Source organism: Diabrotica undecimpunctata, chromosome 3, assembly GCF_040954645.1.
Source record: "Diabrotica undecimpunctata isolate CICGRU chromosome 3, icDiaUnde3, whole genome shotgun sequence".
NCBI lineage: Eukaryota > Metazoa > Arthropoda > Insecta > Coleoptera > Chrysomelidae > Diabrotica > Diabrotica undecimpunctata.
Window position 1 is genome coordinate 102,009,472 of NC_092805.1, and position 72,089 is coordinate 102,081,560.

The window sequence follows — 72,089 nt, forward strand, 5'->3', positions numbered from 1 at the left end:
CAATATTTCCAACTTCTTATGGGACAAATACAAACAAATTAGAAATGTTTAGAAAGGTTTTTAAAATCCCCGCTCATGTGACGTCAGAGCTTAGATTGTCCATACAGTTGCGTTCCCTGCATCGACTACATGACCTAAATGACCAATGAAAAGGTTATGTGGTCGACAAACCCGTCCCATTAGAAAGAGATGAGCCCCGCAGAGCAGGGGCTGCTTTGCGTCAGTCTTTGTGGGAACGCGACTGTATTTCAGCAGTCTATTTGTATTATATGTCTATTGTATTAAAAAGAGTGTCATTATTATGAACAGGCTTTAAATAAAATCAAAATAATTATAACAAAATAAAAAATTCTGATTCCACTAGAACATAAAATAGTTACTTGTATGTTATTAAATAAGAAAAATAAAATTTTTGTCTCGAAATCGATACAGATTACTAAAACTATTATTCCAAATTCTTATTATCATAACTATCATAACTAGACTTCGGCAAATATGCAAATAAAAATGTAGAAAATATGCGCATAAATATGCACGTGTTTACCCGAAAATATGCAAATATTTTACAAAATATGCATACAAATAAATAAAAAAATCGTAAAATAGTAACAATTTTATTTAAAAAAAAAAGTGTACATAACTAAATATTTCCTACTATTCATTAAGATTTACATTTATTTTAAGTAACTACATCATTTTTAAGTATGAATAAACTTATTTAGAATTATGGTAACAATAAATGACCAAGTCGTGTTCAAAATTTTCTAACAAAAACTTGTGTCTTCTGTCTGAGTACATATATTTATATATGGAAAAACTTCGTTCAACATCAACTGATGTAACGGGAGCATTTTTCAAACTAACCAAAACATTTGGTTCTAAATTAATTGTTTCCGAAATATTTCCAGCTAGAACACTGACTACTTCAGAAAGAATATGGTAACCTTTATTTTTTTCCATAGTAGCTTCAAATTTTTTTAAAGTATCTTTTCCAATATTACCTCTAACGTTCCGACAACATGACGCAAATTCTTTTATTAATGCTGTACTTTCGAACAATGACAGTTTTGGTGATTCTAACTGAGTAATTGTTTTTTGAACAAAACTAAAATTTGATTTTATAAATGAAAGTTCTTGTTGAAGCAAGTTACTCTGAAAAGTTTGTTTAGAATCCAAAAGAGATTGGGAACTTTCATCTGTTAACGTATCAATTATGTTCTTTATTTTAACAAAATGATCTGCATAAAAATTAGCTGCTTCTAACCATGTTCCCAATCGCGTTAAAATAGGTTGTGGTGGAAGAGGAATGTTAGGTAGCATTTCTTTATAAAGTTGAATTCTTATAGGAGATTTAAGAAATACTTTTTTGACACTGGATATCATGGTATTTACAAGAGGAAACTTTTTTCGTATTTCCTCTGCAACTCTGTTTAATCCATGCGCTACACAAGTAACATGTATTAAATCTGGGAAAAATATTTTTAAATTTTGTCCTGCTTTCACCATATAAGGAGCAGCATCCGATAAAATAAGCAGTAATTTATTAGAAGGAATAGTTGTCGGAAGAAAAAAAGTTGCTAATGTTTCTTGTATAAAACGCGAAATTGTTAAAGCATTTCATTTCTCAAGTTGCTGGCATGAAATAAGGTGAGATTTTGGTAAGGTATCTTCTTTAAGAACACCAATCAATAAATGAGCAATATACTTTCCTGAGGAATCAGTGGTTTCGTCTACAGATATGTAAAAATAATTATCTGCAATTTCTTCCTTAATATTAATTAACACCGACGAGTATAGCCCGTTCACATTATTTCTTCTTAGAGACCGATCACTTGGAACATTAAGTTTGCAATATTTTTTTAGAAACGAACTAAAATTTACATTTGCTAATTTTGAAAGCGGTATGTTTGCAGACACTAATGCGCGACACAAGTCTTCATTAAAAGTTTCTTGCTCATCTAATTTTTTTGAAGTAGATTGGAAACATTTAGCCATTGAAGTTTGATGTTTTCCTCATATTTTTCCTTTTTTTGCAATGTGTGAAGCAGTTCTCACATGTTGGTCTATCTGAAATTTCTTCTCACATGCTATCTATAAATAAAAATAAAAACCTTTATTTTAACCCAACCTTTAAAATATAAAAATATACAAGGTGTTTTTGGTTAATCAAATAACTGGTTTGGAAAAAAAAAACACTCGCTAAGTGTTTTAAATGCAGTATTAATCCACAAATTAGTTTTTGTTACTAACCATTAGTACGTCATATAACTTATTTTAAAATTCAACAAAAGTTTTTTTTTGTTAATTCAATTACAATAAAAATAATTGTGTTTTAGAATAGCTGACTTCATAAAAAAAAGTAAAGGTGAAAAATTTTTCTAAATACACACCATTGTAGTGTACCATGGACAATTTTTTCTCACTAAAGGAAGCTATTTTTCATTTAAAAACAACCTACGAGTACTAAATTTCAAGTAAATACGTTTATTGGTTTTAAAGTTATTGTTGTTATTAACTAAAAGAATTTAATTTTTTTAATTTTAACACCCTGTATCTCGAAAAGTAAATAAGTTTGACCCCTCATTAACTATATCGTTTTGTTCAATTTTTCGAGAAGTATCTACAGTCAAACGTTGTAAGTGTCATTTGGAAACACCCTGTATGTATGAAATATTAGATATTTAATAGAAAATATTAGATACTTACAATTTTGCCACAGACTGAACAGTAGATTTTTCCCATATCCATAGACAGCTCTTTATAAGGTTTAATCCAAGTTGAAGCACTGGTTGTTTTAGGCATTATAAAATCACAATCTTCCTTTTTGTTACGCACAACGAGTGTTTACGCTTTGAATGTCAAAACAAAAAAGATTTACAAATCTGAGCATCAAATTAGAAATGTTTAGGTACCTAATTCAATAAACTGGGAGATTTTGGAAAATCCCTAAATTAGGAACAAAACTATTAGCCGTTTACCTGCTGTTAAGATACAATAAATTGTAGATAGATTTGGGGATTAGATCATAAAATGCAAATGAGCGAACCCTTAGCGATTATCCAATAACTGAATGCCTCAGTGACCGAGACTTTCTAAGAATGTTGAGGGCTACTTAAATTGATCTTCTTTGAAATTGTAAATGTTTTGTACCTGTAGAGATTACGTACTTAGATCATTTCTTGATTAAAATGACTACAAAATTTTATACAAGAATTGAAATAAATTAGTCCCAGTAAAGACTGGGATTAAATTCTCTGGTAATATAAAAAATTTGCATCCTAGAGTATACATAAATAGTTTAAAACATAAATTAAGATTGGTGAATAATATTAATGATATTAAAGATTATATTAGAATGACATTAAATGACAATGCAGCAACTTGGTTTGCTAGTATTGGGAATGATTTAGATAATTTTCAAACATTTGAAAATAAATTTTTAAATTATTATTGGGGTGAATTAGAGCAAGCCAAGTTTAGAGAAATTCTATATTTTGGAAAGTATAATCACAATTTAAAATCAAATATGGTAGATTATGCATTAAAACTGATAACAGTTGCAAAATATTTAGAACCACCACTTAGAGAGGATGAAACAGTCTTAAATGTATCTAGACATTTTGATGTTGATGTTGTGCAAACAGTAACTGTACAAAATATTCAAACAATAGATAGTTTTATTAATTTTATTCAAAGAATACAAAGAGGCAATATGACAAGTAATAATAACAACAGAAAAAACAATAATAACTTTCAATATAATAAAAATGATAATCAACAATATAGACAATCATATAACAATAATACTAGGTATGGTGATAGTTTACAAAATTTTAATAATACTAACAGTAATCCAAATAGACAGAACTTTAATAATAATACTAGTTATAATAGACAAAATTTTAATAATAATACTAATTATAATAGACAACATTTTAATAACAGTACTAATAATAATAGACAAGATTTTAACAATAGAAGAAATACAGAACGACCTAATTATAACAGACAGATAAATTGTGTTCGAAGGAATAGGAGCTGCGAAGACAGGGAACGAAATCGTACAAGGCAAGAAAATGTGAGTAGAAGTCATAGTAGGGAAAGACATAGTACATCAGATCCAAGTGGTCAGATACAATCTGACAATTCTAATAATCAAAATTTTGTGCAGTAAACGTTCTGAATTACAAGTTAGGCCATTGCTATTATGAAAAACCTTCTGAATTTATTTCTTTAGATGAAGAGAAAATTATTGAATCTATTAATTTAATTTATATAAATGCTTTGGCCAAAAATAAAATGATTAAAATTATGATAGATACTGGTTCAGAAAGTACATTAGTCTCGGAGAATTTTATTTTTAATACATTAAAATTATCAGATATAATAAAGATTCCAAAAATTAAAATTGTTGGTGCAAATAATAAGAAGTTGGGTGAAATTGATAAACTAGCCAATTTTAAAATTAATATTCTTAATAAAGAAATTAATATGCAAGGATTTATTGTCAAGGATTTATGTGTTGATATATTAATGGGAAATGATGAATTGGAAAAGAAGAAAGTAAAGATAGATTTTGAAGAAAAAATGGTAACTTTGGAAGGGCAAATAATTAAATTTATGCAGAAAGATGAGGTGGAAGAAGGAATAAGAGTTGATAGGATATTATTAAAAGAAAATAATGATGTTTATGAAGAAGAAATGTATTTTGATGATAGGGAAATGTCCCAAAAGAATGTAAAGAATAATGGTAGTGAATATTTAAGGAATGGACATTTTAAGCAGATGGATGCCTACGAGGCGGAGTGCGTAAAATTGGAAGCAAGGAATAATGAGTACATAATGAAGAATAATTTTATTTGTAAAGAAGAAGATATAATGAAAGTTTTAAATTGCCCTGAAGAATATAATTCAATAGTCATTTCCATATTGCAGCAACACAAGGGACTTGTCAATAAAGAAAATAGAATTGCACAAAATTATATCCATAGTATAAAAGTTAAAGAAGAAAAAGATTTTAAAACAAAATCATACCCAATACCATATAAATACAGAGAAGAAGTAAACAAAACAATTAATAATATGTTAGAAGATGGGATCATTGAGAAGGCAGACACACGTTTTATTAACCCCATAGTAGTAGTACGAAAAAGATCAGGTGAAATCAGGTTATGTTTGGATGCAAGGAATATTAACAAGATTACTGAAAAGCAATTTGAAGCACCAATGAGTATAGATGGAATATTAGGAAGAATTACAGGAATGTCATTTTTCACTAAAATCGATTTACAGCATAGTTTCTGGTTAATACCTCTAGAAAGAAAAAGTAGACAGTATACAGGATTTCAGATAGATGGAGTAGTATATCAATTCAAAGTAGTACCATTTGGACTTCAATCATTTTGCAGTGCTCTATGTAGATGTCTTCATGATATTTTGGATCAATATGAACATTTTGTAATTCACTACATTGATGATATATTAATTTTTTCTAAAACTGCTGAAGATCATGAGAAACACCTAAAAATTATAATAAATAGATTAGACAAAGTTGGACTAAAAATAAATCAAGAAAAATGTACAATTTTTCAAAAAAGTAATGATATATCTAGGTTATAAACTTAACACTAACATCTTACTGATATATCCATTTTATTCAATAGACTTGATTTGTTAAATAGATGGTAGATTTCATTATTTTGAATCAATTTGACATCATACTTGTTGAATTTTGTATATATGGAAATTAATTTGTACCCTAAAAATCATAATTTGGGGTTAGACACAAAATTGATACTATAATTGCTATAAAAATGTCTTTCTAATATAATAAAGTGGAAAAACTTACCAATTTATATTGATGAAAGTTATTTTGAATGGAAATAATTCCTAGATTTTGTCTATAAATAAACAGAACACAATATCCATTATATTTTTAATTAAGGTTATATTTTATTCTCTCCATTTGACATGACAGTTTGACCATAGAATAGCCGAACTGTGATCCGTTGTTCTCTGCTTTGATATAGTCAGCGAACAGGGATGTATTTAACACATTTTAAATAAAAAAAAAATTTGATTTATTAAATTTAATAAGGTATGAGAAAATTAATATTTAAAAAAATAATAAGTAAATTATTTATTTTAAATATTATTTTTGGGGTATTGTGACAATTAGGGTTTATAGAAAATAATTTATAAGTTATATACTACATAATATTAGATATTTGGTTGTTTTAAATAAGTTATATACTAGAGAATTTAATAAAAATATATTTATGTGAGGGCATTTTTAATAAATTAGCATATAATAAGTGTAAAAAGTTGTATTTTAATGTTGTAAATAGATTTAAGTGAGCCATGTGACTAGGCAACCAATTATACAAACTCTGTCTCCAAGTGACATTTTAGGAAATTTTTAGGAATATAAAGTGGGGTTATAATAATATATTGTTGAAATGTGTATTTTATTAAATTAGAGTGTTAGTTACTAATTTGAATGTTTATTCTGATCTGAAAAGCCTAAATGTCAACAAAATTATCAATGGAACATTAACGAATTCTCCAGAGTGCAGAGTGTGACCATTGTTTACGGTCGAACATTCTCGAAATAATGATTATGGCGGTGGATCGAACAGATATTTTTTTCGAGAACATCTATATGGAAGTAATGGAACAAATTGGAACATGATCTCTTACCAGATGGTTCTAGAATATCCAAAAAGATATAAATACCCGTGATTTGGATTCAAGAGGCAGTTTTTAGTCCGAAGTCAGGCCAGTTCATTATGAAAGTTAATAGACACATTTAGTTAGTGAATAGTGAAGTAAATTGTTCAGAATTTTCAAGAAGTCAGTCAGAAAAGTTTAGTAAGAAATATTAAAGTTAGTTGGAGTCAGTGAATCAGGTACAAATAGTCAAATTGTTTAATATAGTGAGTTAAATGAAGATTAAAAATTATGCATATATTTAATGCACATTTATAATTATACACAAATAATTATTGAAGATTATAAAAGTATATTAGAAGAATATTGGATGGACATTGGAAGGAATTAAAATTATATTATGATTGGAGATTAGTATAAATCAACTTATAATAATTGGATATTGGTATATTGAAAAGAAGAATAAATATAAATGGTGTTTGCTGGTGGTGTATAAATGCTGGTGAAGAAAACTATATCTTAAATTGGTAGAAGCTGATAATTGGAAAAAGTAATTTCACAAAAACAAGGATAACCGAAGTACGAAGACATTCAGTGGTGATTAGAATCTATATAGTGGAAAACAGTTCATTTAGGCATTCAGTGAAAGAAAGGTACAAAATTTTGTTAATATAATTTAGTTAATGTCATAACAATTTCAATTTTGAAGATAGTTTGTTTAAATTTTACATTGTCTATAGAATTTAATTAGTTTTATAAGAGTATCAATTTAAAGATAGTTTATTTTAAATTTACATTGGCTAGGTTAGATATATATGTGTGTTCCATAATAGTTATAATAAAGATAATTTAAAAAAGTACTTACAAACTAATTCTTTGAGAACCGCGATAAAAACCCTATATTATTAAAAATACTCATTGCTCATCATTCAAACAAAAAACACATCATAACATATATATATAAATATATATATATTTATATATATATATATATATATATATATATACATATATATATATACATATATATATATATATATATATATATATATATATATATATTATATATATATATATATATATATATATATATATATATATATATATATATATATATATATATATATATATATATATATATAATATATATTATATACACGATATTGAAGGAGGTTCCAACATAGACAATCAACAAAATCTACATCGTCAACTACACAGTGAAAACCCAACAATAATAGAAGTGTCAAATGCCGTCTTAAAACTCAACGACAATAGAGCCCCAGGAATCGATTAAATCTGTTGGGAAATGTATAAAAAAGGTGGTGATCAACTTTTTGCAGTAGTCCATAAACTAATAGTACTTATATGGCAGAATTAATTGGTACCAGAAGAGTGGCTAAAAGAAATAATATGCGTTGCATAAAAAGGGCGATCAACTGGATTGTAAGAACTATAGAGACATTACTCTGTTAGCATCTGCGTATAAAATCTCCGGCAATGTATTGTTTAAAAGACTTTTACAAAGAATAGTGTTGGTCAATATCAATGCGGATTTACTGCTGCAAAATCAACTATACATCAAATTCAAGCACATGGGCAGATTCTAGAAAAGTCACTAGAATATAACATAAATACACATAGTCTTCGTCGACTTCAAAGGAGCCTATAACAGTGTTAAAAGAACTGCATTATATAATGCAATGATAGACTTTGTTTGGGATCACACCGAAGTTGGTTAAGTTGACCCAACTAACAATGCAAAATGTAAGCTCGTGCGTTAGAATTGAAGGAGAAAACTCTACATGCTTTGATGTTAATGATGGTCAAATAAAGGGGAGGCTCTGGCGTGTCTCCTCTTTAATGTTGCCTTTTAAAAAGCAACCAGAAAATTAAATATTAGAATGAATCTTACTATTTTTAATAGAACCATGAGAAACATGGTGTAGTGTTTTACAAGGCTTGCGGAGCAATATCTTATGAGTCTACATCATGTCTTATGAGATTTATGAGGAGCATTTATGAAACTTGGATGTATACTGAGTAATTATTTCAAAAATTTACAACTAAGGATTTAATTTGTTACATGTAAATATACTGTATTACTATATGGATTTGAAACATGGATCATGAAGGATAATATGATGTACAATTTAGGATGTGACTCAGGTATATGATAAAGTATGGCAAAGACGCCATAACTATAAACTAAGACTATATTTACCAAAACGATACTCTCAAATACTTGGAAAGATATTTCAGAATTAAACAGGAATATACATACACGGAACTGAAAGAAATTACAGCAGGGCTGCCACAAAGAAGTGTCTTTACCTTTTGTATACGTGTTATATTATTGTTCTAGAAAATAATACAATTGCAACATTTACCGATGCTACTGCTATCATAGCAATATGCAAAACCAGCGAGGAAGCGACAGAAAAATTACACAGATGTTAATCAAATATATACTCCAGGGAAATAAGCAAAAAATAGACCATGTTCGTGACACTCAATAATCCAGATCGCTGACAACTTTTTTAGTTATTGTAGACCTTATAGGAAGAAAACCTACTTGTTTCCTGCCTTGAATTTGGAGCCGTTTTTTAATTATTAACAATTTAATACAAAAAACGCGATTTTTTCTATGAATATTAATGATACTAGGTATTAAAAAAATAGATTTTTGGAAGAAAATTATTTTTTCACGAATTGTTTAAACAAACTAGACCATTTATTAATTAATTAAAATATAAACAAATTACATATTTCTAATGTACGTAGAAATTACATACAAATTAAAAAAAGAGTGATCAAAATTCATTGAGTAGATCCGGAGATATAGAAAATTTTATTAGTTTAAAATTGTTTGTTCGGTATTTAAACGCCATGGATTTGTGGGTTCTTCCTAGTCACTATTTGAACTACATTTTTGAAAATTCGTAGACGGTCCTGTAAAGGTACAATGTTTGTGCAAATTTTTTAACAAAAAATGCAAATCCCATTCTTTAACATGGCGTCAATAAGGTTCCTTAATTATTATAATCAAATTAGCTGTGAATTAACAAAAAAACATGGCTAACTTTGGCCCAAATTAACCTAGGCCAAATTTTTTTATTTGAAAATTCGGGTGATAATACTAGCTTTTCGAATGTAAAAAAAGATTTTTTCTAGGGACAATGTTTTTAAAGTTATTCTAAATATTTATAAACTACATAATTTCAAAAATTTGACATCAGGATTTTTGACTATAATAAATTATTCTTTTATTTTTTTTAATGCATATTGATAGTATAAGTCTTTTGCTTGCATTTGTCACCCACAGAATTACCCTATCTTTATTATTTTTTATCTCTGTTGTTAATGTAAAAAAAAGTCTCTGAGATAAACAAATACAATAACTTTTAAACTAATTAATATATCGGTCCCAAATTTTAAGGGGTTTGTTAAGTACCCCAATACCCAACTTTAGCAGCAGCCATTCTTGTTCCCTCTCGTAATTCACTATAAACGTATGCCCTAAAATATAATATAAATCAGTACTGCAAACAAAAAATCAAACAAATTAATCTCACCTTAAAATGTAACAGCAACTATAACGTCGATTTGTGGGACCGAATCGTATATAATATTCAAAATTCCTATTAAATTATACACACTGTCTACTTGCTAAACTACGACTTAATAGACATAGACACGTTCAAAAGGTACCATGAAGAGCAAATTGAAATAAAAACTAGTGAGACTTAAGCCGCAAAAATTTGAATTAGTCGGTGTTAGAGACATAACGTTATCAGCCGAAGGTTAAGAAAAGAGACATCGATAGGAGAATAACAGTTTGGGTTTATGCCACGAAGAAAGACAACGGCTGCCTTGGTTGTTTTGTCATGTCAGACGTAGAAATGAAAACTATGTGGACGAAGAATAGAGCTGTAGAAGTTGATTGAAGGAGATGTAGAGGAACACTGAGGAGAAGATGGAAAGATTCTGAGGTAAAAGACTTGAGAGAGACAGAAATGAGTAGCGATGAAGAGTAAGGAACAGCGACCTCTGAATAGAAAAAAAACTGAGGAAGAAGAAGAAGAAGAAGAGGAAGTGCTTTAAGTGACGCTACTTTTGTGATTTTTATAAACAACGAATTCAAACCAATTTTTGTGTGTTGATTTATCACTGTTATTTGATAGGAAAAATATAGTTTAAAGTGAGCAATGACTCAAAAGGTATTATCGGGACTCTGCTCCATCCATTACAACCATTGTTAATGGTAAAGTAATGTTACAAAAGATAGCTGACACTCTAAAGTTATTAAAGGATAGCTTAATAACATTTTTACTATTATACATGAAAATTTGGCTATGAAAAAGCTGTTTTCAAATGGATGCCAAACAACGAATTGACTTTGGACGAATTGAATTGAATTTGGACATTTTTAATCAGAATAAGTTACCTTACTTTGGAATCAAATCAGAAATCATCTGAGTGGAAAGCACCCGGAGAAAGCCGTCCAAAGCGACCAAATATGCAACAAATTACAGGAAAGGTTAAGCCCTCTGTATTTTGGGATTTGCAAGGAATTATTTTCGTTGTCTATTTTAAACATGGAGAAAAAATCAACAGCGATTACCTCATTGGTTTCTGCATTTTGGGATCCGCAAGAAATTTTTTTCATTAACTATTTGAAACGTGGAGAAACAGTCAACAGCGACCATCACATTGGTTTATTGGAGCGTTAAAAGACCTAAATCGCAAAGAAAACGCCTTATTTGTTGCACGAATTGGACTTCGCACCAATGATGATATAGTCCAGATCTGACCGGTAACGACTTTCAGCTCTTTTTGAACTAAAAAAACTCCATAGCAAGAGATCTCGCTCCAATAAGGAAGTAATCGCCGACACTGAAGCCTATTTTGAAGGCAAGTATAATTCGTTTTACAAGGGCGGCATCGAAAAATTAGAAAAGCGTGGGAATGATTGTATCGCCGCTAAAGGAGATTATTTTGATGAAAAAGAATAATTTTTGCAAACAAATGTTGTTTTACTAGTTAGGCCTGGGATTTATTGACCGACGGGATTTATATGGGACTTATTTACACCTTCAATAAATACTTCTGCTAGGGATATCAACACAACACGTATTCAGACATATTTTTTGTTAATAAATGGTGGTGCTTGGTATTTAATTATAGCAGCATATCTACTGCCTCCAAGATCCAATACTAACCATTCGGGTTAATATATACCTTAGAATTTTTATTTTATAATTTCATAATTAAGCAGATACACCTTTAGATTTGGTTATGTATTTTCCTATTTTAGATATTGCTTTTGGTTCTAACATTCTTTTTAGGAAATGTTTGGTCTAAGATTTATTTTCTTCCCAAATATTTGCTAATAATTATTATTATTATAAAAAGGACTTATTATTTACCTATGAACTTAAAACCGGAATTATTGTGAAGGTTAAAGCGTATATCAAATCCACATGAAATACATTCTCGTCAAAAGCTATAAATTATTTTTGCAGTAAAAGTTATTTACCGATTAATTATACATTGTTATTCGTTACAATAATCTGCGCAAATTGATTATTACATATAAAGAGCTTATATAGTATAATCTATATTTGTATTTTATATTGAATCTAGTTAAAGAAAATGAGAATATCTATATAAAGCGCTTTAGTACAAAATAACAGTTGGGCAAAAATAAAGTTGATGGACTTAAAAAAAAATTAGAAAGATGTTTTTTTATTATCACTAGACTTAGGCAAATATGCAAATAAAAAAGTATGCAATATGCCCATAAATATGCAGTATTTTATGCAAAAGTATGCAGTATTTTATGCAAAATATGCATATTTATCTAGAAAATATGCATGCAATAAAAAATATTTACAATATTTTTTATATTCAAAAATACTTACAATATTATAAATACATAACATATACAATTATTTTAACATTTAATTATTATTTTGAATTGTGGTAACAATAGATTATATCAAATGATTTTCTAATAAAAACTTATGGCTTATATCTGAATATATATATTTGTAAATAGAAAAACTTCTTTAACCACTATTTTTTTCCATGGTTACTTTAAATTTTTGAAAAATTTGCTTTCCAATAGTACCTTTAACGTTTTGACACAATGACTCAAATTCTTTTATTAAAACTGTACTCTCTAACAATGATAATTTGGAGGATTCTAATTGAGTTATAGTTTTCTGGACAAAACTATAATTTGATTTTATGAATGACAGTAGCTATTGGGAGATGTTATTTTGGAAGGCTTGCTTAGCTTCCAATAAAGATTGGCAACTATCATCCGTTAAAAGGTTAATTTTTTTTTTAATCAACAAAATGATCAGCATAGAAATTAGCTGCTTCCAACCATGTTTCCCAACGTGTTACGCATATTTCTGTAACATTGTATTCTTACAGGGGATTTAAGGAATACCTTTTTGATGCTCGCTATTAAACTGTTAACTAGTGGAAATTTTTTTCTCATTTTCTCCGCAACTCTGTTTATTCCATGCGATAAACAAGTGATATGTATTAAGTTTGGATAAAATATTTTTAAATTTTGTCCTGATTTCACCATATATGGTGTGGCATCAGATAAAATAAGCAATAATTTATCATTGGGCACAGCAGCAGAAAGAAAAAAGTTTGCTAATGCTTCTTGTAGAAACCGTGATATTGTTAGAGCGTTGGTTTTTTCCACTTGCTTACAGGAAATTAAATACGATTTTTGAAAGGTTTCATCGCTAAGTACACCAATCAATAATTGCACAATGTATCTTCCTGACGAGTCAGTGGCCTCGTCCACACATATGTAAAAGCAATTATTACCTATTTCGGCTTTTATGTTGTGGATAACTGAGGAGTATAACAAATTGAGATTATTTTTCTTTAGAGTGCGTTCACTAGGAATGTTTTGCTTGCAATATTTTTTTAAAAAAGAACTAAAGTTTTCACTAGATAATTTTGAAAGCGGTATATTAGAAGATACTAAGGCACGACACAAGTCTTCGTTAAAAATTTCTTGTTCGGTTTGTTTTTTGGAACTTGACTGAAAGCACTTGGACACTGAAGGTTGATATTTTTCACCGGATGTAGTTTTTACTTTTTTAGCTAAATGTTTCGCGGCTCTGACATGCTGATCTATTTGAAATTTTTTTTCAGATGAAATCTAAAAAAGAATATAAATATTCCATAGTTGTACCCATTTTTAAAATCTAAGATTGTAGAAATAAACTAAAAATGAACCGTTTTTGCATAACAATTAAAATAGTTAAATAAAATCAAATAAAAAGCGATGTAGTAATCTTGAAAATGTCAAGAAATGACTGTGCAAAAAGAAAGAACCCCCAAATATTTACAAGATGCTCTTGGTATTTTCTGTTTACATTTAAAGAAAAAATACTATGAGCATAAATTAAAAGCACTTAAAAGCAAAAAGACAGTTAAGATTTGAATTTGGTTTCGAAAATTAGTTTACGGATTTTAAAAGCACTTAATTAATTAAGTCCAATATATGATATGTTTTTGTTTTTAGCAAAATTAAAGCAAACTATGCTATTGTTAGAAAAAAAAAATGTTAGCGACCTTTCAGTAGACCATTGAATGATTTGAATTTTAAATAAGTATCCTATTTTTTATCGCAAAGAGTTTAAAAAATGCTTGAAAAAAGAAAAAATACGTCGATTTATTGCAAACTAGCCTTGTGTCGGTACTTTTCTTAAACATGTTCTCTAAGTTTAAAATCTTTGTTTGTACCAACGTGTAAATGTTTAAAATAAAATAAAAAATAATACGTATGTACTTACGGTTTTGCCACAACATAAGCAATAAACTTTATCCATATCCATAGATAGCTCTTTGTAAGGTTTTATCCAAGTTGAAACATTGCTTATTTTCGGCATTTTCAAAGCACAATAATTATTCACAATTAGAAATATACGTTATTTAAAAAGTGAAACCAAGTGAAACTGACCGTCAAAATAAAAATTTTTACCTAGAGACATAAACTGGCAAACACAAACCCTTAATTCCAGGACAAAACGTGACAAAACTATAAGCCGCTGTCTTTTATTAGTTACTATACCAAAAATTTGAATACCAAGTGATTATAAAACAAAATTCAATATTGGCATTTTCATGCTATCTGTAAGTTTGAATATAAAAATATATAGTTAACACCAAATTTTCAAATTGTATGCACTTTATGCTCACTTTTATAAAAATATGCAAAATTTGACATTTTTGCATTTTTTATGCATTATATGCAAACTATGCAATTTGCATATTTGCCTAAGCCTGATTATCACCTAGGGTATATTTATACTACTGAACTCTGGTCACAGTTAACCAATTATTACTTCTTCTTTGACTTAAATTACTAAATGAAATTTAAATTCTAAAAGCGCAATCCTATGGTGTCCTTGTATTTTATCTAACAGCTATGCACTATAGCTAATACATAACTCTGCTTTTACATTAGTTAACACTTTACACCAACTCAAATATTTTTCTTCGTTTTGGTCTTCTTTCTAATCCACTATTATCGAGAAGCTGGATGGCCTCGAAGTTTACATAACTATGGAGCCGTTGTTTGTGACTACATGCTATCATCTTGATAACTTTATCTATCTTCCATCTTCCATCTTAATTTTCTTCCATCTCAAGGTCTTTCATCTTCAAAATCTTCCATCAAGATTCTTCAAGATTTTCTTTCTCAAGGTTCATGTGGGGGTCGATATTTCTGATATACCTTCTTCTTCTTCTTTAAGTGCCGTCTCCCGATCGGAGGTTGGATATCATCATCACTATCTTTACTCTATCTACTGCTGCTTTAAAAAGTTCTATAGAACTACATTTAAACCAGTCCCTTAAATTCTTCAACCATGACACTTTCCTTCTTCCTATACTCCTTCCTTCTCTTATCTTTCCCTGTATTATCAGCCTTAGCAGTTCATATCGCTGCCCCCTCATTACATGTCCCAGATATTGTAACCTTCTTATTTTTATTGTGTTTATTATTTCGCATTCTTTGCCCATTTCTCGCAATACTTCCGTGTTAGTTTTCTTCTGTGTCCATGCTATTCTATCATCCTCCTGTAACACCACATTTCAAAGGACTGTAACTTATTTATGTGTTCTTGCTTTAATGTCCAGCTTTCAAGTCCATATTGCAGTAACGAAAACACGTAGCATCTCAGTACTCTTACTCTCAGTTCTAATCTAAGGTCTTTGTTGCAGAGAATTGTTTTCATTTTTACAAACACATTTCTTGCTATTTCTATCCTTGCTCTTATTTCGGTTGTTTGATCAATATTGTCTGAAATCCAGGTTCCTAGGTATTTGTATTTATCAATCATTTCTATCAGTACATTTCCCAAATGTATGTTTGTTGGTATATCTGTTTTCTTTGTTATTATCATGTATTTGGTCTTTTTTATATTCATTTTTAGTCCATATTTTCTACAGAAATTGTTTGTTTTGTTTAGCAGTAATTGGAGTTGTTCAGCAAAGCTTGCCATAATCACGGTGTCATCTGCATATCTTATGTTGTTAATAGATCTTCCGTTAATTATTATTCCTTCACTTTGAGATAGTAATGCCTCTTCAAAAATGGCTTCACTATATATATATATATATATATATATATATATATATATATATATATATATATTAAATAGTAATGGGGACATAATACATCCCTGCCCAACTCATCTCCTGATTTCAATTTCTGGACTGGGTTCGGTATCATATATAACTGATATACCAAATAGCATCAAAGATGTGCCGTAATACTTTGTTCTGAAATCTCTGGATATTAATTGAATTGGCTGTTACTCTGGATATTACTTTAATTAGCACATCCTCAGTGTTGGCAACCATACTTAAATTACTGGTCTCAGTATTTGTTTGTATTTCAGTTATTTGTTATGTATGGCCTACGCTGAATTTCTTCCCATCAGCCAATACAGTTTATTATAACGGATACCTAGTTCTTACTTTTTCTTTTTAAAATGGACTTGCCAGCGAAGTCTTGCATCAAATGTGATGCCTAAGTATTTTGCGGAAGATGCATATGGTATTTGGGCATTTGAGGAGACTCGAAGCATTTGAGATGTGATTTGAGATGTGGTGCTATAGACGCATGTTAAGGATTTCCTGGATAGACAGAGTTACCAACGAAGAAGTACTACATATAACGGGTAAAGAGCGCGAACTAGTCATAACCATAAAACGTCGCAAACTAGAATACCTGGGCCATATAATGCACAATGAACAACGATACAACCTACTTTGGACCATACTTCAAGGTAAAGTGCATGAGAAAAGAGGTCCAGGATGAAGAAGAATATCCTGGCTGCATATCCTGCGAAAATGGTTTAACTTAACCACTACCGGACTTTTCAGAGCAACGGTCAACACAGTCAGAATAGCCATGTTAGTGTCCAACATCCGTAACGGGCACCATAAGAAGAAGGAAGGAAATATACGAATGTTTAAAGAAAAACTGAAGTTTATGTACCCATAATGATTATGTATTAGACATTATTTTCAAATATACTTAGCCATAAACCACAAAATACGGAATATAAAGGTGCAACAAAGGTTACAGTTTCTAATAAATCAGGGAGTTTTATTTTTGAAAACAATAATTTGCTTCGACCTGAAGTAGAAAAGTCAAATAAATATCGCCAAATAAAAAATTTGAGCCTTCTTTAAAAGAATATTAAAAAACTGACATGACACAAAAACAGTTTCGAACAATATCTTTTACATTCCTAAGCGTAAGAAAAATTACTGCCAGATTTGTTTTCATATTTGGCATCATAATTTATCCATATGAGTGCAAAGATACGTAAACTGGTAACATCTTAAGACATCTAATTGCGCGTTAAAACATTCATTTCATATTTCAAAATAGGTACATATGTCTTCAGCTTCAAGAAATGTTTTATCTGAAGAAACGCGCTAATTACTGTAGTATTCAATGTCGAGTGAGGAAACTTAAAATGTACATTAATTAAATAATGAACTGGTTCTTCTTAAGCCACGCTTAAGTTAAAAGAGAACGTTAATAATTCAACACATAGACATATATATATATATATATATATATATATATATATATATATATATATATATATATATATATATATATATATATATATATATATATGTATATATTGCTCTTTGCAATTTGCAAGAATTAAACCATAATTAAAAATCTGATATCTAGTTTTACATATGATCTTTTGATTTTATATGTTTTTATCCTAGTATTATTTCATGTAACAAATCAGATTCCTTAATGTGCCTCATTATTATTAATATTCCATCATTAAAAGTTGGCGATCAATTTAGAAAAGAGTCATGTTTCTACTCCGAATAACGATAATACACGAATACACTTTACATTTTCACAAATTTGTATCGAGTATCCACTGATCAAGGGGAGTTTGTAAACGTTTCTTCATTCTGTGATAAAAGAAATTGGCATATTTTATACGATCAAGTTCGTCTGTTATCTAGAAACCCAAATATTGAAATATGTGTACAGATTTAAGCTGCCTGTTGTTTAAACGACTATTCTTGTATGAATTTGGTATACGTGTGATGACCATTACTTTTGTTTTACAGTAAAACTTCTGTTAACGGACACCTCTTCACAACGGAAACTTCTACTAAACTAATGGTTGTTAGGTCACCAAAAATTTTATGTGTGGGTAAATAGGAAGACACCTTCGAATAACGGACCCTCTTCACAAGGATTCCGGAAAAAAATTTGCCTTCAGTTTTTCTAGGAAATTACCTGACAAGTTAGTCACATTTTAAAGAAAAAGTGGTATAGTGAAAGTGGAAATGTTCAACAAAATAAGAAGATTAAAACTGAGGGTGTTGCCATCGATACTGTAGTGTACGATTGGTTTTGTAAAGTAAGAAGTAAGAGCATTCCATTATCTAGACCGATAATAAAAGAACGAGCTTTAGAGGCGGCGAAAGAACTCAATTTAAATTTTAAAGCTTGCAATGGTTGGCTTGAGAAGTTTTGCTTAAGACATAACATTAAACTTAGAGCAATTTCTGGAGAAGCTGCAAATGTTAACCTTGACGACGTTTTAGAGTGGCAAATAAATCTGCCAAATTTATTAAGTGGCTATTTACCTGAAGATATTTATAACGATGATGAGACTGGTCTGTATGAATGAGCCATACCAAGTTAAACTTTTACATTTCGTAATGAAAAGTGTACTGGGGTTAAATCTGCTAAGGAAAGGCTGACCGTATTATTGTGTGCAAATTTAAATGGGGAAAAAGAACAACCTTTTGTGATTGGTAAAAGTAAAAATCCTCGGCGCTTTAAAAATTTTCATGTTGATAAACGTCAAAACGGAAAATGCAACATCAAAAAAGAAAAATTCTCTTATTCCTAGACAAAGCAACATCCTATCCGGATATTCAGTTATGTAACACATCGATAATATTTTTGCCACCTAAAACTACAGCATATTGTCAACCGTTAGACCAAGGAATAATATATATATATATATATATATATATACATATTTATATATATATATATATATATATATATATATATATAAATAATATATATATAAATAATATATATATAGTCGATCGGATAGGCCCGGTCACCCGGATTCACCCGGCCCGGTGAATAGAAAACAAAAAGGCTAACGCAGTAGTTTAAAATTCTAAAATGGATCTGCGGCTTAGTCTAGAATATGCTGGTATCTGATCGGCCTATGGTGGAGCAGTACGGCAAGAGATAAGGGCTTGCGGCTAGGTGATACTCCTCCATAGATCCCTACCGGAAGGGCGTGGAACGCCTAAATACCGGGTATATATATATATATATATATATATATATATATATATATATATATATATATATATATATAAATTATATATATATATAAATTATATATATATATATAAATTATATATATATATATATATATATATATATATATATATATATATATATAAATATATATATATGTAGAAAGTAAACGTTAAATATTTTTTATTATTTAACGGTTACTTCCTTACATTGTCAGTAAATACTTCTGGTTCATTATATATATATATATATATATATATATATATATATATATATATATATATATATATACTTTTGTGCTCGGTGATACGTTGTTTTACACATTGGCTCGACTGTCGATTTTTTAGTACTGAAGGCACTATAAAACGGCTATCCTGATGAGTAGTTCTTCTCTAGAGACCTATTCCAGTCAGCTACGTCAACTTGACTTTTTCCGTCCTGAATAAGAGCAACAATAGATGCAACAATTTCTGAACTCAAAGACATCTTGCAGTTGCCAATAGTTGACATAATTACGATAATACGATACACTTTTGATATTGATAAACAGAAATGACATAGTAAGAACAATTGAAAATTGAACAGCCTCCTTGTAACACCGAAGTGAGTGAAAACTTCAACATTGGTAACATTTTCTAACACTATCTGCAAAATAAAAGCTACCTGTAGGGATTTCTGTTAAGTTAACATGCTTCTTTTCTAACTTGACTGCACCGTACTGAAGACAACCAATAGTCAGAAATACGTATATACGGTTGCCTCCCACCGATATACTTTTTTTTGTTTTTTGTTTTGCGAGACATGCCATTACATTTTACTTTTATTATCACTTGCATTATCCTTTTCCATTTGTTTTAAACGTTTTAACGTTTGGCATTCCTTTTCTCAGATAGCTGTAGCTTCCTCCGTGGTTATTGCTAGTTGTTGCTCTGGAAACCAGGGTCTTCTAACTCTAATACCACAAATTGGTCGCATTGCTCCTGTAGTGATCCTTTCCCAAGTTAACATGCTCCTTTTCTTAATTGGCTGCACCGTACTGAAGACGACCAATAGTCAGAAATACGTATATACGGTTGCCTTCCATCGATATACCTTTTTTGGTTTACGATTTACATGCCATTACGTTTTACTTATAATTATATATATATATATATATATATATATATATATATATATATATATATGTATATATATATATATATATATATATATATATATATACTTATTGATTTGTACCAAATAAGATACTGTTTAATTTTTTAAGGTCTGAAGTAAAACTATGATGTAAATACCATTTTACATCATACTTTCGCCAAAAAATTGTATCAGTTCCTTCGCCCAGTTTAAAACACATGTGTTAAAATAAATTTTTGGAGTTCATTTTTCAATGCCCATTTAATTAAAGTAACTTAGTAAATTATTTAATTAAAAGAAAATAAACAGCAAATTCACCGGGTCTGTAATAATAAATTAACTGCTAGTAATAAAGCTCTATAAGAAATTAATATTACTCAGCAGCTTTTTTTTTGGATATTTCGCAAGTTTCAATAGTGTCTGGCACACTGAATTGCTGTAAAAAATTAGTAAAAAAAGTTTTTCTCCTAAACTATTTTCCTATTCTTAAGTTCTACCTTAATGACTGATATTTTCTTGTTAAATAAAACGATCGTTACTAATTCAAAATATAATCAAAACCGGAGTGCTTCAAGATAGCGTACTTGGATCTGTTCTCTACTTAGTTTATCAGGATGACTTACCCTCTTGCAATATAACCAATATGACGCTAGTATGAATTTTAAGATACTTTTAACATTACATCTAAATTCAGACACCGCTTCCCAACTGCATCGGGCCAAAGTGACCATATACAAATTTGGCTAAATAGGTGGAGAATTTAAATACATTAGAGCAAGTTTAATTATAAAGTTAGCTGGATCCCAAGTTGAAATATAAGAAGAGGACTAGGATGTCTTTCTTATTAGACACATTGTTTTATAAATGACGTGACTTTTAAATAAATGTACCCAATAAGTGGTTAAATTTTTTGCAATTTATTGTTTCTTTATGTTTCTTTACACCCTTACTCAGTCAAGTTCTCAATTTTTTACATTCATGTTAAAATGCGATATATTTTCATATTTATAAAGTTTCGATATGTATAGTTCAAAAAATAGTTCAGAAACTAATAATCCAATACGGTATACTGCAAAATTCCCATTCTCTAAAGCTTAAAATAACTTAAGTTCTCCTTAATACTATTGCTAATTTCTTTTGTTTCATAGAAGATAACGACATTTAAGAAGGTTCAAACAAACATTTTCTTAGTACAGTTTGCGCAATAAAGGTCAAAAACACCATAAAATTTCATCTGTTTTTTTTTCGGCTTCCGTAAAATTTCAAGTGGAGAATGCAACTTTTGCAGTTAGACCTTTCATTTGTAAGTATAGTTTTAAACAATTTTAATGTGTGTATCCAATTTTTTAAATTTCTCTTTAAGAAATAGGATCGTTACTCATCAATATTAAGTAATAAAAAACGTTTTATGAAGTTTCTAAAATAAGAAATATGTTACACGCAGATTAAAGTAAAATTACTGGGACATAAACACTATAAGAAGTGATTTGTGGCATTATTTATAGTCAAAAGGTGATAAAATAGTATCTTCGTTAGGATTTATTATGGTTATCTGATAGTCGGATATTGGTGTTGTTTATTACAACATAAAATCTTTGATAACATAAATATTACAACTAATTTATTAAGGAGAGTGTACTTTAGCGTAGGTACATTCTGACAATTACTTAAAATACCAAGCATAACACCGATTTGTATACTTTATGTGAATATTTTTGTTAAAATATAGTGTATAATATAGTATTAATACATCATCATTATCATCATTAATATATTTACCGTCATCAATATATTTACAGAAAGAAGGGTAAGGAAGTAACAGTGTTGACTTGTTCACTCCATAAAGCTGAACTAGAAGAGGACCATAAGAACAAAAATTACAAAGGGAAAGGGTGTAAAGAAATTAAATATGAAAGATAATGAAAACGATTAATTTAATCAACGATATTCCTTAATCCTTAATTCAGGAATCTCTGGATGATCTGGATATTACTTGACTTAGCACAGTCTTAGAGTTGATAATCATACGTTCATAGTGGTTTCAGTATTTGTTTGTATAGTAGTTTCTTATGTACGGACAATGCCGAATTTCATACCATTAGCCAATACATACATATCTTGGCCACGTTATGAGAGGGGATAAATATGTGTTGCTACAAACCATAATGCAGGGAAAAATACAGGGAAAACGAAGTATTGGAAAAAGACGCATCTCCTGGCTCAATAATCTAAGAAAGTGGTATAATTGCAGTTCCGTCGACTTGTTCAGAGCTGCAATCTCAAAAGTGAAAATAGCTGTGATGATTACCAACTTCCTTAGAGGAGACGGTACCTAAAGAAGAAGAAGCTAATACATTTTTGTTTAATGGATAGCTTGTTCTTCCATTTACTTTTTAATATGGATTTTCCAGCGAAGTCTTGCATCACATAGATCAGACTTTGAAGAGGTGGTATAGAACATGCGGAACAATGTGCATACCAGTACAAGAGAATATACTACATTCACTACTCTTCGCAGATGACCAAGTCATTTTCACACAACACAGAAAGAATATGGAATATATATATATATATATATATATATATATATATATATATATATATATATATATATATATATATATATATATATATATATATATATATATATATGTATATATATATATTCCATATATATATATATATATATATATATATATATATATATATATATATATATATATATATATATATATATAATAAAGAAATTAACAAGTTCACTGCGTACGTAATCTAATAGGAACATGCCAGGTGTTAGGAACTTTATTTCAACAAACAGTGATAAAAGTTGGTTGTTGGTATTTTATATGATGTTTTAGATATTATATGCCACATTTGGGAGCAAATGTCAAAAGGACGCGGATCCGCGCCGTTAGCACCACATTTTAAATTTTCACACCAAATGCTAACGGACGCGGATCCGCGTCTTATTTTTGAAATAAAAGGCTACAAACAATTATGTTTTATTTGAAAAGTAACAAAACATATACTAAAAATAATATAATAAGAGCAACTTAAACGTTATAGGTAACAAATAGTACAAAAAATACACCAACTAGAGTAATTTTCGGTCTTCATGGTATGTTACGAGGCATGCGCTTGCTTCGCAGGCCAGGTTTGTCGGTACAAATAAGACATTCATAAATTGTACTTTTTCTTTTTTTATTCACTGTACACACCCTGCACTTTTTACGTTTCGTTTCTCGTTTTGTATTTTTCTTAGCTATTTTTGATGCCATTCAGACAAGTTATTCAATGTTTTAGGAACATTTTTCTGAGGAGAGCGTAGTAAATTTCTTATAATTTCTAGTCGAAAGTCATAAAGAGACAGTTTTGTTCCAGAATATTTGTTAAATAAAAAATAAGAGTTTGTTAAAATCACTTGTAGTATGTGTATACCCAACTTTTTGTAGCAGCGAAGGGTTTTTCTTTCGCAACGATAATATGATAACTTATGATCTTTGCGATCAACACCACTCATATTTTTATTATATTCGGCGATTGGAAGAGGTTTTAGTTTTTTTTTGTTTTCGTTTATTCTCACATTCTACCATAACATTGCTGAACTCAGTGGATATATACCTACATTACTTCCCGTTTATCGACCCATTTGCCAACAACAACGCCGTTTTTATATTTTGCTACTGACTCGCCTTTTTTTAACTTGGCTTTAGTCACTTCTACTGGATCTCATTGTCTTCTTCCCAGAAGAGTTCCTGTACAATATGTTTTGATCTTCATAAGTGTTTCGGCAAGGTCCATACTCATATAAAAATTGTCCATAAACAACGAGTGACCTGCATTTAGATGTTTGTGCATCAATTCCATGACAACGTTTTTGAATGGTCTGTTCCGGCGGTAGTATCAAAATTACCAGCATAAACTTTCATATTTTGAACTAATCCGTTAGGTTCAGTAAGTACATATATTTTTATACCAAATTTATGGAGCGTATTTCTAATATACATTCTAAAACAGAGACGACGACGCCATAAAACTACCGATTCATCAAGGGAGAGATTTTTTTCAGGCTGATATATGTCATTCATTTTTTGTTTAAAATAATTTAACAATGGATGAATTTTGTACAGCTTGTCCTCTATAACTTCTCCGACCTCTGAATTTTTGGCAAAGTGCAGACACAGAAGAATTAACAAAAAACGGTCTCTACTCATATTTTCTGGAAAACACTTTACATTAAAAAGTCTATCAGTTTTCCAATAATCTTGCGTTCTGTTGATTTTCCATGTCCCCATGTGTAAGAGTAGCCCAAAAAAAAAATATGTAATTCTTCATTAATAAGTGGTTTCCAATTTGTTACTCTAGATCTTTCTGTAACACCCGATAGAAACAATTCATCCCCATCCTGATCGTCTGTAGATGGAATATATTCATCTTCACTATCTAATTGTGTTAAAAAATATTCAAGTTCTTTTTCTGTTAAATTTTTAGGGTTTTTACGGATATTTTTTACGTTTTGACTGAGAACAACCTAGCTATGCGTTCTCCATTATTGCAATAGTCAAACACGTTTCAGAATAAAAGGAAACACCAAAAGTGACAACTGTGACATAACTTCCGTTACCTGATGCTACTCTTAGATGCTGATGTAGCAAATAAACGCACAACTCTCGTACTAATAAAATATCATACTATAAATGGAAGTCATGTTTAAAGCACGGATCCGCGCCGTTAGCACTAAGGAATGAACGGGAATAAATAAGGGCGCGGAAGATAAATATGTGTAAGACCGAATATTCATGTATTGGATCCGAGGTTGCAGATTTAAACTTAAGTTTAAAATAAGAAACGGTACTGAAGAAAAGATATGGTACTTTTATGAAAGATATAGAAATAAAAAAGAGCACGGGGAAAACAAGCAAGAAAAAAGAAAACAAAAAAAGGATCTTTCACACCAGAGTGATAAATATTACCCTATATGGAGTAGAAATATCGGCAATATCAACATCAATATCAAAAAAATAAGAACACTTGAGGACTTTATGAGATAATGTCTACAAATCACCAGAGCGGATAGAATTAGAACAGAGGAAATATGAAACAGAATGGAAGTAGAATGCTAAATTATAAAAATTTGGAAAACAGAGCCTTGCAGTAGTACGGGCATGTATAAAGAATGTCAGAGAACAGGTGGACGAAAAGAATATTGGACTGGGACCCACCGGGAAGAAGACGGAGAGGAAGAACTGCTACAAGATGGAAAACATACATAGGAAATGCTATGATAGATAGAGACCTCAGAGAAGGTGACTGGGAAAATAGAGTGCTGTGGAGGACGAAAACGGCGAACTCATAATGGAAAAAGCCGAAAAAGAAGAAGAAGTCTTACATCAAGCGTGATACTTAAATATTTAGCGGAAGGTGCATATGATATTTGGGCATCATTTATTCTAATTGGAATTTTAATATGTTGGATTTTTTATTTGTAAAATTAACGTGAATTGATTTAAATTCATTTAGCTTTTTTCCCCTTCTAACATGAAAGGTCCTATCTGCAAAATTTTGTAAATTGACTATGTATGTACAAAATGAAATTGTCCTATAAACGTCTTAAGTGCCTTATTATATACCTAAACGGTTTGTCCTAACTGACTAAAAAGCCATGTTCACTAGCACAAATTGTCCTATCTCACAGATACTAAGAAAAATAGTCCGTTTTAACTTTAAAAATACTGTTAGGACTATTTAAGCTAGCATAATACTGAGCAGTGAGCGGCATCAGTTAGGACAATTTTGCGTAAGTAGTATGACAGAAGCATGTATGTAACATAACCTCAAATGATTAATTATAAAGTATTTGTTATTATCAGACATTGGATGTATTCTCGTGTTTTTTGTATTTTAAGTAAATATATTGTGAAAAATGGATGAAGAGTAAGTTTAATATTGTTGCCTCTGGTAAAAGCAATAACTGATTGTAATTATTGTTGGTAGTAGTAGCAATGCAGCGTCACTTAGCCGGAACAGCGATAGATGTAAACGTATTGTATTTCTTCCTTTAAATAATCAGCTCAAACAAAAAATAAATATTATTAGAAGTACTAAGCAAAGCTTAGGCCGTCCAATAAATTCGACAATAATATAAATGGAAGTGAGTCGGATTCTAGTTATGAATCTAACCAAAATATTTCTCCTAGTAAAAACATACAGACATTGTTCAACGTATTGCTAGCCACTGCAAGTTCTAATTAGGTAGACTTAAGTAATTCAAGATATTCAAATATTAAATAGAGGAACGCAAGTAGAACCGCTGAATTGCGCTAAAAAAATTTCGTATACTAGACAAAAAGACAATTATCCATAATACTGCTATTGGAAAAAGAACAACAAAAACAATTTGTTTCGAGCTGCGTAAAACAAACTAATAAAAAAGAAGTACATCACAAAAACAGACATCACCAAGAGTGTATTCTTACAAATACTATCTAACATCAGAGAAAGCCGAAGAGGTACGTGTTTGTAAGATATTTCTTTTGGCGACATTAGAAAAATATAGAAAAAACGGATTTAAAATTGATAGTACCTAAAAAAGATTGGAGAAAGCGCTCACACGCACGCGAAGTGGCAGAAACAATTGAACATATTAATTCATTCAACTCAACGATACCACATTACAGAAGAGATCACACCCCTTATCGAAATACCTTCCCAGTGATGTAAACATTACACTCATGTACAAAGATTTTAGACTAAAATATCCAAATACAGATTTTTCTTACGAATTATACAGAAAAATTGCGTCTAATGACCTAGATATATCCTTTGCCAATCTAGGAAATAAAGAATGCTGGAACTGCGAAGTATTAGAAATACACAAAAAAGGCTGATGTAAAAAGTATTGCTAACTGTGATCTGTACAAAAATGGAAAGTTCATAAGATAAAAACAATAAACGCCAGAAAAATTGATCAGAAAGATGCAGAGAAAATAAAAGAAGATGATGAGAATATTGTAGCTGCTGATTTGCAAAAGGTAATAAGTTCAATTAAGTACATACAAAAAATTTTTAAATAAAGTTTCCTTAATTTTTGGTGATCACGCTGCTTCGTTTGGAAACGTTCAAGGAAATTATTTTTTTCTTCAAACGTCAAATAATGATGACATTACTTATCTAACTTGATCCTGTCAAAGTTTGATGTCTCCGTCGGCAGCAGTTTTTTTCTCATTTCTTTATGGCGGAGGGAAAAATGTTGTCATGGCAACAATATGAAACATGTCACAAAGCAACAATACAAATGTCATTAACAACAATTAAACCTCATTTTTATTTATAGTAATATTAAAAGTACAATTAATTAATGAGGCATTTTCAAAATTGAAACCGTGCAAAAATGTTCCCGACTCTTGATACGCATTGGTAATTGTTGATAATACTGATGGTCAAGAACAACTTTCAGCAATCATTCCCGATGTTGGCGAATCATGAGGGTTTAAAAATTTTTGAGCATTATCGTTCTTATTTCTTATTGAATCCTCTATATATCCTTCGGCAACCGTGCTTGATTTCCAGCCCCCATGTCGTTTGAGGCATTCTAGATTTCCGCCTCCATCAATGAAAAGTGTAGCTGAACAATTCCCATGACGCTTCGGTAACACTTTCCATTTTGGTACTTGATAAAAAATCGGTTTTCTGTGAAATTTTCAGGCCGCAGTGATGCATACTTTTTATACAGTTTAATGTAGTTTTGACCAATTATCGTATTATTACATTTTCTTTATCCTCAATGTCCACAGTGATCATTTTTACCATTTCGTCGCATCGACAGGCGCCGGTAACCCCAATTAACAAAACAATCTGAAATATTTTTATAATTTAGTAGAGTATACTACATGCTTTGCAATATAACTTTTTTTACCTTTAATCCTAAATACAACTTATCTGGCGCTTCAAACAAAAATTTCAAATCAAACTCGTCTTTAGTGAAAACTTTAGACTTCTTTTCAGTATATCCTTCGCTTGTTTTTTTCAGAAAGGCACGTAACTTTAAAAATTTGCTTATATCCACATTTTTTCTAATAACTAACTCGGATTTTATCATAGAGTATCGTGACCACATTGTAGAAGATTTCCATTTATTTTCATTTTCCATTATATTAAAATATGCCAGTAAAACGTCTTCGGTAACTTGCCGTACCCTCTTGTATCGCACCACTCTTGGAAGTGATTGTACGCTAACCGATACTTTATTCCGGACTTGGAGGGCCCCAAACGTGCTACTGCATCGTTAGCAGCGGACTCAATTTCGTTTAGGTTTTCCATTTTCGCACTAAATTTGCGCTTGCGGTTGCAACAACAATAAGCTGTCTTTAATAATTGCAAACAACTGTCAAACAACTGTAACCAGGGAGACGCAAATCCCACCGACGACTTAATTATTTTAATTTCTAACATCTAGACGACTTTGATAGTTGTCACAGTTAATTTCGAGTAAAAATAGCGTATGAATTGTACTATTTATGGTTGAAAATTGCTACGTTTGAAGAAAAAATAGTATACTTTATTCGACAAAGAAGCGACTTTTCTTGACTTGCCCTCTATTACGCGCCTCACTTCGTTCGGCGCGTAATATCGGGCGCGTCAAGAAAAGTCATGCTTCTCCGCCTCATAAAGTAATGTACTATTACGCTACGTATCGTAGCATATACCTAATGAGAGTTTTGTCTTGCTTGAAAAGAAGTCCAATACCTACCCTCTGTCTGTGTTGTGGAATAAGGGAATTGCTGACAGATCCAAAGATGACATATTATTTTTGCATTCTACTGGTTTCGCTGGATAATTGTTCGAGCCAAAATAAAAATGGGTACTTTTTAGTTTCTTTATGTATTTGGTTAACATTAACAGTTCAGAAGTTGCTATAAAAAACAATAATCAAATTTTTTAACGCCAGGTTATACTTTTGTGGCAGCAGATTCATTTCATCACCAAGTTGAGCTTGCTCTAAAAGAAAAAAAAAAAAGAAAACGATTTTGACAATTTTTACGAAACGGCAAAACAAGCCAATTCGTCAAAAGTTAATTTAATAAAAATGTAACTTAAAAGATATGGTTTGTCTTATTTTAAAAGAGGAATTTATTTCTTTTCTTTCAAAACAGAATTTAAAAACGATTTTATTGATTTAAAAGATATTTTTATAATGGGATACGTTAAGGGCACGCTAACGAGGCCCCAGATTCGTAAGACATGTCGCGGTGTAACTTTGGATAGAAAAAATAATCTTATATTCGAACTAAAAGCGCACATTCCTTAAAATCGTGTTTTGTTAAGATTTGACGAAGATACTTTTAAGGAAGATACTTTTAAGGAAGAACATGATTAATATTAGTAACATTTTTCTCGATATATTATATATATATATATATTATATATATATATATATATATATATATATATATATATATATAGAATATATATATATATATATATATATATAGAATATATATATATATATATATATATATATATATATATATATATATATATATATATATCTAAAGTAATACAAAAAAATGTACTTCATATACACTAAGCTATATTGACCTAAGTGACAATATAATCAAAAATCGACTAATATGGAAGTCAAATCAAAATCAAAATTATAACTAGCAATTAAATTCTATTCTCCGACTATATAAAATAAAGCATAAAGAGTTTCTTAAATTACCAAGCGTTAGAGAATGAAAAGAAACAAAAACTGGATTTTCTTAAAACCCAAATTTTACAGATAGGACCTTCCATGTTAGGACCGCAGTATTCCCCCTTTTTAGTCCAATTATGGATTTTATTTATTGACAACTGTCATTTTTCTGCTGCTTCTTCACTGGTATCAGCTACTGCTACCTAAATATTGTCTGCAAAGATGGCTATAGTTTCATTATATAACAGGTAGAGGACCGGACCTAATACGCTTTCTTAAGGTACTCCCGCTTTGATTTTTTTTAGACCTGTGTACACGTCTTCTTGCTTAATTCTGAAATATCTGTCGTATATGTATAATTGCAAAATTTCCAAATATTGTTTAGGCATAAGAATTTTGAGTTTGTAGATTAAAACTTCGTGCCTACTTTATCGAAAGCCTTATCTACGTCTAAAAAGATTGTCGAACAGATTTTCTTTTCTTCTAATGATTTTTCAATTATGTTGGTAATTCTATATACCTGATCAATCGCAGAATGTTTATTTATGAAGCCAAATTGGTGTTTTGAAATCACTTTCTTCTCTTCTATTATCGGTTTTATTCTTTTTAGTAAAAGTTTGTTAAACATCTTCGATATCACTGGTAAAAGTAATATTGATTAATATGAGGAGGCTTCATTTTGTGATTTCCCTGTTTATTATTTTCACCTCAGCTATTTTCTATAAATTTGAAACATATCTCAATAGATATACAGCATTAATTAGGTTGGTCAATTTTACTATGGCTTTACGAGACAGGTTTTTTAATAATTTTCCGGTGACTAAATCATATCCTGGTACTTTCTTTGAATGTATGTTGTCTTTTGTTTCATCAGCTAATTCCTTCGGGGATGTTGGTCCGATTCTCTCTTCTGTCTGATTAGGCTCTAACGATATTTGACCATTAATTTGGTCTTCATGTGGTTTCAATGTATTTTTTAAATATGAGGTAAGTCTCTCTGCCTTTTGCTTATTGCTTATAGCCCAGCTACCATTGTTCAGTTTATTTAGTTATGGGTGGATAATGGGTTACTGGTCTTTTTAGACATCCTGTTGCTTTCTATAGAGAGTACTAGTACTGTTATCATCCATTAACTCTCTCAAGTAAAAACTGATTCATTCATTTTTTATGTTTTGAATCTCAAGTTTTTGACTAGCTTTGTTCCCTAGTTAGGATCTCTGATTTATTGTCACTTTCTTCCTAGTTTTCTTTTCGCTTTACGTAACTTTTTTATTTCTTTCGGATAGTTGTTTATGCTCTGCTGTTTCTATTGCTTATGTTTTTATATCCTGCAATTTTTTCACAAAGTTTTCTCAAATAATTGGTCATTTATCAGTTATTATTTGTTACTTTTTGTTTTGCCATATTCAATATAAGTATTTTTTATTTTATATTAATATTTTGTTAATTCTTTATTTCTCCATTTCCTAATTTTTTTTACTATTTTTTTTTTATTTCGGGATTAATTATTTTTAGATTTTTATGCTAATATAAAATGTATAAAAACGGTTATAATATATACCGTTATTACGTAAAACAAGATGCAAGGATATCAAGAAAATCAAAATATGATCTAAATGAATATCTTTACCTCTTAATTAAACTGAACTGCTAATAAATTTTATATTTATAAACACTTAAATAACTAATAAAAAGCATTAGCGAATAGGTTAAACTGATCATGACATCACCAGATTATCCTTCGATCTAATATAACAGATATGTATCATTTCTGCATGTATTTGACGATATATGTGGGTGACCTCTATTTGTGTCTTTAATTATAGAAAAATATGAAGATTACCTACTCTTGGGATAGATAATTATTGTTGGTTATAGTTGCGACATCATAAACAGCATACATTTCACTTATTACTATTAAAGTTGGACGATGGTAAACTGGACCAAAGAAAAATTAAAAATTATATTATTTATAAGTAAAAGTATTTTGCTTTCTTTCTTCTCGAAACAATATTATGTTAAAGTTTTTAACTCTAAAAGTACAATAAAACTACTGAGTATACTTCCTCTTCTTCTAGTCACATATACTTCAAGTAGCATAAGAACGCGTAGCTCTGGACATTTCACAAAATATTACTTTTGGATTTTTTTATTAGACAAATTATAATGATAAGAAAAAATCTTTTTGTGCAATCTAAAGTTGCACCATTTTAAAATCAACATGCATTTGTTAAAATACTGTCATATTGTCGAAAGGGCAGCACCTACGGGTACCTCTGGACTGATTTGTAGCTACCTTTGGACGTATAAAAAATAATTAGAAATATGTGTTATATATTTTTAATAATCATTAAAAGTCAACTAAAATATTATTTATTACCAATTTTAATAACAAGAATAATGAAATATTGTTTAAGGAATATACTAAAACATATTGTAATTGTCAAAAGATATGTTGAATTTATTATGAGAGTGGGAATAAGCCACAATTAAACATTAAAGTAAGTTTATTGACGTTTCAATTTCCACGTCGGAAATCGTTCTCAAAATATTAGTAAATTGTAAAATGCCACAAAAAATAGCTTTAGAACAATATTATTATGAGGGATAATTTTTTTTTATTGTCCCACGCTTTGAGGCAGTGGTAATTTAAGCACTATATCTTGAAAGTCGACTGCATATGTTCCTTCTATGAAATGAAAGTTTTGTTGTGTTTTGTTATTTACAATATAACTAGTATTATTATCAATCATTTTCATAACTTGAGCTAGGTAATGTTTAACTAACTTTTTAAAGCAGAGTTTAACCAAAATAAAGTCTCCTACTCCTAAGTAAAGATCTATTTCCGATTTAAACTCCGGAAAATCATGTTCATCCATTTCATTATACGTATCACAGAAGGATATTTGATCGTCATATTTACTACCAGATGAAGAACTAAAAGGAGGTTTAATCTGCTTCTTTTTTACTTTTTCCTTAGGTTATTTTTCCCTTGCGTTGGTTTTTTCTTTCTGTTTATCAGCTTCGACATAATAGCAATTTTCTCTGGTGTACTGGTTAAAATTCCAGTTTTTCCTTTCTTATTCATTCCTCTGCCTTGTAAATATTTTTTAGCTGGAGCTTGTGGAAACGGAACTATAGACTTTACAGATGTATTGCGAGGCAGATCGGTTACATGTGAGGTATATTCACTCTGTAGTGCAGCTAAAGACTCTGAAGCTGATTCATCAGCTTGAAAGGGATTAACGTTAAAGAATTGGTCTCATTTGAAGTTGGGTCGGCAGGAGCGCTAGATGAAGTAGATTTACCAGCCATTGTTGTCTCCGGTCGATCTGTAACATACGATTGAGAATGTTTCAATCTAAAAGTTGTAAATTTAAAACTATTTATTGTACAATTATTATTCTCATTATTGAGTTTGAAAAAAGTTTTGGTTTTTGGTAAATCGGGTGACGTATTACAAATAAATAATGCAACACGTAGAGAGGGGGTCAGAATTTGACTCATTGAAATCGACACGCACCGACTTAACACGTTCGGTTAACATCGTAGGCATTAATTTCCATAGCGATGCACTAAAACATGAGTCAATTAAGTTCGCAACTGCATAACGAATGGATACCACATCTGTCAAAGCAGCTCAAGCACTACTAGCATTATTGAGAGAAGACCTGAGCCAGAGGGCCGTGGCAAATCGACTAAATTTAAGCCAATCTGCTGTGTCCCGAGTATATCGTCGGTACCAAGATACTTGTGATTATGTCCTCCGACAAGGTGGAGACCGTAAACGAAAAACGACGGAGAGAGATGATCGATTTCTTGTATCTAAATCTCTGAGAAATCAACATTTGACTGGTTCCAATCTCAAAGCAGAGCTTAGAGAGGTCCGAGGTGTGGTTACTAGCGTTTGGACAGTCAGAAGGAGACTTAAAGCAGCCAACCTGACACCAAAAAGGGCAGCTACGATTCCCAAGCTAACTGCAGCCCAGAAGTAAAGGCGACTAGAATTTGCTCGCGAACATCTGGATTGGGACGACTATCAATGGAGTCAGGTATTATTCTCCGACGAAAGTAGGATCTGTCTACATGGCAACGAAAAGAGGCGTCGAGTCTATAGAAGGCCAGAAGAACGATTTGCTCAATGTTGTATACGAGAAATTGTGTCATATGGAGGCGGTTCTTGTATATTTTGGGCAGGCATTTCCATGGATGGGAAAACCGAGTTGGTTTTCGTGCCTGGTGAAGGTTTAACGGCGGATCGTTACATCAGAGATATTTTGGAGGAAATGTGGTTCCATACGTGGGATTTATTGGTGATGCCTTTATTTTATTGCATGATAATGCACGATGTCATACCGCACGAGTCACCACCACCTATCTGACTGAGATCGGTATCTTCTTCTTATGGTGCCGTGCACCTATAGTGCGTTGGCGAATTATCTTAAGGTCAGACGTCTGTCTTTTGCGGCATGCAAAAGTTCGCCAGTGTTAGTTATGCCTGTCCAGTTCTTTATATTTCGCAGCCACGACATTTGTTTGCGACCTACTCCTCTCTTGCCCTCAATCTTTCCTTGGATAATTAGTTGAGGGATGTGGCCCAGGTAGAGATCGGTATACCTACAATAAATTGGCCTGCGTTGAGCCCGGACATAAATCCAATAGAGTATGTTTGGGATAAGCTTAAACGAAGGGTCCGAAACAGAAATCATGCATCTTTACTAAATCTATACTAGACTTGTTGCCTCCAGTTATTCAACTAGCTATTCTTTGCCTGCAACTTCTTTGTCTTGCCACGAGTCTGGTATTTTTTTACTCAAGACTGTGGCATAATTAAATGCCAATTTTCTGATTCGGATTTTAGTAAGTCCCAAATAAATATAAGCAGCTTTTTCTAGATAATCAAACAGTTGCTTCTCTTTTGCAACACTAAATACTTTATGAAAACAGTAGTTTAGAGTCAAAACTATGATATTATTAGTACTAGTAACCAAATTATGGATTCACGGATTTGCTTATACTCCATTTCTTTGCCATACTATGTATAGATGCATTATTCAGCCCTTGTTCTTCCCCAATTTGGTAGAGTATAATACTTCTGACTCTAGGATATCTACTCTCTAGCCTCTAACTAGCACGTGGTGTTTTTTCTTTAATCAAACATTAATTATTAATGTACATATACCAACTTGTCCGAATTTCTTTTTCATCTATCTATTTCCCTGTCGAGCCATTTTGTGGATGAGAGTTTTTTATGATATAAGCCAGCTATTTCTTTAGCTTTTACATATTGGACATATTAATTAAGTAATAGTTTTTTCTATTTTGTTCTCTATTGTTGTATTTTCTTTGCTCTAGTAATTCCAGGATTTTGTCAGTTATAGATTGTTGTGTTTTTTGGTGTCTTTGACTCATTTTAGTACGTTCGTACATTATTTTTAAAATATTGTCTTATAATATTTTCAAATTTCCGAATTTTGACACCATTATTTTAATTTATTATTTTGCCAAGTTGGTTATTTAGATATATTTTTATTTGGTTTTTGTTGACTTCTGAGGTACTTATTTTTGTGATATTTTGGAATTTTTTTAGACTTTTTTGAGTTTGACTTTAATCTCAACCATTAGAATGGTGTGGTTTCAACCAATATCTGCTCCTGTCATCGAATGCCATAGTCTGTGGACTAGTACGCATTTCGATGCGCATCGCCCCGCCTCGAATTTTTCCATTGGCTCTTGACCTGGAAATCCCTATTTATCACTCGAACAGCGCATATAAATATTGGCGATTTTCAGGTCAGCCAGGTCAGTCCCTCACAGGCTCTCCGAGAGCTTAGTGCTCTCGGGGCTCTGCTTCCTGCATTTATTTTCCGTACTCTGTGACTGAGAATTGTTTCAACTTAACGTGGTGTTTTTATTTCGACGAAGAAATTGTCTTGTAAGAAATATCTTGCCTTTTTCAAGGCAAGACACAGAAGATAAATATTTTCCAAGTCCATAACCCGAAAATGGACTTAAGTAGAGAAGCTCTCGACAGTATATTCGAAGCCCTCTACAGAGCACCCGGGGATAACATAACAATATGTTATTATTGTTTTGACACCATTTTTATATATTTTATTTATTAGAATTTTGACTATTTGATGTGGATTATCTCCTAATGATTCCATATATACAGTATTTTCTTATATTGTTTAAACCAAGTATTTTGCAACAATAATTTTCGTCAACTGACAAACATAAAATCAAATTAAATGACTATCAACTTTAAGAAGATTGGGCTGCCAAACAGGTGTTATCATAATTTCTCTAACTCTTAAAAACAGTTAATCATTCGTTAAATCCTATCACGTGAGGCCTCGTACGTCCCAATCGGACCAACAGCATTGGAGATACGCGAATTAACACACTCAAAAGAAGAAGAGCGATCCTGTGGCCACAATTTGATGATATAAATACCAGATGGTATAAAAAAAAAGAATTACAGAAGCTCGATCATTTGAATATCGTTAACAAGCTTACATAAAGGTTAAAGGTAGACATTCGGAACCTTTAATTTAGCCGAATTTTCTTAATAACACATTAATTAATACATTCATTAGATACTGTTATGGTTTATATTTTGTATTAGTTATTTATCGAACAAAAAAAATTTTGTTATATTATTACACAAGACCTCCTTATTTTTACTTACAAAAATTGATCCCCGAAATTTGAAGAACACTAAAAAAATTTTGAAAAGTAATGAGTTTAGGTATACCCAAGGAACGCTTCATAAAAATGAAGGAGTCTCATAAACACAATATTTCTAAAAAATAAAATATAGGGTTGTACATTTAAAAAATATGAGAAAATCGATTTATATACGAATAATTTTCAATGATTTCTGTTGAACTTAATTTGAAAACTAAAATGTATCGTTTACCCTATTATGTGCCATGAATAATTATTTATTTATTCTTTCTGTATACACAACGTGTTTATTTCACGGCAATATCAAAATAACAAAGAATAACAAGAAATATCGTAAGAACAGAGATAATTAGTGGAATGTAAATATGGGAAAATAGACTCGTATTTAAAAAATATATAAAATTATGTTTGCTTTAACACGTAGTCATTTCAAGCCAAGAAAATTTCATTGTTTACATTTTTTTTAAATACCTTTTTATGATATTCTGTACCATAATGGAATTATCGACCAATAACGCACCTAAAACTCACCCTGTATATATTTATATACATATTTATATATATATATATATATATATATATATATATATATATATATATATATATATATATATATATAAATATATGTATATGTATATAATTATATTTAATTGTTATTGGAACTAGTTTACAATCGTCCACAGTCATCGAAAGTGTTTCTTGTAATCTGGCGGTACTCTGAGGACGCCGAGGAATGAAGAATGAGAAGACCTCATCTGCCATTGGCATACAATGGCTCGCTTCTTCACTTCTGAACGTTGTCGGCGGCCGGAAAGCAATTTAAGAAGTTCTTCAAGGTCCCTGTCGACACGAAAAAGTTCTAGATTTGTTTTTTCTAAGTTAACGCTTTAAGCTAGTGAAGAAATAAATGATGAATCGAGTAACTGGTATGTAAGTGAAGTTGGCCAATAATAACAATAAAATTTTATACGGGGCCAAAGATTTTGTATTTCCACAGTATAATTAATTTACCTTTTAACTAAATCACTTAATTAAAATCTAACTTACGGAATTTGATATCAATAATTCTAGTGAACTTTTATTAGTACAATTCGATACCTCGGAGGTAAAGGACACTATGTCCATTTTCTTACTTTTTCAGGAGAGCAGTTTTAAAATTTTTTAAATTTGTAATCAGTAAATACTCAAATGTTTCTTATATTTAACCAAGATTAATATATTATTACTGTGGTGTGTATAATCGTCTTTCATTCCATGAAGTGTTATGTACCTGAGGTTTACCGTTCATTATTTAAATTTTTTTTTAAAATGTGTAGTTGGACATAGTGTTGTTTACTTCTAACAACTTTTTTAAATAATGTGACATTGCATGTTAAGGTCTTTATGAAATAAACAATACAAACACATTAAACAGCCTATACTATTATTTTATTAGAGGTAAATATTATAATGTTATAATAATTAAGTAAAATTATAGACGACAAGTTTCAAAATTGTTAAAGATGCTCCATATCATCTTCATCTTCTTGTGGGTAATCGTTTGTGGCTACGTCGCTATGTGTTAAATTTTGATAAAACGCATGACAAACTGACGGAACAAAAGGCAGTAGTGCAATTAAGTCATTGTACTTTTGTTTTGTGATTGGTAATGGGATTACTGAGACTTGATTTAATTGGGCTGAAAACGTTACTTGCTGTCTTCGATACCTCATGAAGTCCACTTCATACATATTTTGATTATTGAAATCGATCTTATAAAAGAACTTTCCAATAAATTCTTGTTGACTTGTAGGAAAACACATGTTGACAGTAGAACAGGATCTTTATTAACATTTTTTTTTCTACTGACAAAAGGAGGATTAGATGACAATTTCTTATCGAACAGCGTTTTGAAGTTTTTGAAATCTGCAAGTTCCATATTGTACACTGTGTATTTACCTGGTGTTTGCCTAACTAGTTGTTGCCAGTCCCATGGTGTTAAAATGATCAAATTGGAGAGTTTCTTCCTTTTTCTTTCGATTAATGCATGAACAGTGTCTGCTTCCATATGTGTGTGCCCTTTCAGTAAACACTTTTGAGTGATCGTCTTTATTTGCAGTATCCAAAAATAGCACATTATAATAATATTTATTATATAATAGCACTTATATTATATTTTTATTTTGTCTATAGCAGTTATCGGTCCAAAGGGTAATGTCCTCTACTTGACTACCTGGAATTGTATTGTCAGCCCATTTCAAAATTGACGAGGCAATTTCATTTGCACCTCGGGTCCCTTTCAATTCGTCCCACATTATATATTGTACAGAAGAATCACTGGCATCATGTAATGTAAAATTTAATATCCAAAGCTTTCTTTTTTTGAAACTAATACAATTGTTTGTTAGTGGTAAAGGCAAACATTTTTGCAAATCACCAGCCAGATAGTACTTTGTATTTTGGTGACTCTTTAGCTATTATAAAGTCCAATTGTTTTAAGTTATACCGAGTTTTAGATTCAATTAGGTGAGCATTATGATCAGCTAGATCATGTACACTGGTTAGTTCATCTGCAGTAAGATTTTTTTTTAATTGAGCGGTGAATGTACTGCATGTATTTACACATATTTACTACTACTAAATTAGATATACAAAGTGTGTTTAAAAACATAACCTTGCACACCTTCAATAGCTAATTATTCACTGTAAAATGGTAGTGTAGTGTATTATTTGGTAAAATTTAGATCTTTTTTTCTTGATCGAAGAGTAGGTTGGATGTCGATACATGAGAAGATAAATTGCTTTTTAAGATCTGAAACGTTTGTCTCAGTCCAGTATGAGTTGAAAATTTTTTGTCTTTCGTATTCTGGCAATCTTTCAGACCATTTCATGTGACACATGCAAGGAGGCTTTAACATTTTTGCAGACATGTCTTGTCCTCTTTTACTGAGATACTCTTTCCCACCAGCTATTTTTCGTTTGCGAACATTACATGCCCAATTTTGTTCATTTACTACACGTTTTTTACCTTTTTGTTTGCACTTAGTTATATTTTGTACCTTTCTTTTAACACTTTTCTCTTCTTCTAAAATAACTTCATTATGTTCATTGAAGTTGCCTGCATCACTGCTTAGGGATAAATCGTCCTGAAGAAGATTTTTTTTATTGCCCCACTAATCGTAGGGGTAATTATAGCTTTCTCTTTTACCTTTGTTTTCGCTGGTTTACTTATACGTCTCATATCATTGTCGTCCGATTCTGAGCTTTCACCACTTACAGGCTCATAGAGTTTATCAATATCCGAATTTTCATCTCCAAACAAATTATCATTTTTGTCCACTTCTTTCTTATAACGAATATATTATATCAAACCAGCTAAAAGAAGGACTTGAATCGTATTTTATTATAATTTATGAAAATATTTCAATTAAATAATGTTAAAAAATAAAAAAATTAGACATGACTTTAAATTATTATGTGAACAAATTCCCCTTCGTTGGCTCAGTGAAGATGTTCGTTCAGTTGTAATGGAAACACCAAATAATAGTAGCAGAGTTTATTGTTGAGACGTACACTATGGGTGTTGACCCAGGATTACTTTGAGTAGAGACTGATGAAGTTGATCGTTGAAGACTATCAAGTTTGTTGAGTGAATATTGATTGAATGCCTCTCTAGGCAAGAGATCTTAGTTTTATATAAGTTTTAATTGGGTCAATATTTTCGCGGACCTCGCGTGATATGTGTATTTAATTTATGTAAATTGTTTAACTTTGTCAGCATTTTTGACTGATGTCCAAATTATATTATTGATAATTGACCAAATGTGTATGTAACCTAATTAACTACGTGTGTGTATTTAATAACAAATAGATTCATTCGGTCTAGTGGGTGATAAAATTATACTGTCCAATTTCGGATATGAATTCTGAAGATTTGATATTGGACATTATGTTTAATTTCAAATTGAGAGCTGTCATTCGTTTCTCGTAAACTGTAGCACAAAACTGTATTGAGTTGTGGCATACTAGAATAAATAAAACACACTGAAAAAATTAAAAATTTAATTTGAAATTAATACAAAATGAATAACTTTTACAGTGAACCAGTGTGGAATTTAAATATATGTATTATTATTCGAAACTGCTGAAATAATAGTATTTTGTCATATCTCCATTATTAAAAAATTCTTCAAACATTTTGGACATTAACTCAACCGTCTCTCTGGTTATTAAATTTATTAGATACCGTTTTTTGTTGTTAATAATAAAAATAATATTTATCTAAACACATTTTTAAATCTTATTTTTTTAATTTAGATTAAGTGCAATTCCGTTATCTGTGATGGCAACAATGAATTGTTTCACGAACTATTGTCTCCAGTCTGAACCAGAGATATGTAAAGAGACTCTCTTATATATCTCTGGTCTGAACACTGGTTTACATTGGGAAAAAAAGTGTGCCATTTTTATATGACGGGAAGTGTACAAGGGTACATAACACTATGTCCGGATGGTAAATGACGGTGCACACATATAGTAGAGGTAAACAACACCAAGTCCACATGGTGTTGTTTACCTCTGACTGGAAGTGGACTTGGTGTTTATTAAAAAGTCGGTAACTTGCCGTAAAATTGTCTCTGGACATATTATGCTTTACCCATGTCTAGAGCCAGAAAAGTTATATTCAAAAGTGCAATAATCTAAATTTCGATAAAAATGGACATAGTGTCCTTTACCTCCGGGGTACACAATTATTATAGTGAATGACGATTTATGACGGTGAATGTGAAGTATATGACGGTATTCTGCTCAGAATTCTTTTTATATTAATTATATAGTCGGGAAAACTGTTTGGCTACAAAATGGAGCTTACAAAACAAAACGTTAGGATTTTTATTATTATTGTAAACTAAATATTAACAAAGTTATTGCTGTTCGAAAGTAGAGTTTTATTTATTGAATACAAAAATCCAAACATATGATATTCAATAACCGTAAAACGGTAAGTATTTCATGGAAAACTTATTAAAACTTTTTTAGAGATGTTGAAAAACCTTTAAAATGACCACTGGTAAAATTAAGGTAAGTTATAACTAAAATAAAGTCGTTCTGAAGCTATTTTCTTATGGCATCTTAAATTAACTACTATTTTAATGGGAATAAGCCATAATTGATTATTAAAATAGGTTTATTGACGTTTCAATTTCCATTTCGGAAATCGTTCTTAAGATACAAACATTAATTAATTAAACAAATTTTGTTTTGTGTTACTTGGTGAAAAATTCTTCTAATAATTTAATTTTATCTGACTCATTTATATTAACAATTCAGACATATCTTACACGTTTTAAAGTAGACGACCTTAAAATGATGTTATCAATATTGCTAAGTTGCGTTCCTGGGACGATTTTATTGTAAGATAGTTCATTCGATTACATGAAATTAACTTTAACTTGAGAAAATACGCCAGAAAAAATCATAGCATGTAATTCGTCTTTAAAAAGACAACCACATGGCATGATGACAGTAAAATTTTCCTGTTAGAGATTCCCTAGTAAATCATGAGAAAAAAACCAGGAAAAAATCCTCATAACTTCATCCCTACATAATAAGTATTTGGTTTTATATTTAGTTTATTCTCAATAAACACCAAATTCTGATTTTATATGTATGTTATTTAAAAAACATAAATGATATATTTCGACATGTTACTGACTTACTATTGACTATTGCTCAAAGAAACTAAATGAAGTGCAGAAGAGAACAAATGCTGTATACCTGGAGTGGCTGGCAATTAAAAAATGTGTTAAATATTGGCAACATTACTTAATAGGTAAGAAATTTACTGTTTTTTCTGACCACAAGCCATTGGAGAATATGATTATAACCTAGAACAGATAAAGAACTAGGTGATTTAACATATTATTTATCGTAATATGATTTTGCGGTGAAATATTGCACTGGAAAATATAACTTAGAAGCTGACTGTCTTAGCAGAAATCCTTTCTTAGAACCCGATGAAAATGGGAAGGAGCAGTTGAAAGTTATAAATTTGATAACTCTTGAAGATATATTGAAAGACCAGGAAAAAATTATGGATATAAAACGTAATAATAAACTAGTAACTACAAATAATGTTTATTACAAAAAAGTAAGAGGAAACGAAAAAATCATTTTAACCGAAGATTATCGCATAGGGTTTTGCATCCAACCTCATCCAGCGCCTTGAACACATACGGTATCACAACCAAAGTTAAGTACAACTTTAAAGAAAGCCCCTCCTAGATCAGTTTCACTTAATGAGCTTAGATTTGAATTAGATAGTTTAGCTAAAACATAAATTCTAAATAATCAAATTATAGGTAGCACTGCTCGGGTGAGGTAATAATAAATTCAAAAACCGAGTGAATTAGTGTTATGATTATTGTTATATTATTATTTTATATTTTATACGTTTTAAATATTTCTATTGGTCGTCTGTTTGTTTTTTATTTAGTGGCCAATATGTTCAATCACAAATTAACCCCTTAATTTGTAATCTCACATTATTCTTAACTTCTTAATCTATTATAGTTTCACCGTGTATAAGTGACATTGTAAAACCATATCGTATAATATTTTAATAATTAGTTCATTTACCTACAACTAAATAAATTGCCGAATAATATATTTTCTAATTGAACTTCCTAAGTGTCGCAATTAAGGCGTAGATTAAATTGTATGTAAGCAAAGTTTGTTGGTATGGTATGATAGGAATCAATAACCTCTGTGCTAAGGTATGAATTATTTGTGAGATTATAAATTGGGAATTTGAGCTCATGTGAGCGCAGTCTACTACAGCCAATCATAAGTAGTTACCTAACGAACATCATATTGTGTAATTACCAGTAGCTGTCAATAAATCAACACTTTTACTCCACAACTTTAACTTTTATTATACCTATCATCGTCGATCGACAAAAAGCGGACAAAGGGGAATTTACAAACCGATTCGAACCTCAAATCCAAGTTCGAAATTTTCCAGCAAACATGTTGCAATGTCGCCAAATGAACTAAACAAATTAACTTCTGAGAAAGATTGGATTCGTAATAGAAATATTGCTCTATATAGAACGATCAAATCTCATAATTATAATAAACAAATTTATGACAAAAACCGTAAACATTTTGATTTCAAGACAGGTGGTTTGTATTTGTGGAAAATGGAAAAAAATTAAACAGGAACAAACTTGACCAACTGAAAATGTAACCTTATGAAATTACGGAAAAATTGTCAAATTCAATTTACACAATAAATCTGAACCGAAAAAAATCAGAGTCCAATATGTTCCACATATCTAAGCTGACTCCAGTCTCAACACCTGAAGATGAAGAACAAGATGAAGAAAACGGAGACGATTACTAAACTTTTGAAGGCATGAATATTTTCTCCTCTGGGAAAGGGGATGTAATGAAATTATAATTTCATCATTCTAATATTGCCGCGCTTTACCGAGCACGTTAGAATATTAGACGCAGCCACTTCTGTCATCTTTATATTTAAAAACTTTTCAGATTTTATTTGTGGTTAGGAATGTTAAACATTGAGAGTTAGTGACATTAAATGTTGTTTCTTTAATTTCAGGTAAAATTTTGTGTAAATAATGTAAATAGAACATGTTTTAATAAATCTTTATTTTCAGAAAGTCAGTTGTGTTACTTATCATCAAAAGGAACCTTATATATATATATATATATATATATATATATATATATATATATATATATATATATATATATATACTAATAACTTCTGCTACTATACCATTTTCTCCAGATGTTGTCCCATTTTTCATCTTTTTGAGTGCATATTTTATTTCGTCTTTGGTAATCTCTGGTATGTCTTCTGAACTCTGGACAACCATTCCCCTTCTTTTTTCTATCTTTTCGGGTGTGCTCTATATATATTGCTGGCTTTTATAAAGTTCTCGGTAGAATTCTGTGACTGTTATAAGGATTTCATTTTTGTTAGATGTTGTTTCATCGTTTATGTTTTTCAGCTTTATAATTTCGTTTCTGTCGCGATTTAGCTTTCTTCTCAGAACTTTGCTTTTTGTTGTAATGTCTTATGTTATTCTGGATATTTCTGGAGATCTCTCTGTTTATAGAACTTATTTTCTCAGGTGTGAGTTGTTGTAATTCAACACTCTTTTTTGTTCAATTGAAGCTTTGGTGTGGGATCTGATTTTATTTTCTTGCGCTTTGGACAATGTTCGTTTGTTGCTTTTATTAGTGTTGTTTTGTTTAACTTGTTACTTGTTAATGTCTGTTGTTTCTAGAATTCTGTTACTTCCAGAAGTATAGACTATTCTACGGTAGAAAATTGAAAAAAAAGAAATATTTTTTATTATGTAAAATTTAAAAAGTAAGGTAGTTGTATCTCAAGTAACCATTTAAATCAGTAGTTATAAATTGGAATTCAATAACCTTGATAATACCAAAACTTTAATCTTCAACATATCTTAAATATGACGAAAAAAGAATTATGACATAAATAATTAGGTTTCAGTCTTGACATAAAAATGGTTTTTAACTATAGAACAAAATACTTTGCGTTTGTCCGCCATGGCGTTATTATATCACAAACCTCCTGGTATTACAAATGTCCTCAATAATTTTAAAAGCAAAATTACGAGCACAATTAAATAATTGATGTGAAAACATTTCTAAACAGATCTTGTCTAGCCCGATTGGTGTGAAACTCTCACACGAGTGTTCAGTTAACAATTTCCCAACAAACATCATTATCGGTTATTATTTTTAAGAAAATAAATTTGTTTCGTGTATAAGACATGTCAAACTATTTCATGAATCCGCTTACCAAAATTACTATATTATCATCATGCTATAGACAAAAACAAAAGGTTAACAATGTATTTAACATCTACTTAAATATTTTTGACATGTAAGTTTTACAAGATGGTCCGTTTTATTTTTATAGAATTTTATCTGATCTATTTTATCAAATTTTAATTGAATCTTAGAAGGCAAAGTATTTTTTGATTACCTTACAAGTTATCGAAAAAGGGTTCCTAAAAGAACTCCTTATAGGACTCTTATAGGATTCCTTATATGACTCTTTAAAGATGGCGCCTTAACATCGGTTTAATTGAAATATCTTTAAAAAGGTTATTTTGTAACGATAGTATTATGTATATCCATTAAGTGGAATGTATCCAAACGTGTGGATAGAATACGGTTTTTAATTGTAGTCATAAGCGAGTCGTCTAGAAGAGGTATTGGAGATTTTTAATCATAAATTTTTGTTTTGTCTTCCACACACACAACAATTTTTTTTGTAAAACCACAGCTCCGAGTGACATGTGTGTTCCAATGGAACATTGGGACCCACATGTCCGAAGATCAAACCGGTCACTCCGTAATGGAGTGGTACCTATCTGACCCCCAAGCTATATCCAACCCCGTCACAGGACATAACGAATAAGGAGGCTTTGAACTGAAAGTTTGAGGAAACGGTAACTTTAACATTAATAAAATTGTTATTTTGTTCATTTTTCATGAGAAAATCAATTTGTACTTTTCATGTATCAATGTAAAAATTTCCATTGACTAACAAATTCATTTTTAATTGTGAAATATGTGTATGTTTAGAAAATAGATAAAATAACGTTAACATTAATAAAATTGTTATTTTGTTAATTTTTTATAGCCATATAATTGTGAAAGTTTAAAATAATAAATATAGAAATTAAATAGAAGATACTTAAAGTCAGACAACGATGGAATGCATTTATATATAAATTTATTAATTTTTCAACATTTATTTAAATGAAAAATAATACTATTATAAGACTGTTATTAATGTAAAGGAAATTCGGGTGTTCTTCCATAAATTTCCTGTTGGGCGTCAAATCCTTGGTTGGTTGCCGATTCTTTATTTTGCCTCCTGTTGGGTAAAATTGTACATAATCCTTTTCTTTAGCGATTTATTAAACTAATACACAACAACTAAATACTTGCTAAATTAAATATTTTTCTCGTATACGAAATGTGTGAGTGAAAGAGAGAGGGAGAGAGAGATAGAAGAGAGAGAGAGAGAGACCCAAAGTGAACTTTTTGTGTACGAGAGAAATTACTGAGAACAACTTTCTGCTTTGAGTTATGTGATGAGATTATGAGGTCGAGGAGGCAGAAGGTGGAAGTTATTTTTTTGAGGAACCGGAAGTTTTCTGAATGCCAAGAAGGATAGGCCTTTGATAACATAAGGTATTTGGACATCTGGCAATTTACAAGATAGCGGTAGTTTCATTTAAATTAATACAAATTTACAAAATTGTAGTCTTTAGCCTGGTTTGTTGGAATAAGATTTGTACCAAAGGATCTAGTCGCTTAAGATAGCGAAAAATACCCCCAGCGGTATTTCAAAAATAAAAATACCATGTTCTTGTATATAAAAAAATATCCAACCAAAAAATATTTTTGGACCCCTAGACCCAAACATAACCTCAAAAAAAAATTAAAACTTGTTTTTCCGTTATTTGTGTAACAATATCTTTCCGATAAGTAATACATTGGCACTCATTGTTTTAGATCATCTAATAGAAAACACCACAATCAACCTCCCATTTATACTAACCTTCCTATACAAATTTGTCGATGACATTATCTGTGCAGTACCAAACGATCAAGTCGACTCCATCTTAAATACGTTTAACTCTTTTAATAACAAAATACAATTTACTGTTGAAAGGGAAACTAACAATAGTGTACATTTCTTAGACACTAAAGTAATCCGCACGGAAGACAGTCGTATAATACTAGATTGGTACCAAAAACCTACTGCATCAGGCAAATTTCTAAACTTTTTTTCTAACCACCCAAAAAACCAGAAATATAATACAGTTCTCGCTATGAAAAATAGAATACTCAATATATGCGACGACCAGTTTCTACATTATAGTCAGAGCAAATTACTTGAAATATTTATTAACAACGGTTATCCAAAGGCACTCCTTAAACAATTAATTTACAAGTCCCACTATTATGATGGACCATTGGATAAAGATACTTCACAAAACTTTACACATAAAAGATTGCCCTTCGTTAATAATCTAACAAATAAGATTACAGCCCTCTTCAAACCATACAATAACATCAAAATTGGTAAATACAGCGATATTAATAACAAAAGTCTATTTTCTCGTGTCAAAGATAAAACACCAAAAATGTATACTATCAATACAATCTATAAAATACCGTGTTTGGGCTGCGAAGGTTGCTATATTGGACAGACAAGCCAGTGGTTAAAACAACGTATTATCTAGTACAAAAGTGACTGCCATAAAGGTAAAAACACATGCGCTGTTATCGAACACTCCATCAATACAGGTCATAAATTTGACTATACGAATGTTAAAATCCTACAAACATCAACTAATTATAAAAACAGGCTGTTTCTGGAAATGTGTTATATTTCTAAAACACAAAATGTAATAAATTACAAAACAGATACGAATCAGCTAAGCAGCATCTACAGCAATATTCTGCAATTTATTTAAATCAATATTAATTTACGATATACCTGCTACCTTATTTTTTTTTATATATAAAAATTTAAAAAAAAAATCGTCTAATCGACTATACATTTTTTGTTGTTTTATGTGTATATTAACTTATTTTGAAAATTGTCAGTCTAATTGTCAAAGTGTCAAACTAATGTTAATCATGTCTCTTTTTTTGTGAACAGTTCTACCTCTGTAAGTACATATTTATGTAATTTTATCGTAATGTTGCATATCTCTTTGTTTTAATAAATTTGTAGAGAACTTCTCATCAAGCCAATAATCAATTGGCAAAATATTAAGTGACTAAAAAACAGAATTGTTTTAATTCAAGACCGATAGAACCTGAAATATACCCAGCAATATATATATATATATATATATATATATATATATATATATATATATATATATATATATATATATATATATATATATATATATATATATATATATATATATATATATATATATATATATGTTATGGCGAGCACGCCACTGTGTGTGTGTGTGTTTTATCTCAATATTCAGACTACTTAGAAGATGATAAACATCCACGCTGAGTATCTCGAGGTGTTTACGATATTATCAAGAACTATGAGAGGTTTTTAGGATAGTTTGTAATTCTTAAGTTAGTATAGTTTTATACCCTAAACTGTTAACATCTAAATAAATTTGTGCATTTCATTCAGAGTTACGTTATTTAATTCTCCAACGAACACATATCATTTTATAGAGAATAAAAGTGGCGCAGTCAGTAGGATTTCCAATTAGAAAAAGTAAAGCCTTTTTTTTAATCGATTTTAATCGTTAATTGGAAAATTGGAGAATTAGTGACTTAGTATTTGAGTTCCGAGTGTAAGGCCACGAGGAAGGAACACTGAATGAACCCGTAAGCAACTTCGAAGAATTCCAAGTGTAAGGCCACTTGTTGTGTAAAACCACAAAGTAATTCGGAAGTTCTGGGGAGGCGCAACTAGCAACTTCGTGAAATCTTCTCTACCAGCATCAGTGAAAAGCCACTCGACCCTGGAAACGGTGAAGCATTTCCACAGAAGAAGCATCAACATCTCGGCTACCATTCCGACTACATACAGTTTAGAATTTCGACCAGTTCCAGTGTAAACCCAGTTGATCCAGAAGGTACAACGTTCTCCACCCGTTCTCTACCCGTTCCAGTGTAGACGCTGCAACGTTTTCGACCCGTTCCGGTGTAAAGCCACGTTCTCACGGAAGTACTTGAGGTTAGTCGAATTATATTAATTTTTTATTTGTTTTCATTTTTTTATTTACTCTGTTTCGCAATTTTCAAACTTTTAAGCTATCATATCTAGTATTTGCATTTTTTTTTAATTGTTTAATTTATTTTTGATAATACAATGGCAACTAACGACGTAACAGTAACTACGCCAATAATTTCCGCTACCACTTTTAATAATTATATTAATTGTGACAAAGCTATCAAGCTTATAAATGTTTTTGATGGGTCCTCTTCAAAATTACATTATTTTATAGATTCTGTTGATTTCATTTTTGCAAAATTTGACCCAGAGGAATTGCTAATTTTTCCTTTTATTGTAAAAAGCAGGTTAGAGGGAAAAGTTCTTAATTTCATTGGCTCGAAAGAATTTTCGATATGGCAAGAGATAAAAAATGCTCTCCTTTCTCAGTTTGGTAAAAATTTGGATTTGCAATGTCTAAATTTTGAGTTATGTCATTTTAAGCAACGTTCTAATGAAAAACCTACAAATTTCGTTGATAGAATTGAAAAACAATTAATAAGAATCAATAAAGTTATCAAATACGATTCAAATTTGGACAATGTTGAGAAAACATGTTTAAATAATTTTCACAGTAAGACTGCAATTCTGACCGCTATTACGGGCATAAAAGAACCTTTGTGTCAAATGCTTCGCTCTTTAAATCCTAGTTCGTTAATTCAAATTAAGCAAATTTTAAACGATTATGAAAACCAACAATATTTCAAACAAACAAATGACAATTTTTCTAAATTAATTATAAATAATGACAATGAAATTTTTTCAAGTACTGCAGGTACGCAAAAAACATTTTCTGATCCCGGTTCAACAAATCAATCGATAAATCCACCAATTAAATTAATCATTCCAAAGTGCACTGTTTGTCATAAATATGGACATAAAGCAGAAAAATGTTATCGTAAACCACAATCTCACAATGTTGTTCATAATACCTATTGCGACAACGATAGTTCAGAAAAAGAAATAGAAATCGAAGTTGATCAGGATTTTTTTAGAGCAAGTGCCGCTGACAACGTTACAGTTTACCAAGTAGCAAATAAACCGCTTCTTTACGCGCATATTAAAAATTTGAATATAAAATTATTAATTGATTCAGGGGCAGCTATATCAATATTGAAACCAGGTAAAATTTTAGACTCTTATCACTTTAATCATGAAAATTTTGAAATATTTGGTATTAATAACGAACCAATTCAAGTTACAAAGAGCGTAAACTTTAAGTTATTTTCGGGTGTTCAAAAATTCTATATAGTTGACATAAATTCTCCTTTTGATGGAATACTTGGTTATGATTTTTTAGAAAAGAATAAATGTGCTATTGACTTTGGTTTAAATACTTTATTTGCTAATCGCGAGGAAATCCCATTGTTTCAATCTGATCAGGAACATAATATACTTAGTGTAAATAATATACACGAACATCAAGTCCGAAGTAATAATGTTATTGACGTAACTGAAAAAATCGATACTATTGTAAGTGTACTAAAATTAGAAGCTATGCCAAGAATTCGATTAAACCATGTCCATCAAAAACAAAATGAATATACCGAATTTGAGAATATTAAAACTAACTTAAATTTAAATAATTTCTCCTACTCTAATGAGCAAATCTTAGACGTTAACAATAAGAATATTTTATATCTATACGATGAGAATGACAGAAATTTATATCATTTCGAAAATTTCATTTTAATAATGTAAAACCATTTTATGATGCGATTGACTAAACGAAGTTGAAGTGTAACACGACAAGTAGTAGATATGAGCTTTAATTATCCATATTATAAAGGAATTTTAATCAATAATAACTGCAATGTATAATTCGATTACCTTGTGGTACACTTCATCTACGGCTTTATCATAACAACAAAAGTAGAATAAGTTATTGCCGGTTGGTTTTTTTGTTCCATGTGGACCTACCTGCCCTGTACGGAGTATGAGAGGCTCTTCACTACAAGTCAAAACTTCGAAGCTGCAAAAGAAGCCCTTCTTGGACACCCCAGCTTCGGTCTTCAGGAGGGAGGTGTTATGGCGAGCACGCCACTGTATGTGTGTGTGTGTTTTATCTCAATATTCAGACTACTTAGAAGATGATAAACATCCACGCTGAGTATCTCGAGGTGTTTACGATATTATCAAGAACTATGAGAGGTTTTTAGGATAGTTTTTAATTCTTAAGTTAGTATAGTTTTATACCCAAAACTGTTAACATCTAAATAAATTTGTGCATTTCATTCAGAGTTACGTTATTTAATTCTCCAACGAACACATATCATTTTATAGAGAATAAAAGTTATATAATATATATATATATATATATATATATATATATATATATATATATATATATATATATATATATATATATATATAGCCGGTTAAGATAGTAAAATTGCCTCCGCCATATACTATGTTGTTCTACATCAAAAAATACTAGACCAAAAAATTTTTAGACTCAAAGTCTAAAACTAAACCCAAACATAACCTCAAAAAAACTTGTTTTTTCGTTTTTTACCAATATCTTCGGTTCTAACCATCGTAAAGACTTATTTTTTTTTTTTAAATCATGGAGATAATTTTACACTCAACCAATAATTATTAGATTATATTATGTGAGGTCGTTAAGGCCATGCGGCCTCACCGCACTTCGACCTATAGAGATCTTTTGTGCATACCTTAATCTAGTTAAACTCTAGAATGCCAATACTTCTGATGAAGTTGATTAGCTTCCTAGGTGACTTGTTTCCTATGTCAGAGGACGCCAGACTGACCTCTCCTAGGAATTTTAGTCTTTTGCAGAACAGTGCTACGCAGTTGCATAGTATATGTTCTGCCGTTTCTTTTTCATTGTGGCAGAAACGACAGTTCTCACTATCTGATTTGCCCATCTTCTTGAGATGATATCTCAGAGGGCAGTGACCAGTGAGAAGGCCAGTGACCATTTTGATATCTTTTTTACTCATTTCGAGAAGGCGGTTTGTTGCAGTAGGCGACACTTTTATGAGCCTTTTTGCTTGCCTTTGTCCTGGTGTGTTAGACCAATATGATCTTAGTTGATTGAGTTCCCAGGTACGGAGTTCCTCTCTGATGTGGCTTTTCGATAGTCCACAGAAGGGTTCTGGACCCTGGAATGGGGTATTAGCTCCTTCTTTTGCGAGGCTGTCAGCTTCCTCATTTCCTGCAATTCCCTTGTGACCTGGCACTCAAATCACAGTTACATTGTTGCGTTCCGCCAGCTTCTTGAGAGATTGTTTACAGTCCCAAACCAACTTCGACTCACATGTAAATGACTTTAGAGCCTTTAAGGCGGCTTGGCTGTCTGATAAAATAAGGACTCTTGCCCTACGGGTGTCTCGGTTGAGACATTCTTGGGCACTTATGTCTATAGCATGTATTTCTGCCTGGAAGATAGTTGGGGCGTTTCCAAGAGATTTAGATAGCCTGAAATTGGGCCCAGTAACTCCCACTCCTGCCCTTTCATCTATCTTAGATCCATCCGTATACCATACGAGTGAACCTTCTTCCACTTTTGGTTCAATTTCTTCACCCATTTGGTGGTTTTTTATGACCACTTCAAAGGGTGTTTCAAAGTCGAATTTGACTGGCATAACATCTGTCGGCATGTCCTTAGAATCCAATGGAATTTCTTCTAAGATTTTCAGGTGGCCAACTAGATCTCCAGGTTTCATTATTTGTGTCTGTCGTAGTTTTAAGGCGGTAGTTACTGCCTCCCTCCTTATGCAGAACTGCAAGGGAGGAAGGTTCAGCATCGCCTCTAGAGCTGCAGTGGGACATGTTGACATTGCCCCTGTGATTCCCAGACAAGCTAGCCGCTGTACTTTTTGAAGCTTGGCGTTAGCTGTTGTTTGTTGTGTTTTTGGCCACCATACGAATGATGCGTATGTGACCATGGGCCTAATTATTGTTTTATATGACCAGAGAGTCATTTTCGGTTGTAGGCCCCAAGTTTTTCCAAACGTCTTGCGGCAGGTCCAACTTGCCACCAAAGCTCTGGATAAAATTTTTTCAATATGACTATTCCAGGTGAGTTTTTGATCTAGGGTTACCCCCAGATATTTTACTTCCTTGGAATAGTGTAATGTGATGCCATTCATAGTTGGAGCCTGTAAATTGTATTTACGTCGCCTTGTGAAAGGTATCAAAGTCGTTTTACTGGGGTTGACATTTAAGCCCTCTTTCGAGCACCAACTTTTAATTTCGTTAAGAGCAGTTTGCATGAGACTAGATATAGTCTGGTCATGCTTGCCTCTAATTGTAACAACTAGGTCATCTGCGTAACCTTGGGTTATAAAACCAGAATCATGCAACTTAGTGAGAAGGTCATCCACAACCAAAGACCACAGCAGAGGCGATAATACTCCCCCTTGAGGGCACCCCTTTACCGCTGTCACAGTCACAGATTCTCCTCCAATACTAGCAGTGATGATTCTCGTTTTTAGCATTGACTGAATCCATTGTATTAGTGAGACTTCAATGCTCCTCTTTACTAGTGCTCTTTTTATGGATTCAAAAGAGGTATTATCGAATGCTCCCTCTATGTCAATGAAAGCGCAAAGAGCTATTTCTTTTGCCACTATTGTCTTTTCAATTCTTTCGACTAGCGAATTCAGAGCATTTATAGTGGATTTGCCAGTCTGGTAGGCAAACTGATGTTTGTGAAGTGGTTTCCTCGCTAATGTTTCGCTTCTTATGTAGTAATCTACTAGTTTCTCAATTGTTTTTAGGAGAAAGGAGGTCAGGCATATAGGACGATAAGACTTCGCTTCGTCTGTAGGACGTTTCCCCGCCTTTGTTATAAATACTACCTTTGCGTCCCTCCAAGTTTTTGGAATGTGACCTAACACCAGGCTTGCTATGAAAAGCCGCTGTAGTTGCGGCTGTATTTGCATGAAGCCTTTTTGAAGTAAAGCAGGAAATATTCCGTCCTTACTAGGGGATTTAAAAGGTTTAAAGCTTTTAACGGCCCATTCGATTTTATTTTGTGTAAAGATTTTTTCCGCTAGTTGCCTGCTGGATCTGTTGAGGCCCCTTGGAGCCTCTGCCAGCTGCACACTTTGCGGTTCATCTTCTTGTATTTGTTGTTCCGTATATGTTGCAGTTCCCTAATAGTTTCCGTTAGACTCTCAGTATAATCACCATTCGGCTTTTTGATCAGTCCAATTTCATTTGTGTGGTCTTTTGAGAGAACCTTTTGGAGCCGTTGTGCAGGGGCTAATTCTGTTATCCCTTCGCACATTTTTCTCCACGAGTTTCTTTTTGATTTTCTTAGTTCTTTGTTGTACTCAGTAAGGGCATTTCTGTAGGAGTCCCAACTACCTGTAGATTTTGCCCTATTGAAGAGTTGTCTGACCTTTTTTCTAAGTTTGGATAACTCTTTATTCCACCAGCGAACATCCCTAGTGGTTCTCTTGTGTTTTAGAGGACAGCTTGATTCATAGGCCTGTATTATGGCATTTTGAAGTTGCCATGAGGCTCGGTCTAGATTTTCTTCTGTGTCGAGCGACGTATCGAGTTCCTCCATTTCGCTTTCGAGACACTCTTTATAAGTGTTCCAATCGGTCTGTTTTGGGACTCGATATTCCTCAAGACCCTTCTCAGATGCACCCAAGTCGAACCTTATGTGTTGATGATCCGACATTGAGGCTTCATTCGAGACATGCCAATTGTATATTTTATTTGCTATAAACGAACTAGTTAGGGTTATATCAAGAACCTCTTTCCTAATTGCGTTTATAAATGTGGGTTTGTTAAATCTGTTTGCAATATCTAAGTTATTAGCAGATATATAGTCCAGGAGGTGCTCACCCCTGTTATTGATTCCTGTGCTACCCCATACTGTGTGGTGTGCATTTGCATCGCAGCCAATAATTAATTGTCTGTTCTTGCTCTTGCACCATCCCATAAGTCTTTGAACTTCCTCTGGAGGTGGATGGTTTTGAGTCACCCGGAAAATAGGCCGAAGCAATAACGATTTGCCTCTTGCCTACTTGAACAGAAATATATTTAATATTATGTGAGAGCAGTAATGCTGCTCTTGGATTGTCAGTATTGATATTATAGAGTAACCTACTTGATTTCATGTTGAGTCCTTGTATTCGTCCTCCATTAATCCAAGGCTCCTGTAGGAGGCCAATGGCTAGGCTGTCGTCAATGAACCTTTTTCTAAGCACACTGGTAGCTGCTTTTGAATGTTGAAGGTTTATCTGCAAACATTTCAGCCTTTGAATCATTTTTATAGGTTGGTTTGGGGATTTTTTAATTTTCCCTTGCCTTTATTGTCTGGTTTCCCAGATTTTTTTTTGGTCACTAGCTGATTCCTTGGAGTCAGGCCTTTGCTTGCCTGTCCTCCTGGATTCATCTTGAGCACTTTTTTGCTCATCCGGGGCCTTAGACAGCGTAGCAGGTTTTTGAGACCCGCTAGCTGATTCCTTGAAGTCAGGCCTTTGCTTGCCTGTCCTCCTGGATTCATCTTGAGCACTTTTTTGCTCATTCGGGGCCTTAGACACCGTAACGGGTTTTTGAGACCCGCTTGTTGTGGGTTGATTTCTGCCACTCTTGTCTCTTAGGACCGTACGACCATATCTGTAATTGATCGTATGCCCCGTTGATTTTAGCCTTTCGGCGAATTGGCTGTCCACTGAAAGGGTTAGAATTTCCACGGCTCCACTCGTAGACCTATTCAGTATTCTCCATGCGGAGGTATGGAGGCTAAAGTTTTGAGCCTCTATTAGACCTAGAATTTTCTCCGTGGAATAATCCTTACTTCCGGGAAGGTACGCCGTAAAGACTTCAGTGTGAGGAATTTCTGTTCCCTCTACAAGTCTCAATGTGGCACCCTCCCATGGCTGTATCTCTCCAATGTGTGTCTTTAGCCACTGCAAGGTGGCTTTGTCGGCGCACATCAAAGCTAGCCAGCCAGGTCTGTTTTGAGCGCTCAAAAAGTTAGGCTTTTCGCTCTTTTGTTTCTGGAGCTCAAGAATCTTGTCTAAGATCTTCTCCTTAACGGCCTCTAATTGTTCCGTTGTAAGGAGATGACGTGGGAATTCCGAGGGTAGGATTCCCACTTTAACACCTTCAGCCATTTGACTGAAGGAGGGCTTTGCAGATTTAGGCACAGTGTCGCCTTTATGTGCATCACTCCTTGATTTTTTTGCTTGTCGACCTTCGGGAGTGTTCTCTTCAGAGCGGACCCTTTTGGGGCCTTTTTCCAGAGATTTCTCCTTTATGGGCTCGACTGCTTTCTTTCGGGCTTCTTCCGGAGTCAGCCCTTTCTTAATAAGGTATTTAAGCCTTTTTCTTGCGGCACCAGATAGCTTTATCCTTTCTTTCCCGTGTACGGGACTTAAGGGTCTAAGCTCGTCGCCACTAGTTAGAAGTAGCTCCTCCTCAGTTTTTTCAGGCTTATTTTCAGCCTGTACATGAGGGTCGCTAACCTCCATTTCAGTGTCCGATCTTTGGGAGTCGGATATCCCTTCTTTTTCTTTAATATAGGGTTCCATACAGATTCCCACGAGAAGCTAGGGAAATAAATGTCACCTGCAGCTGAGCCCCGCATGCCACAGTAAGGCTAGTAAAACTGAAGTTCGCCAGGTGCCCCAGAGTTCGCATAATAGTAGTTAGATACCCCCTAACTATTCATTCTTCGGCTTATGCTGTTCCACCTTGAAATTGGGAAGATTTTTTATTGTGGTTCCCTTCCACTTGGCCGGCCGTTTAAGGCAAGCCCCCACATCTATGTTCGTCTTATGACGTAATAGACACGGTTTATACCAGGCAGGTTTCCGTAGATGGCTGTCTCTTCCAGCAACGAAACGTCAATCTGGACACTAATCCAGTCTTGAGATTCCATCGCAGGGAGCGAGCATCATCCTCCACGCTGTGATTCCTGGTATTGTTAACTTGGGTAGGCTGCTTCTTAGTCGCTGAAGCAGTTCATCTATACTTAGTCTCTCGACTATCTGGAAGAGATTCCCAGGTACTCCAGAGATCTAAGCGGTGGCAGGAACTGCTCTAGCGAGGTCCTTTCACATCCATTCATACTTCCCGTTCACCAGGCCTAGCCCGTTTATAGGGGATACCTTCATTCAACGGAGAGCTCCTTATTAGGGAGATCCCATTCATTCACACACACATACTTGTTCCATTTCCTGCGCCAGACTACAGCCCTACCTGAACAGTCAGCTTAAGCCCCCGAACCCACGTCAAGGTCTTGCAGCCACTATCGGAGGCTTATAGAACCAATAATATATATATATATATATATATATATATATATATATATATATATATATATATATATATATATATATATATATATATATAATTTTAAAATTTTCAAGAGCGTTGAAAAATTTGAATATTTCGCCAAAAATTTTGTAAAAAATAAAAAATACCATGATAAAAAATTAAAACAACTAAATATTCACTTATAACACTAACTTGCACTTCAATAACAAACAGTTGAACAAATAATTTCAATGGGAGCGTTGGCTTTGCATTGTTTTAAAAAGTTTGGCTAAATCTGGCACATAACCTGCTGTTTTAAGTTTCAAACACGACTCTAAATTTTCATTTGTTAGTTGGCTTCTTAGTTTACTTTTATATTTAGGCATTTACTAACACACTACAAATATTGTATCCTAATTTAATATGTAGGTATATAATATTAATATGTATGTAATATAAACAACGGAAATGGGTGTAAAACTATGAGAAAACCTTTTGGCTTTGCCAGTGCCATCAACTTAGGAAAAAAAAAGTTTACTATTAATTACATTCATGCAAGAGAACGCTTGCTCGCAAGAATATGTCGATCCGAAGATAGTTAGTACTCCAAATGCCAACTTCTTCACCTCCCTGCAATCTGGAAGACTATTCCATGCGTCGAATATAAGTCCTTCAGTTCGCGGCATTTCTTTCAAAGCTGTCCACTTTTTTTGCGTTACGTACATACATTCAACTTCCAACTCTTCCAACTTACTTTTCAATTCTGTAAATTTTCCACTCAACAAAGCTTTACTTTTTAAATCGATCAATTGCATTTCTAAAGATCCAGTATGAATTCCAAATGGTTCAACGTGAATTTCGTTACTATTTGTGTTGAGAGGATTTACTATGAATGCTAAAATAGTTTTGTTGGTTTTGAATTGTTCAAATCTGCCAGCAAATTCATCTTTAATTTTTGGAGCTCATCGACAGCTTTTTTTCGTTCTTCGCAGGCTGGATATTTACTAGCAAACTGAGTATGCGTTTTAGTGAAACGTTTCTCTAAATTTGATCTCTTATTTTGTGCGAGTTTTTTTTTGGCAAATGAGGCAAGTCAAAAGTCCATCTGAGTTGCATATGAAAGCGAACAACTCTGTCCAATTTCGATTAAATTCTCGATGCTTCTCATTAGTTCTTCTCTTTTTTTGAGATGCCATACTTGCGGTAAAGCTGAAATAAAGATAAGATAAAATAAAAATAAAAACAAAATTTGTTTTGTGGTTATTATTCTTAATAATGCCAGTTATGAAATATAAAAAAATTTACCCCTATTAAAAACCAAAATATTATATTTGAAAAATAAAATTTTTTATTCATATAAAATATAATATAAAACAATTTAATTCTCAAGGAGTACGACCGTCAATTCGCATATAAATAAGGAACACTCGAAGTGTAAGGGTCTCTTGGTCAGTAGGTGGAGATAATGAGACAAGGACTACATCTACTTTATCCATTTATTGAAGTGATTTCGTTTACTGCTCAGTAAACTTTATCAGTTTATCTACAAATGAGTATTATAAGAACAAACATTCATAGAGAGGTAAAAAACAAATAGTATTACCTTAAAAAAGACATGTAGATTAAAGCTTTTTTTATTGTTAACTATATATCTAAATGTTTTTTGTACATTGTACGCTTTTCAATGGTTGTTGTTCAAACAGCAGACGACAGATGTTGCAATTATTTACTATGTAAACGTATACTTAAGTACATAAATACATACGAGAAGCTGGGTATAATGAAATAAAATTTATTAAAATATATTTAACAGCGATATTTCTTAATTAAAATACTTACCTAAATAAAATAAAAAAATCTCTGATTATTTGGACACGAAACACTGTTTGTCCCACTCTCTCACGTACTGATTGACTATAAGTACTTAGTTTCGTCGCATCTGTAGTCACACAAGAACAACCACTTTGCTCTACGCAGACGACACAGCTCTCGTAACAACAGCACTAAGCGTCGATGCAACCCTTGGGTTTGCTCGAAATCACCTTAACCTGGTCGACAGGTGGTGTCGGAGATGGAGAGTAACACCCAACCCAGGCAAAACACAAATGATTCTCGTCAGACATCCGAAGCTAAGCTAATCTATCACACCCATAATTTTCGCAAGGCACAACTTAAGACTTTGGGGGAACCGACTACAGCTCCGTAACCAGATCGAGTACCTCGCTGTAGTGTTTACCCAAATAATGAACTGGACGGCCGATCTGGACGAAGGCTGTAACAAGGCCAGGAGCCGACTCGGACTACTCAATGCTCTTTGTGGTAAATTCGGAACAACACACACACGTTCACTCATACACACATACAAAACCTTTATCAGGCCGGTCATCGAGTATAGATCCAATATCTATACTATGTGCCCGACCACAACACAAAAATATTGCTTGCTTTGGAGAGGAGAATCCTGCGTAGAGTAAACTACAAGCGAAGCGACTACCCATCCGCCTTAATACATCACCTGTAGAATATCCAGCCCATCAATGAGAGGCTCCCCTCTATAAGCAGGAGTAACACGATCTGCACCATCCGGGACCAAAACCTCAGAGCTCAAAGCATCCTAAAAACTACCTGCTCATCCATCGGCAATGTATTCAGAAGAAGACCTAAACCCAAACTCCCTTTCCTACCCACTATTTTACTGGCACTCGCCAGCAACGAACTCCCCGATGAATACATTAATATACAGGAGGCAACTCCCCTCTGCTATCGCCGTCGCCACTAACATTAAAGCTCACTTCGAGCTTGCTCTAGACAGGGGGGATCGGTTTTCTGTGGTTTCCCGATCCCATTGCACAACGATACCTGTCTATTTGCAGAGGTACCAGCCACATCTGCCCTCTCGCGCCGCGTTCACATAGTTACTATTTTACCAATTAATAAACTCATAAATTCAAATTCACATATATACTGATTATTTTTTAGACAAAAAAAATTCTGAAAACAACCGTTTCAACATTGTCTTTTACCTCTGATTGTGCTCCTCCGACGATCAGGTCACCACAGGCAAACATCAGGGATCTACGAACACGTCAGTGCCAGTACCAAACAAAAACAAACCACGCCCTGAAGAGGCAAAAGCCTAAATCAGGACAACAAAAACATCCCAACAGAACGACAATCCGAACAATGAGTCAGTCATCTGTAGTCGTCTCTCGTCTCCTGTGTGCGGTGATAGTCGACTGCTGACTGACACGGTGACACGAACGGACTTCGTGTCACCGTGTTTATCACGGCGCAGTCTGTACTTTTTGACGACAGTGACGTCGCGTGTCACGGGGAGGGGTGCTGTGGGAAGCCGAGTATAAGTGATTGAGAGGATCGGTGTCTAATCATCGTTAATCGATTCAGAAGGCTTTTTAAATTTTTTCATGGAAAAATAAATAATATTTGAGTGTGGAACTAAAGAGCCGTAGCTTCACATCCAAAGAGCCGCATGCGGCTCGCGAGCCGCAAGTTGCCGACCCCTGGGCTAGACTCTTTAAGAGTCCAGTCGTCAGAGAGTTGACCCCTAAAAATTATACGAATAAGCTGAATTTTGCAGAGAATAGTAATTTTGGGAACCCAAAAAAGATGCATAAAATTTAACCCGTTTTATTCCTGGGCTCCCCCTAAAACCTCCCTCGAAGGGGGTTAAAAACTTAAAAAAACCGATTTACCAAAAATCTGTACACAGTAGAAAAAAATGTTTTAAATAAAAAATGTAGCTGAGATAATTTTAAACAAAAATGTAAATAAGCATTTTTTGTGTAGAATGAACCTTTCTCTTAGAAACAACGCTTTAAGCGACCGTCGATTTTGCATGTCAGTTGCGCGAGCGAAATCAATGTTTGTATTTCAAAATTAGCTCGACGGTAAAAATTTAATATCTTTTGATCCAAATATCCTATCGACAAAATTCAAGATATGTTTTAAAGGCAAAAAGTGCAGCTTTCGTATGCAGTTTTTGTATTTTGCCGAGAAGAAACTCAGTTTTTTATAAATGTGTTAAATAAATTGACGTGGCGCGATTTTTGTCATTTTTTACGATTCTCGTCAGATCAATAAAATTGATAACTTTTATTGATCAGTTGTAGTAAAATTTTCATTTTGAGAGAGCAACCTTTAAAACCTATTACATAAAATTTCAATTTTGAGTTGTGTTAAGAAATATTAGGCATTTGAAATATGAATAAAAAGCAGAATTTAATGTTTTACATTACAAACGATCACACGTCACGGGAAATGCATTTCAGAATACTGTTTTGTGTGTTCATTATTGCAGAAGTTTTGTTCTTTTGAAGAACGTACTAGCGTAATTGAAAACAAAGTTTTAAATTTTTTAGATCGCAAAACTAAAATTGCATGCTTAGGTTTTAAAGGGTAGGCTCTAGTAATCGAAACTTCATAGTTGCCTGTCAACGAAAGGGATAGATTGTATTGATGTCGTGAGAATAATAAAAAATGGCAAAAATCCCGCCATGTTTATTGTCGCTTAAAGCGTTGTTTCTAAGAGAACGGTTCATTCTACACAAAAAATGCTTGAAAACATTTTTGTTTAAAATTATCTCAGCTACATGTTTTATTTGAAACATTTTTTTCTAACGTGTACAGATTCTTGGTAAATCGATTTTTTTACGTTTTTACCCCCTGCAAGGGGTTTTAGGAGGAAAACCCGGGAGTAAAAGTGGTAAACTTTTTTGAGTTTTTTTGAGTCACAAAATTAATATTCTCGGCAAAATTCGGCTTGTTCGTATGATTTTTAGAGATTCAGTGACGACTGGAGTATTACAGTGACTGAGAGTCAACTGAGAGTCACGCAGATAAGAATGGAGCGGTCCATGTTAGGAATAACCCTGCGAGACAGAATAACCAACGACGACATCAGGAGAAGAACCGGAGTGACTGACATCATCGAGAAGATAGCCAGACTAAAATGGAGATGGGCAGGACACATAGCCAGAATGACAGATGGGCGATGGACAAAGAGGTTATTGGAATGGAGGCCAAGGGAAGACAAGAGAAGCGTCGGTCGACCACCTACAAGATGGACTGACGATTTAAGAAGACTCAATAAAAACTGGATGAGAGCGGCGCAAGATAGACGGGGTTGGAAACATGAGGAAGAGGCCTATGTTCAGCAGTGGACTCTTGAGGCTGGATGATGATGATGGAGTATTAAGGTACAAAACCAGATTTAACCAAAAGGTTAACCAGTTTTGTAGAATTTTTTGTGACTTGTATAATATATATATTGTATAATATTGTTGAATATTTTTGCTCGCGCAAATGCGACGCCGCAATGCTGACTTGGTGACTCTGTATGGAACTGAAAACATAGACATATCAAGGCAAACCGAATAAGATGGGCATGTCACGTGGTACGATCAGAGGATGACAGAGTGTTAAAGATAGTGTTTTTTGAAAGACCAGATAGTAGAAGATCAGTAGACCGACCGAGAAAAAGATGGAAGGATAATGTTGAAGCCGATTTATCTAGAATTGGGGTACAACAATGGGGAATAGAAGCACAAGGTCGTAGAGGATGGAGGGCGATAGTGGATGCGGCGAAGACTTACCCCGAGGTGTAAACCCAGTGAAGAAGTAAAGAAGAAGAATCTTTTTGCTAGTTTTACTAGTATAGGTGTCTTCTTCAAGTTTTTCTCAGGCTTATTTATCTGTATCTGTACCTTCTGTGCTCTGAAAATAAGACCACAAAATGTATTAATAGATAATCAAAATTTTATGGCGCTATTATTATTTAGTTAGTGTACCTACTACATTGTTTATTTTTTATGATTTCCGATTTTTTTTGTAGAGAACTCTATAATCATCGTTGTTGAGCAGGTCTTTTCAATTTATTTTGACTTTTTCTGTAAATCATTTATCTTTTTTTCTACTGTTTTATTCTAATTTTGTGTCTCTCACTTTATGTTGTTGTGTCTCTCACATTCATTATTTCCAAGATTTCGTTTGTGGTTTCATGAGAATCTTTCCTTTTTGATTTATGGATACAAATTTCCTTAAGATTCAAATCAATATGAGTTTACTTGAGCCACCAGGTACTTTTTAATAATAGGAAATACATCGAACGATCAATTTCATAACGTCCAATCACTCAATTTTTGTGGTACTAATAGGATCCTGCAAACACCTCAAATCATGTATTTAGACAGTTTAGGTGTACGGTTTCTCAAGTTTTAATGTTATTTTTTAATTGCCGTTGCACAGTTAATAAGTAAATGTTAAACGTGATCTTAAATTATTGCACGAATTTATTGAAGAAATAACGAAGCAAAAGAAAGTCAAATTTTATGCAACAATAGAAGTTTAATACGGTAAAATGATTTTCTTAATTATTTAAGTGAGAAATTTTTTATACAAAATAAATTAAAATGGTGATCTTAAAAGGTTAAAATAATATAAAACTAAGATCAGCTAAAGTTAAGACTCAGTAAACATAGAAAAAAGATAACCTGCGACAATGACCTTTGATATGTCATATATGTGAAGCCATGATCGTTTTTTTTAAGGCAGCTTCCTTAATTATAAGTTATTCTAAATAGGTAGATACTGCCATATTGTTATATTGTGATTGAATATTGCAGTGCAATTGCGGTAAATGTAAATAATTATCGGTACACATCATCGTTCAATTTACACGAATTATATCAACACGTTTAAGTAAAACTCATAAATTATAGGTATTGTAGCGGTTATATTGCCTACCACATAGGGTATTACTTATAGGAGGTTGAAAATTTGGGACAGAAATTACTGGGCTCGAGATAGGGTAAGCAAAACAAACCGGAACGTTTGCGAACGGCTATTCTTGGTTTGATTGGAGAGCTGGGCGTGGGTAAGTGAATAAAAAATTGGGGCTGGAAAGGAGTAACTACAAAAAGTGAATCAAAAGGGTACTTACATAGATTTCCTGGATAACACAACACAAGAAGGTTCCTAAGCTATTTAAATCGGACGCCGCTTACAAGAATCTTCCTGCTGGATGGAAAGATAGGCTTTTATTTCCTGAAAAATTTATCAAAAGGGTTAGAATCTTTTTAAAGGAAATAATACTCTTGGTTTAGGGAGAAACATAACATATTTATTATTATCTCACCATAAATAGTTACAAATACAAATAATAATAAAATACAAAAAAAAAACGACTTACAATGGTGCTATCGGTTTGCAACTCTAGACGTTGAGCAATATAGGAACTTAAATTATTAATAAATTGAAATCATCTAGATCTTTCAATGTAGTTTACGTTAAGGTCGACCCTTTTAAAAAACAAATCAAAACAGATTTAAAATTTATGGCTGTGTATGTACCAAATGTCAGAAGAAAATAATGTTAACTGTCATATGTCAAGATTAAATTTTAAAACTTTATAAGAATAATAATTATAATTATCATATAAGAATAATATGACAGTCAGCCAATCCCTAATATTTATAATTTTATTTATTGCAATTTTTTAACTTGTCATGAAAGCAATTATTGATTGAAAACTATATGTTTTTACCTTAAAATTTTTTTTACAAAAGTACCTGATTTCACTGACTATTGTTTTTCCTTTAAAAGTTTTTGGGACTGGAACTGGACTCAAAACACTGCAAAACGACACAAATGCGTCTCACAAGCTGCAAAATGGTCTAGAATGACCAAGGACAAACAAATAGATGAAGTTGGCACTGGATTATCGAGCTTCGGGTTAAAAAATTGCAATCTTCAAAGCTTGGCTTTTTAAATACTCCTCGAAAATATGTGGACCCCTAATATCGTTGTAATACTGCTTACAAATCTTTCATTTAGGACACAATACAACACATATAACAAATCGGTAATTAATTCAGCAAAACTGCATTTGATTGAATTCACATTTCCACAAACAACATCTGCCCGCTTTTTTGAAGATTATAACGCCGAGCTCTTTTCGCTTTAAGATCTTAAATCAACCTCACTTATACTCTACATTTAACTGCCACCAGACTACACATTTTTCCATGAAAAAAGACAAAAAACGAAAAAACATTACGGATTTGGAGAAAAATTCGGACTCCAATAAAACTAAACGCTTTTAACAGCGCTTTCACCGAGAGTGATCTCATAATCTTTTTAAAAATCATTCGCCCAACTCGGTATAAACCAAACAGAAACGGAAACATTTCTGTTTATTTGACGCGCTAAATATCCTAAAGCGGCTCTCGATCAAAGGAATACCGAAGAAATACATATCTGTGTTACATAAACAAACTTGAAATATGTTCATTATCAATCCAGCAACACAAAAAGGATTGAAATAATATTTCGGTATTTTAATACATACAGGATGATTTTTAATACACACGAAAGAAAATAAAAATGCTACAGTATATCAAATTAATTGGAGCTTAAAATATTAATTAGAACTTGAGATTTTATTATAGAGCATCATCATCATCATCATCATCATCATCATCATCAACATCATCATCATCATCATCATCATCATCATCATCATCATCCAGCCTTGTGCGTCCAAAGTTGTACATAGGCCAATCCAATTCTGTCGGTATTGAACTTCCCACAGTCAATTAACAGCGATTCTTTTGACTCGTTTGTCCATCGTATAGGTGGTCAACCTTTGCTTTTGTCTACTTTTGCTGGTGGTCTTCATACTCTAATTTTTTGGGTTCATTGCCTGTCGTTTATTCTGGCCACATGGCCCGCCCAGTTTCACTTTAGTCATGTAGCCTCTTTGACATCTGTGACGCCTGCCCCTCTTATTTATTCGTTTTTTAGCTTGTCTCTACGAGTCAGTTCAAATAGCGAGTGTTCCATTCTTCTTTGGGCTACTCTGAAATTAATTGTTGTAGCCTGGGTTAAGGAAAGTGTTTCGGCGCCGTAAGTCGTGACTGGAAGCACAAGTTGGTCAAACGTCTTTTGTTTTAAATAATTTGTTTAGCAGTTTGGTTGTCCCTGGCAATTTGAATTTCATGACCTAAGTATTTATATTTATGAAGATTTGTCATATATTGTGTCTTTGCAAAATTTATGTTTAAACCAACTTCGTTTGTGGCTCAATTTTTAACTCAATAAGCATAGTTTCAATCTCTTTTAAGTTATTTGTTATCAGACCAATGTCATCCACAAATCGTAGGTGGAAGAGCATTTCGCCGTCAATATTTATTCCTTTGGCTTCCCACTCCAATTTTTTTAAAGCATGTTCTACAAAACTTCAGTAAAAAGTTTGGGAGATTACGTGTCTCCTTGTCAGATTTCTCTTTTTATATTTATACAGTTTGTACTGTATAAGTACCGATATTCTATGCGACTTTCCTCCAACGCTATTAATTTCTATCGTATCGAATGCTTTGCTAAAGTCTACAAAAACCAGGACGAATGGTCGGTTGTTTTCGATGGATTTTTCTATTATAATCACTTTTATGCAGTGGGGGTGAGGTGGTCGTTGGTGCCAAAGTTTTTTCTAAAACCTGCCTGTTTCCTAGATTGGTAAAAATCTAATTTCGTTTTCAGTCTATTTGTTATTATTCTTGTGAATAATTTGTAGAGGTGGTTTAACAACTTTATGGGTCGGTAATTCTTGAGATGTGTTGGATCGACCTTTTTGTGTAATAGAATGGTAAGTGCACTGTGCTATCTTGTAGGTGTTTCACTTTGGTGCAGACATAAATTGAACAATTTCTTTATATTCTCTAATAGTCTATCTCCCCCAATCTCTACGGCTTCTATAACAATATTATCTTGATATATCAAGCATCAATTCCGATCCTTAATTAACTAATCTTTTTTCTGAACTTTCCAACTTTTCTGTTGGTTGCTCATCATGCTCTTGACTTATATGATTCTGTACAAAACTCTTCTACTACCCTTATTAATTCATCTCTATTGGTGATAATATTTCCATCTTTATTCTTTAATTTTATTCTTTTATTTTTGTCATTTCACAACTTTTTCCTTAGAACTTTAAGACTCTTGTTATTTTCAATCGTTTGTTGGATTTGCTCACTTTTATGCTTTCGGTTGTCCATCCTAATAGACTTTGGTATTCTTTTAATTATGTCTTAAGTTCATGATGTTCTTTGCTTTTAGTACTTTGCAGGTTTCTCGTCTCTTCCAATAATGCTTGTATTTGAAGACTTATTTTTTCGTTACATGATTTCTTTTGGCAGTAAAAAGCAAAGCTTAAAAAACCATCTAACAAATAATACATAGACACAGTACAGTAAGCACATCAACGAGAACTTAAGAAATATACAAGTTAATTGCATAGAGAAATCCTGTGAGAAAATCAAAATGGCTATAACCATGGCTAAGTGGCTAAGTAAAATAAAAAGAAATCACAAAAACGAGTGGATGCCGGAAGACATACTTGATCTAACGGAGTAACGCAGAGAGTACAAAATACATCAGAACCAACATTATACAAGGATTCCATACAAGGAAACTCAACGAATGATAAGGGCAAAAATTAAAATCGCAAATGAAAGCTGGATGAAAGAACGGTGTGAAGAATTGGAATCACTACAAGAAAAGAGAGAGAGAGAGCTTTGGACTACATAAAAAGGTTTAAGACATTTCGAGTGTATACAAGAAACACCATGAGACGCGCCAGATGAATGATCAAGGAGACTACGTACATACCCAGGAAGAACTGGCTGAAATCTATACAGACTAAGCTTCGTTCATATTTATGGATAATAGACCGAATCTGACAACTACTAGCTTACCCACGAACAATTTATCCGGCCCTCCCGTGATTCGTACCGAAGTGGAGTATGCTATTCTTCTTATTGTTTTTATGTAGACATGACTCTGTCTGTTTTTCAATGTACCTCCAGTAAGTTGTCGTTCCATTGTTTTCGCGGTCTTCCTACTGATCGTCTTCCTATTGGGGAACCATCTCTTGCCGTCTTTACTACTCTATTTGTTGTCATTCGGCTTATATGATCGTTCCATTCTACTCTTCGATTCCTTACCCATTTCTTGATGTTCTTCATCTTGCATCTACGTCGTATATTTGTACTTCTAGCTCTGTCCCATAGTGTCCTACCATAAATTTTTTCAAGTGTTTTCATCTCTGCTATTTCTAACATCCTTTTTGTCCTCTTTGTGTTAAGTCATGTTTCTGCTGCGTATCTCATTATTGGTCTGATGACTATTTTGTAAATTCTGCCTTTTATTTCTTTCCCGATATTTTTATTTCTTCATATTGTTTTATTCAGACCTGCGGCTCTGTTTGCTCTATTCACTTGACCTTCCACTTCAGTTTAGAGCTTTCCGTGGCTGGATAATGTGATGCCTAGATATTTAAACTTCATTACTTCTTTATTATCTGACCTTCCAGCTCCAATTTACATCTTAGTAAATTTGCTGTTATAACCATGCATTTTGTCATTTTTGGGGAAATTAACATGTTAAATTTTCTGGCAGTTATATTAAATTGGTGCAGCATACGTTGTGAATCATCTTCACTTTGAGAGAACAGTATTACGTCGTCTGCGTAGCAGATTATTTTAAGTCGTTTTTCTATCATTTGGTATCTTTCTTTAGTTCTTACGTTGTGTTGTTTTAGTAGATTTTTTCGATCGTTTTGATTATTCCTGTATTGTGTTCAATTGTGTACAATAAGTAAATATTGTCATTTAATTTGACCCGGTCAAATACCTTCTTAAGGTCCAGAAACATAAATATGCCGGTTTGTTTTATTATAATGATTTCTCTTTCACTTGCCTCATTATAAATATACATCGGTGAATAATTTTCGCGAACTAAAACCTTGTTGTTCTTCTGCTAGTGTTTATTTGTTATCACTTCGATTGTTAATTTTAGTGTTGTGTTTAAAAAATAAAGGTATAAGGATGCTTGATATACATTCTTGAGGAATTCTGTTTTGTTCTATTATTTTTTGGATTAGTTTTAATAGTTGTTTGATGAGACTTGGTCCTCCGTGCTTTAGGAGTTCGTTCGGTATTCTGTCCTCTCGTGGTGATTTTTTTTTAATTTCCTTAATCCTTTCTTTACCTCTTTTTTCTCAATATTTATTACTTCGTTTGTCATTGTCATTATTGGTTTATTATCCTCACCTTTAGCAAATAGGGATCGAAAGTAGTCTACCACCCATGTTTCCTTCTGAATGTCTTTTTTTATTAGTTCGTTCATCTCTTTTTAGTATGCTATTAAATTTTCAAAGACCTAAAAAGAGATGGGAAGACGAAGTCGATGAGGATGCTAGGAACTACCTGGGAACGCGTTCATGGAAAAGAACAGCGGTAAATCGAAATGATTGGAGAAGCCTGTTGAAGGAGGCCAAGGCTCGATTTGGGCTGTAGTGCTATTGGATGGATGGATTAAATTTTTAAAACTGGGCAAGGCCCCTGGACCGGATGGTATCACTACGGAAGCCATACAACTCTTGGAAGATGACAACATTGACATGCTGGTAACAATTTTCAATGCCATATATTGCGGTGAATGTGAACACCAGCCATATTCCAACGGATTGGCTTTATTCAACCTTTATAATGATCCCTAAATCACAAAGAGCGGTAAAATGCAAAGACCAGAAGCTGATCAGTTTAATAAGCCATTTGCTTAAAGTATTTCTTCGCATCCTCTACACAAGAATGTTCAGAAAGCTGAAAGAGCTAAGCGGCGTGACACAATTCGGGTTCAAGAGCGGACTAAGTACACGTGAAGCAGCTTTCTGCTCTAATACTTTTGTACAAAACTGCATCGATCAACGAAAGGGTGTACGCATCACAGATGACGACAATTGTGGCTACGAAATTTAAAGAACTGTACGGCACTATAGGAAGAAGAATCAATTTGCTTTTTCCTTCCCAAAAAGTAGAAAATTTTTTTTAATTTCTTTTGCTTTATATTTATTGTGTTATAATTTTAACTATACTAAAGGGACTGGACTCACAAATTTTTCTTTTAGTTGTCATCTTTGCAACGAGGTTGTTTATAGATGCGCATCGCCTTAATTATGAGTTGGCGTTATCATTGTAGTATTTTTGTTGTTGTTTGTTTTGTGAAACTGTCTATATGTGTAGAAAACATATGTTTAGACTATGGGAAAAATCACCTACAGGTTTTCGTCCATGAGAACAAGAGGACCCAAGTAGTAGTAGAGAAAATGTAATAGCCGACAATCTTTTTGTTCCCCGCGTCCTTGTCTAGACCTTCCTTTAATCTCAGTCTTGGTCTACCTCTACTCCTATTTCCTACTGGTGCCGCTAAAAGGGTTCGTCTGGGTGAGTAATTTTCATTTGATCTTGACACATGCCGAGCCCATCTAAGCCTACCTATTTTTATGAAAGATATTACATCTCTACCATTTACTATTTCTTTATAATTCTCGTACAATTCGAAATTATATCACCTTCTCCAAATACCATTCAAGATAAGCAGACCATTTGCGTTTGTTTTGGAGATGGTCCATGTCCTGTTCTCCAATCATCTATCTATTCCTGATGATTAATACCTAATCTAGATGATAAACTGTTTTCTGTTTTGGTTGACTCATTTTTGCGAAATGTATAAAATAATGGAATACATATATAAAATATATTCAATTTCACAGGTCTGTATTCTTGATTATTATTATAAAACATTGAGAACCGCTGATCAAAGCGTTTAAATATTGCGAATGAGTAGGTATATAGGCCACATCCTATTAGTAAGGACATCTCAAACACATTTCCGTGTATTCTCTACCCAAATGACTCATATTTACAAAATATTTCATAAAAATTACATGGTCAATATTCTCACGTTTTTATTATATTCCCACGAGATCCTATGATTTTTAAAACATAAATTTGAATACGGTGCAGTAATAGTTTTGTTCTTTAAATATTTAAACATTTGTATACCACCCACAATTCATTGTTGCGCAATTGAAACAA